The sequence below is a fragment of the Rhinopithecus bieti genome, unplaced genomic scaffold, assembly GCF_001698545.2.
Source record: "Rhinopithecus bieti isolate Rb0 unplaced genomic scaffold, ASM169854v2 scaffold_2077, whole genome shotgun sequence".
Classification (NCBI taxonomy): domain Eukaryota; kingdom Metazoa; phylum Chordata; class Mammalia; order Primates; family Cercopithecidae; genus Rhinopithecus; species Rhinopithecus bieti.
Window position 1 is genome coordinate 591,439 of NW_016803882.1, and position 72,089 is coordinate 663,527.

General features: G+C 43.6%; 2 long non-coding RNA genes across 6 annotated transcripts; both read left to right on the plus strand.

Annotated features, from left to right (window-relative positions):
* Positions 1-12,910: 12,910 nt before the first annotated feature.
* Positions 12,911-21,000, plus strand: LOC108518572 (uncharacterized). The gene is made up of 3 exons (XR_001882403.1): positions 12,911-13,025; positions 13,681-14,463; positions 19,340-21,000. It is a non-coding gene; the product is annotated as an uncharacterized LOC108518572 (long non-coding RNA).
* Positions 21,001-23,998: 2,998 nt separating this feature from the next.
* LOC108518558 (uncharacterized) lies at positions 23,999-46,563 on the plus strand. 5 transcript variants are annotated; one of them, XR_001882393.1, is made up of 5 exons: positions 23,999-24,051; positions 24,241-24,423; positions 30,301-30,370; positions 33,580-33,763; positions 37,555-37,719. It is a non-coding gene; the product is annotated as an uncharacterized LOC108518558 (long non-coding RNA). The 5 variants fall into 5 exon arrangements; XR_001882394.1 differs by lacking the exons at positions 33,580-33,763; positions 37,555-37,719 and adding an exon at positions 46,159-46,563; XR_001882397.1 differs by lacking the exons at positions 33,580-33,763; positions 37,555-37,719 and adding an exon at positions 40,150-40,544.
* Positions 46,564-72,089: the final 25,526 nt, after the last annotated feature.

Here is a 72,089-nt window from a genome sequence, read left to right on the forward strand (position 1 = left end):
GTCTCGGCCTCCCAAAGTGCTGGGATTACAGGCTTGAGCCACCGCGCCCGGCCCATATTTTCTTGATTTATTTTTGCAGAAGTAGATAAGCCTTTCTATGTTTTACATAAACCCCACACACAGACACACCACGGGTATATGTTCATACTCACAGGCCTGCACCTCACCTGCTAACACATTATTCAGTCTTTCAGTTCCTTACAAATGCTGCATTCCTCTCTCCATTACCTTTCACATTTAAGTTAAACAATGATTAGTCATTTTGACTGTGGATAATTCGCCTCTTAACTTAGTATAAATATATTTTCCTCTGCCAGGTATGCTTACAAAGCACGGGGCCCAGAACCCATGCGGCTTTATCACAATACCAGGATGGTGGTCTATTTCCTACCACTAGTGCAGTCTTCCTCACAGTGCAAGCCATGTGCTTAACTTTGGGTAGAGACAAAAAAAAAACAAAAACAAAAAACCTAAAACTGGAAAGAAATTCCCAAGATAAACAATATAATGGACTGAGAATGAAAGCCCTTCTATTTGAGACAGAATTGGATTATTTCTTAGAATGGCTTTTGAGAAAGGAATCTGTGGGCAGAAGAAGAAAGAGGCTCCTTTTGTGTAGCTTGCTGCAAGTCAACAAAAGAAATAAAAGGAGAGGAAGGGCTTGGGAAGCAGCTGCTAACGAAGTCCTTAATTTGGGCTAAATCTTCTAGGGCTTAGGAGTTTCAGATAGCATTCTTGTTATATGAAGAGCGTTACAGCAAGGCACCACTCTTTCCCTGTTTCCCGGGTGGGTAACTGTTTCTCCTTTCCTAGACACAGGACAATGCTGAGTCAGAATGCTCAGTTTGATCAATCAGAAAAGAAAGGTGAGTGGAGGTATGAGTTCCAGGTTTTTTGTTCATGCTTAGACATAAGGAAGTCAGAACGTTGCCATTGTGTTGTTTGACAAGAGATATCCCTTAATTACACAGAAGGACAGAGCTTTGGGTAAAAAACTCTACATTGCCCAGACGCTGGGCAATGCTCCTCATTGTGTACATTTCTGTTATCTTTCTCCAGTTGAAATTTTTCTGAAAGCCCACTTTCTGGCATCAGAGGCATTTTATTTCTGTGGTTCACTCACTAATAGGGACCTGTTGCTGTCTGTGGAATCTGACAATCCTCAGCTGGGCACATTCTTTGGTCAAAGTTTTGCAAAAGGTGTGGTCAGCACAGCTTGGGCTGGAGATTATGCTGGAAAAGGAGGCTGAGATAGGAAGTCAGCTGAATTTAAGTGCTTTGCAAAGCACATGCAAGGATTTGTTAATACACTATAGGTGGTCAAATTGAAAACATTTTCAAGTACCCCAGGGTTCTGGGTAAGAGCTAAGAATAGGAATAAATTCCACATGTGAAAGAACTCAAAATAGCACTGAACAACAGACTCAGAAATATTTGGAGTAGGCCCTGTCTGCAAATCTCACCAAAAGACAAGCAAAAAATATCTCCAGGAGACCTTGGATTAGTTTTAAGACTCAGACACCTTGGTCAATTGCTGCAATGAATGTGTTCATTGCAAGATATTTTAGATTTGCTTCTTTTATTCATGAATACTCAATGGCTAGTTCATCCTTCAAATTGCTGCCAAAACACTTTTCCATGAAGAGACATGAGATAGCTATGGAAAAGGTGGGTGATGAAGCTTAGGAGGAGGAATTCAGATTTCCTGTGTTAGATAACCAAGGACAAGGTGAGTTGGAAAGGGCCCTAAAATCTAGAGATGCCCTTCAGGGCCAGAAGTGTGCAATGGTAGTTGATTCTTGGCCTCTTGGCTAAGACCAAGTGCAGAAGTGTGCAATTCAGTCAGAGGGAGAACCAGAGCCACACAGGTGAGCCAGCCCCTGATTAAGACAGGATCACTGTAGTGGTAGGAACAATAATAATGAATTAGCAAAGATTTATTGAACACTTACTATATTTAACTTGTTCATGGCCTCACTGCTGGGAAGGGGCAGAGCTGCAATTCGAATTCAAAGTCTCTAACCCATAGCCCTGGTTCTTGACGATTACTCCACCAGTCAGGCCAGTCAGGATCCTGGGTGTCCTTGGCCACAGTGCAAACTCTTGGGAAAACCTTGCATTTAAAGTTCTGGTACCAACTGGGCCATTTTGCATGGGTGTGCAGGTGTGTGTTACACAATTCCAGGGGCCATTGACTTCATAGTTAATGTGGCTGCCACCCTCACCCTCAGACTGCACAGTAGACCCACTGATGACTATCACTATGGCCCCACCATTTCTATTATTCAGCTTTTACAAGCGAGATACCTGCCCTGCTGAGAGATAAATGACTCTGCCCCAAGGCCACTAGCTTCAGGGAAAATTCAGGAATGGCCTGCAAAGGGCGTCTCTTCCTTCTGGTGATCCATTACTGCCCAGGGTCCTGCAGTGTGGGATCTACTCATGGCTGATAAATGAATCAAACATAATGCAGGAATTTGTGAAGAGATAGGTATAGGTAAGGAAGCTTGATTTTTTTGTTTTTTGTTTTTTTTTTTAAATCTGATCTACCCCAGAGAAGCCAAAGAATGGGATTGCCATCCATGTGGATAGGGCTCCTGAACTGTGTGCTTTCCCAGAAGCAAAGAAAAAGGAAAATGTTTGGAAGCAAGAGATGCTCTAGTGGCAACTGATTAGTGCTGTGGGAAGACTAGAAATGCTGTTGTTAGAAAAATGAAATCACTGCATGTTTGGATTTGTGCCTCACAAAGGAGCCATAAATGCTACTCTATGCTGGTGGGGCCTGGCTGTGAGCAGGGAGAATGGCTGTGTGTTTCTGTCCCAAGGATGTACATGAGGGCTAGAGAAAGATGTCTCTGCTGCTACAGGGGCACTGTGAGAATAGCCTTCAGCTCCTCTCTGGAGTGGAGGAGCCACGCCAGAGACTAAAGCCTCTGACACCTGGCTTCTCCTGGCAGCTCTGTGGGCTAGGCAGACTATGTTGTCTGTCCTTGAGGAAGGCAGTGACTCTCTGGGCTCTTCAGAAACATGCAAAGAAGGCCTGGACACTGATCAGCTTTTCAAGTGGATTATCATTCCCCAAATGTCCTCACATCTGGTTTCCAGGCCCGAGGACGGAGCTGTTGTAAGCAGCTGTTTCAGGCAGCAGCAGATCAGGAACAGAGACTTCATTAGCCCCATGTCTGCCACTAGATTTTAGGATCACTTGCATTAGTCCTTTTGATCTCACAGAGTCTCAGTTTCCCGACATCTGTAAAATGAAGGTGAAGGTGGGGGACGGTCTGACCAAATGTGTCTTTTCAATTCCAGCTCTAAATTCTACAGTCGATTTGAGAGGATTGCTGAAGTGCCAAAAGACTCTTTTCATTATTATTTATTTTAATGAAGCCAAGTTGCTAAAATAATGCCAAGCTAGTCATTGGAAGCTCAGGTGAACTCAATAAACAGGCCACCCTCATCCCTCTAAAGAGTCTGAGAACAAAACAAAAGAGAGGCAGATGGAAGGCCCAGACCAAAGCATGAGGTTTTAGATCTAAGAAACAGATAATTCTCTCTTGTCCTAAACCCAGTTCCAAATCCCCATTTCAACTTGTACTTGACTTCTGAGAGTTCATGTGGACAGAGTCAATGTAATGGAAAAGCACAGGAAAAGGAGTCCAAGACCTCATTCGAGTTCTATCACTTAGTAGACATGGTAGCCAATTTCCCTGTCCTTCTCAGGGAATTGAGAAAAAGGAGATGGAAAGAGATGAGCAGAGAAACAAATACGAGATATCATGGGGAAAAGAGAGAGAAGGAGAATAAGAAACCTTAGTTTCCAAAGGTTTTAAGATCCTGGTTCCATTCCCTTCGGCACTTCTTGCCCCAAGGCCTTGGGCTTACCTTGACCCTCATCTCATTCGACTGGGCTTCTCTTACATACAACCAAACAATCTTTGAGAACCCTTATCTCACCATGATTTTGTATAAGTGGCTTTATCTCTGAGTGCCTCCATTTCCTCTTCTGTAAAATATAGCAGTCAGCATATGTATTTCTGTTTCTTTTCTAGCCCTCCGATTATATGAAAGACTTCTACAAAGCAAAGTAAGATAAAGTCATAGTGACTTCCTTCCTTTCCCCCAGTTAACCAGATCCAGACCAACACCAACTCTCATTATTCCATGTAAACAGCCCCACTAGCTATTGTCTTGGCAGAGGTCACTGTCCCTTCAAGAAACCAGGCATGCAGAAAAGAAGTGTGGACCCAGATTCTCACGGAACAAGTACAACATGCCAGCACTCCATACTGCCAAAGATGAGTCCGGGAGCTGGCCAACACCCACGTAGCTCCTGTCTACCTGCACCATCCCTGTGGCCCGTGCATGTATTTATAACTCCAGTGTACCTGCTGGAAAATGAGGCTAAGGTTGCAACAGCGCTCTGGCTTTGGAGCTTTTTCTTACACTCCATCTTCAGCCCCCTTGAATAGGTAGAATGTTAATGGCTATGTATAATTTCAATTGGAGTTTCCATTGCACAGGGTCCTTAGACCATCTACATTGCATTTCACCAATCCCTTGTCTGCCACAAAGGAATGCTGTATGGGTGGCCAGGCACTGTCTCTACAGCAGCTGAACTGCAAGGACAAACAGAATATATTGCAGCTGTAAGGAATTAGATTAGACACCCACAAAAAAAAAAAAAAAAAAAGGGAAAGCAAAGAAAAGAAAACGTTCCCTAGGGTGGTAAGACAGTGGTATACATTAAAAGGGACAATGTGTTAACGAAATCTCAAGATATTTTCAGAAAAAGCAGACAGCTTCCTCTCGGGTATGGCTGGAAATGCAGCCCTGTATTTCCAGGAATAGATCTGATGACATCTCAGTGTCCCTTCCAGGCCTAGACTGACGATGACAGGGTCTCTGTCAGAGGGTTCCTCTTCCCTCCTTGCACCAAGTTTCCATCAATTTCATCTTTACTGTCACTCTCCTATAATTGCCTGAAAAGGTTCATACTTTAGGCAACGATACCTTTACTCTTTCCCATTGAGTGCTCACCACCAACCTACTTCATCACCAATCCATGCCTCATGTAGGAGGGGAGACCTAAAAACAAGAATCTGGATATGATAAACACGTGGGCAATTTCCTCCTTCAGCTGAGCTGGCTGCCCTCTGCCTAGCTGAGAATATATGGCCTTCTGTTCCTCATTCACGGTGTCCATATCATCCACCCTCCCTAAAGGGGCCCTTTACCGGACAGCACAAAAGGCTTCCAGAGATGCAATACCTCTTACCTGACCCCTACTCCCTGCCGCCACCAACCCACAGGTACTGATTACCTGATCCAGCTGACCAGTAGATAACTCAACCTCAGGGCTCTGAATCCAGGGGAAGCTCAGCCCACGAGGCTCCACACTCAGGCTGGTCCTGGCCCCATTCATAAAACATCAGCGTGTCCTATTGGTCTCTTGTTGGATGTCTGGATTTTTAAGAGCTTCTAGTGAGAGGAGAGGACATGGGACACAGTTATTTAGTAACCCTCCTCCCCACCATGGGGTGTTTAACAGACCACTCAGCATCCCCAGAAGATACTGCATCATTTATTCAATACTTGTTCATCAAGGATTTATAGCTTCAAAAAAACTCTTTTATCCACTCACTTTCTCTTCATTCCCACAGTCATTTCTCTCATTCAGGGAAAACAAACAAAATGGCCCTAATATTTCTTAGTGTTTGGCACTATGTTTTGTGTGCTACACATACATTGTCTTGTAAATTCCTGCTAGATTTCTAAAGCAACTTTCTTTTTTCTCTCTCTCTCTCTCACTCTGTCGCCCAAGCTAGAGTGCAGTGGTGTGATCTCAGCTCACTGCAGCCTCCACTTCCCGGATTCAAGCGACTGTCCTGCCTCAGCCTCCCAAGTAGCTGGGATTACAGGCACCCACCACCATGGCCAATTAACTTTTGTATTTTTAGTAGAGGCAGGGTTTCACCATATTGGCCAGGCTAGCCTCAAACTCCTCACCTCAAGTGATCTGCCCACCTCGGCCTCCCAAAGTGCTGAGATTACAGGTGTGAGCTCTGAAGCAACTTTCTAAATGTACTTCCAGCCCCCACAGGCAACCTTCTTCATCCATACCCCACACAGATGCCAGAGGATCCTTCTAACATGTGGTTTTCTCTTGGGAATATTGACAGTTCCTGTCTTCTGGGTAAAACTGAAGAGGTATAGCCCTCAGTGCTTGCTCTGGCCTCAGCATCTTCTCCAATTGCTCCCTACAAAGGTCCCATAAAGGAGCTTTGTCACTCACTCGTACTCAGAATATGTTTCCATGCACCATGGACTTTGCCCACACTGGACCACTTGTTTAAATTGTCTCCCCACCTGTCTCATTTAGTAAACTTTTCTCTGTTTATCCAGCTTAAATATCATCTCATCTTTCTATCCTTCTCTAACTTTCCCAGGTAGAATTAATCAGGCCTTTGTCTTTTCTTATAACACTTTATATAAGCTTTGCTTATAGCAGAGCTCACATTGTATTATAGCTCTGTGATGTGTTCCCAGGGTAAACCACCTGCTATGTCAACAACTCAAAAATTTTCATTGCTTGACACCACAAAAGTCTATTTCTTGCTCAGGCAGCAGTCTAATGGGAGAGTTCCCCTTGGAGGCTCACCACCAAGTGGTGACTCAGGGATCCAGGCTGATTCCATCTTATCACTCTGTTATATCTTAAGACCCTGGAGTCCTTCACTCCCAGACACATAAACAGCAAAAAAAGAACACAGAGGATAGAGCAGAGATTTTAAGGGTCTAGGCCTGGCCCAATCTCTAGCCATTGCCCTAAGACAATAAAACTTCACTCATATCCCCTGACTGTACTTCTCACAGGACTCTTAGTCTACCATACCAATGATTTGGGCCTATAAATATCTTCCAGAGAACAAAAAACAAATATCAATTATCCAGTCAATGATAACTTTATTTTCCAACAGATCTGCTCCTCCAAGAAAGGCCATAGTAAGGTTTTGGGTATCAGCAGGACTTTTCACATTAGGGAGCCATTGGTATGAGACAACTGGCATGTGTCCATAGCCTCCATTTTCATCTGTTAATATTCAATTACTCACCACTGTGGCAGTCTGGGAAATTAAGTTAATAGAGAAATCTAAAGGGCAGGCTGGGCACAGTGGCTCACGCCTGTAATCCCAGCACTTTGGGAGGCTGAGGCTGTGGGATCACGAGGTCAGGAGATCGAGACCATCCTGGCTAACACGGTGAAACCCCATCTCTATAAAAATACAAAAAATTAGCCAGGTGTGGTGGCGGGCGCCTGTAGTCCCAGCTACTCGGGAGGCTGAGGCAGGAGAATGGTGTAAACCCGGGAGGCGGAGCTTGCAGTGAGCCGAGATCATGCCACTGCACTCCAGCCTGGACGACAGAGTGAGACTCCATCTCAAAAAAAAAAAAAAGAAAAAAAAGAAATCTAAAGGGCTTATCATATTTACCATTAAACGTATGGAATCAGTCACATTGTGAGAGCTTCTAAGACTCTAAGGGATTCCTGATCACCTCCTTCAACTCTGTGGCACACTCGTTGAAGGATAACCCTCTCTAGTGTATCTAGTGATGATTTAGAAAACAAACAAAAAACAGGTTTTTCTCCTCTTTCACATCAGCCTTAGGATTATACAAACAATATAGGTCTTAGGGGTAAATAAATACATTACTAGCCAATACATACATAGGAGATTTGATATTGTCTCCTAAACCAAGATCACAAGAGACCATCGATAAGTACTTTCTATTGTTGACCAGATTTGGAAAAGGGGAATATCCCTTCTAATACAAACAAAAATAAACCAAAAATCTTCTTGAAGTGTGAGGGAGGACACATCTCTAACAGGAAAATAGTTTTAAAATAATTGGCATTTGGAGCTTAGCGAATGTAAGGAATAATTTAAGCTTGGATTTCCAAAGCTCGTCTATCCCTCATGAGCCCTGGTTATAGTCCATAGAATTGATTAAGGAAACTGAAGCAGGGAAGGGTTAGGTGATTTAGCAGTGGTCATACTGCAAATCACAGGTTTTTCTGGGACCTGTTCTTGCACCCAGCCTGGGGCACATTTCATGAGCTGATGCACAAAGGAAGACCATAGGTACCACTTTAATGCCATTTGCTCTCCTCCTGTTCATTCCTCATCTCATTCCCAATAGACTTCCCCTCACAGCTGTCCACTGATGTAGCTAAGCCTCTTCAATGATCTTCACATCAGTAAGTCCAAGGTTCCTTTTCTCATCCTCACCTTACAGAAAGTCTCTAAGCAGGATTTGACTTAGAAGACCACTGCTTTCTTCTTCAACACAAACTTCCCTTGGTCACCATCACATCCCACCTCACAGTTTCTATTCTCTGGCTGCCCCTTCTCTGTGTCCTTCACCTGCTCATCCTCTCAGTTAAGGCCATCAAGACTCATAATACCAAAGACTCCATACTGGGCCCTTTTCTCTTCTCTCTTTGTACTTTCTGTCCGTCTTGTCCTTGTTCATGGCTTCAATAGCCACTCATTCACAAATTCCAAATTTATATCTCCTGCCAACACCATCTTCTGAGTTCCAGTCCTGTACTGTATGTCCACTTCTACTTACAGATGCCTCAAATTTACTTTGCAGTCTAAGCCCAAGCATTCTCTCCCTGCATTAGAGCCACTATCCTTCCAATGTCTATCCCAATGAATGGCACTGTCGTCAATTCAGTAGTGCAATTTAAGAGATCTGGAGTCATTCTTGGTGCCTTCCTCTCCCTCTCTCTCCAGATTTTATGCATTACCAAATACAGTCCACTTAACCTCTAAATACCTCTCAAATATATCCATTTCTCTTCTTCCATATTCCCATATCACAAAGTCAAACCACCATTGTGTCCTGCCTAGGCTACTTCAACAAGCACTTAACAGATCTCCCTGCACCTGTCCTTGTTATCTTCCAGCCTATTATGCTGCAGTCAAAAAAAAAAAAACAAAAAAAAACAAAAAAAAACTTTCAAAGGATTAATATGATAATGGCTCCCACCACATCTTCTCTGTGTCCCATCCAAGTCATTTAATGGTTTCTCAGTGCTCTTTGGAGAAAGATCAAATCCTTATCCTCCATAAAATATCCTGCGCCCTGCAGCTTTTACCCATCCTACAGCCTCTATTCACATCATGCTCCCACTGTTCTCTGAATTCCAACTGCACTGGTCTTCTTTCAGCTCCTTGGCTATTCCAGGTTCCATCCGACTACAAGAAAGACTGAATCACAAATCCAGGTACCTCTCTTCTGTTAAATTCCCTCACAGCACCACATACTTTTTCATCATAAAACATTAAAGCATTAATGTTACATGTATTTATGTGTTTATCTATTTGATGCCTATCTTTTCCACCAGACTATTTGCTTCATGAAGATGGGACCACGTTCATTTTTGCTCATCATTATATTCACAGCACTAATCACTGTGCCTAGCACATACTAACATGCAATAAAAATGTGTCCAATGAATGATAACAATGATTGTATCAACTACGCAATCAATAAGTTATGTTTTCTTAGATTTCTTCCTGTTTTAATATTCATATATATATATATATAGCATATTAGATGACTGACACAGTTTAGATATTTGTCCCTGCCCAAATCTCATGTTGAATTGTAATCCCCGGTGCTGGAGGTGGGGCTTGGTGGGAGGTGTTCGGGTCATGGGCACAGATCCCTCACGGCTTGGTGCTGTCTTTCTGTTAGTGGGTTATTGCGAGATCTGGTTGTTTAAAGGTGTGTGACACCTCCCTCCCAACTCTTTCTCGCTTGTTCTTGCTTTTGTTATGTGATGTACCTGCTCCTGCTTTGCCTTCCACCATGATTAAAAACTCCCTGAGGCTTCACTAGAAGCTGAACAGATGCCGGCATCATACTTCCAATAAAGCCTGCAGAACCGTGAGCCAATTAAACCTCTCCTTTTTAATAAATGACCCAGTCTCAGGTGTTTCTTTACAGCAGTGCAAGAATGGCCTAATACAATGACCTGCTGTCTGAAGCAGTTTTTCCTTCTATTTGCACTCAGTTTACACCATCCAAGATTCAAATTGTTTCCTTTTATGAAAAGAATTTCAGGAGAATTTGGTGAACAAGTCTATATTCGTATTTTTTATTCAAGATGATTGAGGCTTCATCCTGATATCTGAAAAAATGACAGCACATGTGCAAAAATGAGGATGCTGCGAAAAAGGAATGCTCCCTAGCAAGGTTTGTTAGCTGAAACTAGGAGGGCAGGGTGCCAGTGCCTGCTCTGTCTTTATTCAGCATCCCGACCATGAGGAAATCACTTCCTTCCCTGGTCCTTGGTTTGTTCATCTGGGAAATTAAAGCATTGTTCTAAACCAGGAGACTTCTGCCTTCACCACGTGACATGATTTATGAGAGTGGCCATCCTACTGCCTGTCATTTCCGTGTGAAACTAGAATTCTCTCTGTGGGGAGAAGGTCTTTCAGAGCAAAGCTTTTCCTTCTCCATGGCTATAATTTTTTTCTGGTAGTTCTTAACCTGTCACTTACAATGGGAATGTAACAAGAAAAATTTCACTTAATCTCTATAGAGTTCACCTTTATCATTCTCCCTAATACTCACTCTTCCATGATGAAGAGGGAGAAGATGGTGTCTCATCTGCCAATAACTCATTTCTAGAAATGATGTAGTCAGAATAGTAGGTGCCGTATTCTAGTGTGTGCTATAAAAGGAAAGCCTCAGGGTCAGGAGCCAGGACGCGTGACCCAGGTCCTCCACTTCCTGGCTATGAGCTTTGGACATGGCCACTCAACTTCCGTGAGTCTCGGGTCTTTAATTAATAAAATATATGTCTAACTGGCTTGCTTCACAGAGAGGTCATGAGAACCATATAGAACAGCATTTAAGAAAACAATCTGAAAACATTAGGATGCAGTAAACATGGGTTTTGAAATGCCCAAAAGATGTCTCAAGGGAAAAAAAGGCATATAGAGTCACGATAATGCCAACATCATAAAAATTACACTTCTAGTAGTCATTTGGTGCCAACTGTGAGGTGCCTCCTTCTCCACAGACCAAGGTCACAGCATTCCAAAAGCCCTGTCCCCCTCTAAGTGATCCTCTGAGAATTTCGGGACTATTTAGTGAAGAAATCACTGTTCACCTTGCAGGATAAGAAAGGATTGAAACTCACATATTTAGAAAAATGATAGCATCATCAAGAAGTAAATATCAATAACAAATGGATAAAAGCATGTTCACGATATTCTAATTCAAAGTATTATGTAGACTGAAAAAAAAATAGTATTTACCCAAGAAAATGTACTCGTTGTTCTGGTTCAGTAATATCTTTTTTTTAGCACTATCTGAGACCAGTTTTTCCAAACCAACTTGTGGTCAGTAGAATGAAAACCCTTACATATAACGTCAATTGATTTTCAGTAACGGTGCCAAGACCATCAATGGGGGAACGGACAGTATCTTCAACAAATGGTTCTGAGAAAACTGGATATCTACATGCTAAAGAACCAGCTGGGCCCTTACCTTATCTTACCCTACCTTGTACTATATGTACAAATCAACTCAAAATGGAATAAAGAGATAAAACTATAAAGCTCCTAGAAGAAAACATAGGGCAAGAGCTTTATAATATTGCATTTGTCAATGATTTCTTGGATATGACACCAAAAGCACAAGCAACAAAAGAAAAAATAGATAAACTGAACTTGATCGAAATTGAAAACTTTGTGCCCTAAAGGACTCTACCAAGAGAGCGAAAAGGCAACCCAAATGGGAGAAAGTATTTGCAAATCATGTATCTGGTAAGGAATTAATATCTAGAATGTATAAAGAGGTCGTGTAATTAAAAAAAAAATGAGCAGCCCAATTCCAACCTAGTCAAAGGCTCTGAATAGATATTTCTCCAAAGAAGATATACAAATGGCTACTAAGTACCAAAAGATGTGCGATGTCACTAGCCACCAGGGACATGCAAATCAAAACCACAACAAGATACAATTTCACACTTACTATGATTACCATTATCAAAAAACAAAATATTAAAAAAAAACATATTGGTAAGGATATAAAGACATTGGAAGCTTTGTACATTTCTGATGGGAAGGTAAAATGGTGCAGTCACTGTGAAAACACTTTGCTAGTTCCTCAAAAAAATTAAACATAGAATTACTATACGATCCAGCAATTTCACTCGTAGGTATATATCCAAAATAACTGAAGAGAGAGAATCAAACAGACACCAATATTCGTAGCAGTATTATTCACCATAGCCAAAATGTGGAAACAACTCAGATGTCCACCAACAGATGACTGGATAAACAGAATATGGTATATACATAGAATGGAATATTATTGAAGCCCAAAAAGGAATAAAGTTCTGACACATGCTATAACATGAATGAACCATAAACATTATTCTAAGTGAAATAAGCCAGATATAAAAGGACAAATATTATATGAATCTACTTACATGAGGTATCTAGAACGAGGAAATCCATATAGACAAAAAGTAGAACAGAGGTTACCAGGGGCTGGAGGGAGGAAGGAATGGGGGTTAATGTTCAATAGGGGCAGAGTTTCTGTTTGGGGTGATTAAAAGTTCTGGAGATGGATGACCATGATGTTTGCACAAAAATGTAAATATACCCAATGTCACTGAATTGTACACTTAAAAGTTTTTAAAATGGTAAGTATTATATATATATATAACAAGCTCAGGGAGGAAAGGCAGAATTCATAGAAAAGAGCCAGCACCTGAATTTTCCAGTGCCCCCCGCAGCCCTTACTCATGCTCATCAATCTAAGGTTTTCTGCAATCAATTTTCTTCTTTCCCCCTTTCAAATGCTTTTCATGATGGCAAATAAGGATGTCAAGCTTCATCACTTTTCATCTCTGGATAAATGAGATGTAACCCCAGCTGCCGTCCTTGTTCAGATCTGTACAATAAAGAGCAAAGCATAAAACCAAGTCAAGGCTTTGAGTAAGTCTGGGGAAATAAAAGACACCAGTCCTTAGGGGCTGGAGGAGGGGAAACAACCGAGAGAGAGGAACGAGGAGGGAAGCAAGAAGCCGTGCAGATGATGAAAGTGTTTTATAACTTGATGTGAAATTTCCAGATGGTGGTAGTTACATGTATGTTTACTTTAGGATTATTTATGATAACATACACTTGTATGTAATATTTTGAATGTGTCCTAGAGCTTGCCAAAAAATCGCCTTTAAAATGTATAATTAACAAGATTGTTGACAAACTGAGGTAATAAACGAGGAAGACAAAGTCATTGAGGAAGTTCCCAATCTTCCTGTCTGGATGACTTTTCTCTTTCTCAAGCCTGCTGCCTATTAACTTGCTCTTACCAGTTAGTTCTTCACAAAGCAAACGACATCAGTTCAAAGTGTTAGTCTTTACCTTCCACTCAGTCTAACTCATCTCAATGCAGTCAGTCCCTAGGGAAGGATGAACCCTAAACTAAGAGTCAAAATATTACTCAAGTGATAGACTTAAATTTCCTACTCTCATGACTGATGGAGCAGAAGATCTCACAATACTTTGTAATAAAAGCAAAAAGTGTAAATCTTCAAAAAACAACAAAAAATAAGTACTCCAGTAATGGCCTTTTCCCTTTGCCTTACAGGGGAGTGACCTACAAAATGTATAATGTGAAACAATGCAAATGTGAAAGGTGCAAAATCCCCATGAAAGAGCTGGATGCTGACAGATGCACCAGTGATAATTCCCATCTTCCAACACAGGAGCACAGCTTCCATTTTCCATGACAGAACAACAGTCAGAGCAGCTGTAAGGCAGGGTGACATCCCAGACTTCCACCAACAATGGGATGAGATTCGACATCTGGAATCACAACCACAACAGACCTAAGAGACCCACCAGCTTGATGACAAGCTTCTTCTTTCAAAGAAGGGTATCAGTCTGGGGGACCTAGTACTGCAACCTATGACAAATTAAGTGTGGCATCCCTCACTTGCCTGATGGAACTCAGTGATATTTTTTAATTAACAAGAGTTATTTTTATGTAAGCTTCTCTCTTTCCTCCACTGTGTGTGCTCGGGGGCTGGTGGTGAGGAAAAGAAAACAGCTGTGTGGGAAGCATCAAGAAAAGGCAGGGCATGCAATCTTAGAGATCAGTGACATGTAAGAAAACAGTGAGGAGAAAACATTTCTACTAAATTTTCCATTTGTTTACCTTCCTTGTCACATAGACTTCCAAGAGTTAGAAGTCTAGGATTTGATCTCCAAATCTTTCTGGCAGATTACTCATCTTCATTTCATTCATATAGTCCAGGGGTTTGTAGGAAGGAAGATGCCAGTTCTTTCCCAATCATAACTGAGGTATCAAGAGATATTCTTTTGAAATGTAACAAAGCAGATCTAAAGTTCATCTAAAAAAAATAAACGGGTAAGTATATTGACAAATATTTTGGCAAAATAAAAGTAATGAGGAGATACTAGCATTAGCCTCATCAGGCATTAAAATATATTGTAAAGTTATAATATGTAAAACAGCTTGGGGCTGGCACTGAAACTGACAGTTCAATTGAAGAGAATAGACAAGCTAGAAGTAAATCTTGATGTATGCAAGAATTTAATAAATTTGAAAGATGGTAAGGAAAGATAGGATTGCTCAAAAATGGTTTTGGTGCAATTGATTAACTTTTCATAAACTGGGTCAGCGCTTACTAGACACTGCTCTAAGACACTCACCCATGCCAAGTGTCCCCCAGCTCTCTGAGTTTCCCAGCTATATGATACCAGAGCTCAGGAGGCTCTGGTCCTCTCCATCCTGGTCTCCCACCATTGTCTCTGCAGCCCCCAATCTTCCTGAGATCACAGCTCCCATGGGCACCATTACCCTCTACTGCCAGCATCACTCTTGGGCAAGGAAAACTCCACCCTCCCACGAGCTTCTTAGGTCAAAGTGTGGTCACAGGCCTCCATAACTCCCATAGAACACCTGAGATCAGGACATCTACAAGTATTTGGGATGTCTTTATTATAGTCCGTGGTCGCCAGAGGTTAGTGGGGAGGGAGGGATGAATAAGCAGAGCATAGAGGAATTTTAGGGCAGTGAAACTACCCTGTATGATACTATAATTGTGGTTATATGACATTTTATATAGTCCAAACCCATAGACTATATTGTTAAAGAAGAAATTATTCTGACACTTGTTAAAACAATAATGAAGATTTTATTCAGGACTATTGTGATAGGTGTTGAGACTTACTACAACAGGCGAGAGAATTCAGGCTCAATTCCAATACAACAAAGACAGCTGAGGACTCATAGCCCATGAATAGAATGAGGGAATCAGTGGGTGGAAAATTCCTAAGAGGAGAAATCAAGAGCAGAGGAATTCTTGTTAAACCAACTTAGGGTTCTTGCTAAAGGCAAGCCAGGGTGACCAGATATCAAGAGTAGGGGAAGCAGAATTTGATCATACATCCAGAGTGATCAGATTTCAAAGGCACAGGGATTCTCACTAAACTGACCTAGCAAGATTCTTTTTGTTTTTTAGACAGAGTCTCCCTCTGTCGCTCAGGCAGGAGTGCAGTGGTGCGATCTCAGCTCACCGAAACCTCTGCCTCCCAGGTTCAAGCGATTGTCCTGCCTCAGCCTCCCAATAGCTGGGATTACAGGCATGCACCACCATGCCCGGCTAATTTTTTTGTATTTTAGTAGAGACAGGGTTTCACCATGTGGCAAAGTATGGTTTCAAACTCCTGAGCTCAGGCAATCCTCCCGCCTCAGCCTCCCAAAATGCTGGGATTATAGGCGTGAGCCACCGCACCCAGCCACAAGATTCTTACTGAGTGATGCAAGCCCAGCAAGGACAGGACGCAGGCCCAGGTCGAGGCCTAGTCAAGAAGAGGACTCGGAGGAGCATAACTACAGCTTGGTCAAGGATCAGGAGTCTTCGTTAGTGTAACACCGAGAGTGAGTTGTAATGTAAACTATGGATTTTGGGTGAGAATGACATGTCAATGTAGGGTCATCAATTGTAACACATGTTCCACTCTGGTGCAGAATGTCAATAGTGGAGGAGACTCTGCATGGGTGCGGTCAGAATGACAGAACAGAACTCTGTATTTTCTCCTCAATTCTGCTATGGATCTAAAACTTCTCTAAAAATTAAAGTCCATTAAAATTTTTAAAAATTAAATTGGTTTTAAAAAAGGAAATGAAATTGGATCATTCCTGACTATGGCACAGGTAGCAAGACCAGCCCTATGCCCTTCGCTAGGCAAGAAGTTTCAAGCCAGATCACTAGCTCTGGTGCCAATCGATTCCCAGAGATTTGATAATCTTTGCCATGCCCAGTAGTAGGAGCACTGGTTGTTTCATGCATGGGTCCTCTGTTCTATCATCTCCCTCCACTTATCCTCTGTTCTGTTGAAAACACTTTGGATTGGCTACCCAAGAGTTACTCATAACCCCTTCCTGCTTGCTTTAATAAGGGCTATAGGGAAGGGATGTGGGGAATGTTTTTAAAGGCCACAGACTGAACTGGCAGACCCCCTTTAGCCTGTTGCCCTTTCTCCATTCATCTTGCCTAGACTGTGGATGTAATGTCCATCTTGTGACTCTGAGGATGAAAGCCACAAGCCAAGGATGGCAGAGTGCAAAGAGAGAAAGAGGCTGGGGTATCGATGACATCGTGAAATCTGGACTGCCTATTTAGGTATGTTTTGCCTGAGACAAATGGATACTTTATTTGTTTAAGCCCTTTATAGTTGGGATTTTGTTACTTTCAGCCAAACATAATGCCAATTGTTATACTTTTCTACTCCCCAAATGGGCAGAAGGGGCAAATCAGCAAACCTACTGCATAAATATCCAAGTGGAATGCTGGGACTCCTAATTTTTTAATGTGGTTTTTAGCGGGGAAGCATTATTTCTCTCCTTGCCAGGTGAAAACTTGTGTTTGCAATGATTCTCTCTTCCTGCTTCCAGGGTTCCGCTTTTATAGATAGGGAGTAGTTTGAGAGGATATTAATTGTGTTAGGACTTATGCTATTTCTACATCATTAACAATTTTAAAATATTTAAGAAGAATGTGGTATATTGCATCTGAAAAAGATTATTGACTAAACATGGTTTAGACTGGTGATGGTCTGTGGGTCTAGAAGTAATTTTTTAACATAAAAATCAGTTCACTTCTCTACTCCTCTACCTCTACCCCACTGATATTGGGCTTGGTCAAATCACTTGCTTTGACCAATGGATGTGAGCAGAGGTTTTCAGCATGCTTGCTGGTTTGGCGGCTTTCCCTCTTGTCTTTCTGCTGTCTGCCATTAGCAGAGCATGCTCTGGCAGCTTCCATCTCAGAATGCAGAGGCAGTTGAAGCCATCAGGAACCCGATCTTCAGCTTGAAGCAGAGCCTCCACAATTGACCCACAGAATCATAAGTGAAAAATAAAAGTTGGTTCTTGTAAACCATTGAAAATTTGGAATTGCTTGTTATGCAGCGTTAGGCAATAATAGTTGACTAATACACTTCCAATGTCTTTCAGCTCATTCTGAGTAGAAAGTCAAAGTTTTCAGAGTGATTCAAAAGAATCCTCATTCTGGCTCCATTTATCTCTCTGACTTCATCTTCAACTACTTCTTTCCCTTCTTACTCTGCTGCAAATACACCATCCTCCTTGTTCCTCCTCTAACATGCCAGATGTGTTTCTGCCTTGGGACTTTGCACTTGCTGTTTCTCCTGCATAGAACACTTCCTCCAAATTCCTGCATGGCTTATTTGTTAATTTCCCTGTGATTTCCCTTTCTTTAAGAAAGTCATCTCAGTGAGGAGTTATCTAACCATCTGACTGTAAACTGCATTCCCCATTACTCAGTAGCCCCTTCTTTGATTTAGCACTAATCATCATTTATCCATTCTCTTCCCACCACCCCCCTACAGGGCAGGGACTTTATTTGATTCACAGCAGTATTCCCAGGGTCTAGTCAGAGCAGTGTCTGGCACATGGTAGGTACCTGCTGATTATTCATGAATGAACAAAGGGATAAAGGAAGAAATTAAAAATCTCAACATAAAAATTTATAAACAATTCCTAAATTATTTAATAAAATATTACATTTTATTTAATAAAACAATATACAAATGACATTTCATTAAAATCCATGGTTAGAAAAGAAATACAGGTGCTCTCATTTGTAATCAAAGGATTAGGAATTAATATTACAGAGAGGTATTCCATCTCCTTTCAAATTGCAAATGTTTTAAGAATTATAATACTCATGATGGCAATAATTCTCTTTGTCTGGCATGGGTATTCTCACAGACTGTGGGTGGAGATATGTAGAGATTCATCCTCTTGGGAAAGCAATCAAACGCCTTTACATCTTTATACCTTTACATCATTGGTCCACTAATTTCCCTTCTAGTAATCCTTCCCAAAGAAGAAATCAGTGTTGGAGGCAAGAAATTACACACCAAAAAGTTTCTTATAATGTTATTCGTAATAACACAAATTTAGAAAAAAATCTCATCAGTCAATAATAGGAGGATCATGACATGAATCATGGTGTATTTTTAGAAATTTTTTATGTTTTTTACTTTTTTGATTGATACATAATACTTTTACATATTTGTGGGGTACAAAGTATCACATGTACCCCATAAATATGTAAAAGTATTATGTATCAGTTATGCATAGAATGTGTCATGATCAAGTCAGGGTATCTGCGTGTCCATCATCTTCAGTATTTACCACTTCTATGTGTTGGGAACATTTCAAGTCCTCTCTTCTATTTTGAAATATACAACACATCGCACATATACCCCTGAATTTAAAATATGCAGAGATGTCAGAGGCCTACATGAGGCACTTTGCAGCACCAAAGCCCATTGTGATCCACTCCTGTTAACAGAGGTAGGGGGAGTAGATGAATGGGTGGGTGGGGAGTGCAAATTACAAAGCTGGGGCATAAAAGTGGGGAAACATAGGACACCCCCAAATGGCCATCTCATATTTTCGATTTCCCTCCGTGCCAAAAAAGCACATTTTTACCTAGTAAGGGAAGGTGGTATGGAGCAAGCGAATGTGACCATCAGTCAAGCGAGCTTGATGCATCATTACCTGCTTCCACACCTCCGTGCCCCAACACAATCCCTGACCTTCCTCTGCCCACTGGGGGACCCTGCCTGGCCTGTGTGTGGCACAGTTCCCTTCATTAGCACCGCCCACCACTAGCTTTCACATAGACACTCCGTAAGCAAGTAGCCCGGAGCTGAGCCCAGCCCTCTTCCTCCCCATTTCCAGTAAGTTTTAGGGGGTCATGATCATGGGATGCTGGACCAGGATGGTAAGCATCAGGAAACAGAATCTGGAGAATGCCCAGCTGCTCCCACAGGAAGCATCAGGGAAGAAGAAGAAGAAGAAGAGGTGTGAAGTCTGCCTTCTGCTCTGCTGGAATCCCTTTCATATCTCCTTTGCCTCCAGGCCGTTTTGGTTCCTGGCTATTTCCAGGTGTGACTCACTCAGGATGGTAAGCATCTTCTCTCCTACCCAGAGTAGAGGATGAAGACCTCATCTCAGAGGTTGAAGGGAACTCCAGAGAGAGGTCTCAAACTTCCAGCATTAACTGCTAAAGAAGCTTCATGCACTGCTGGAGAACCTGGGAAATGACCAATGATAGGGACTGAGCTCAAATACTCCGGGACAATCTAGTAGCTGAGAAAGTTCCAACTCCAGGGTGATAGAGGACTGCCTGGCAAACCATCATCAAAGCAGAAGACCTGATAGAAACATCACAGGCCATGGTTGATTACTGAAGATCAGTCCTTACACCCTGCCAGAGATTCAGAAGCCAATTTATCATAGTTCTCCCTGGAAATGTTGGCCAACATTCTGAAAAGCGTGGTCAGTAGTAGCAACAGAAATCTGTTCTTGCCAAGCACAATGTCACTGTCCTCAGCCCTTCCCCAACACAACCCAATAGGTGCTTCCTGGCTGCGAACTTGGGAAAGTCACTTGACCTGTCTGAGATTCCACTTCCTAATCTGGCCTGGTGAAGACAAGAAAAACAGATTATTTCAAGTGTCTAGCAAAGTGCTTGGACCAAAGTAGGCCCTCTGAAATGGTTATGGCTGTGTTGTTAAGGTGATGTTTTAAGTGCTGACGAGTACAAAGATGGGTAACATATTTCCTTCTGTTAAAATCTACAATCTAAAGAGAGAGAACAAGATGAATGCACAATAACTATCATTCAGAACAGGATTATGAGAAGGTGTGAATTTCTGTGAAAAATCAGAATGGGGGGGAATATGATCCCAGGTGATTGGCAGGGGGTGGGTGTCTGGATTCAACTGGAGAGGGAGCTAGCAGGGAAGGCTTCCTGGAGGATGAGAGTTCAACAAGGGGCAGGTGTAGGATGTGGGTGGCCGAGTGACTGGGCAGAAGGAGCTACAGAAGTAAGACCCCAAGTCAGGAAGACAAGGGCCTGCTGAGAAATACGAGCTATGAAGTGCAAGTGCAGGAAGAGTTGGGATGAGATTAGAAGGGGGTCTGGGGCCAGACTGTGGAAGGCCCAAGTGCTGGGCTAAGGAGTTTCTACTTAATTCAGTGGTCAACGGGGAGTCATTGGAGGCTGTTGAGCAGGAGAGTTGCTTTCTTTACAGCTGTGCCAGACTAAATTAAACCTAAATAGTACTTTATAGCTGGAAAGGGAAGGCCCAGGAATAGCTCTTGACTCAGAAACAGGCATTGGGGAAGGTAATGAGAAACAGCCCTGACTGATCAAAGCAGAGAGGTTAATTAAATTTGTAATTACTGTAAAAGGCCATTAAAAACCCTAGTTCACTAGAGATAACTGCTGTAGTGGGCCTTCAAAGACGAACGCGTCTCTTAACCTTGAATGGGGGGATGTTTGCTTCTCTGTGGAGGAGACATGATTAAGGTACTTAATAAATGGTAGATAAAGATGCACACGTGTGTGTTCTCTGTAAACCCACTCTCCGTCCCTGCATATATCTGTGTATCTATGTAGGGTGCTCCACAAGAGGGGTCCCCAACCCCTAGGCCACTGACCGTTATGGGTCCATGACCTGTTAGGAACCAGGCTGCACGGCAGGAATTGAGCAGAGGGCAAGCAAGCAAAGCTTCATCTGTATTTACGGCCGCTTCCCAATGCTCACATTACAGACTGAGCTACCCCTCCTGTCAGATCAGCAGCAGCATTAGATTCTCATAGCAGCACGAACCCTATTGTGAACTGCACATGAGAAGGATCTAGGTTGCGTGCTCCTTATGATAATCTAATGCCTGATGATCTGTCACTGTCTCCCATCACCCCCAGATGGGACTGTCTAGTTGCAAAAAAAAGAAAACAAGCTCAGGGCTCCCATGGATTCTACATTATGGTGAGTTGTATAATTATTTCATCATATATTACAATGTAATAATAGAAATAATGCACACAATAAATATAATTTGCTTATGTCATTCCAAAACCATCCTCTCACTCTGTTCGTGGAAAAATTGTCTTCCATGAAAACTGTCCATGGTGCCAAAAAGGTTGGGGACTGCTGCTTTATATCAGGTCAGTAACTCTCCAAAAGGAATTTACACAGTATGTGATGGGTCTCTAATTTTGACCCCTTATCTATCAAGCAGGTGCCGAGGTAGCCCAACTTACTCCATACTGCTAAAGTTTCCCATAAATTGTTCAAATGTATTTCTATTCTGAATTGTTCCACGGTGGCTTGGAACAATTAGTAGATTACATTGGTAATCTACTAACAGACCAACCGGGACTAGTGGACAGCTCACCGTGGACATTGTTGATGGAACTGGCCCTGAATCCCATCATCACCTTGAGCAACAACTGTATACATAGCATGGTCATAGATGTTGAAGCAGGACAATACTACTGTCTTGGCATGTACATTACTTCACGGTTTACACAATATATTCACTTCTCCTGTCTCATTAGAGATACAATTTATATTCCCATTAATCCACTGAGAAAACTGAGGCTCAGAAAGAGGAAGGCATCTACCCAAATATATAGTGCATGTTAGTGTCCAGAAAGACTAGAAACCAGATCTTCTAAATTTTAGCTCAGTGTTCTTTCAGCCACACCAAAGTGTATTTACTGGCACTTACAAATTACATGGTATAATTTTTGGTCCCTCTCCTAAAGCCTAGCTGGTAAGAGAATATGAATAAGGAAGCAATAAAGTGAAAAGATTTTGAGATAAATAAGGAAGCAATAAACTGAAAACGAATACACACCAGATTTTATGGTCATGGTGAGAGTCTCAAGAAGGGAAGAGCCAGGAAGGCTTCCTGGAGGAGAGGTGAAATTCTGCCGCTGTAGCAGAAACCCAAATTCTAAAAGCTTAAACACATCAGAAGCGATTAGTCCCATGTGTCTAAGTGTAAGCACCGAGGGACGATACAGCGTGGACCTTCTAGGGCAGCTCCATGCTGTTGGAGACTCCCTCCCTTCCTGTGGTTTTCTGCCTTCCTATTGTACAGATGTGCATCCACATAGTTCAGTGAATCCACACTCTGTCCACATTCCTGTCCCAGAAAGGGGCAAGGAAAGAGGATGCCCCTCCCTTTAAGAATACGATCCAGGCCGGGCGCGGTGGCTCACGCCTGTAATCCCAGCACTTTGGGAGGACGAGGTGGGCGGATCACGAAGTCAGGAGATCGAGACCACCCTGGCTAACCCCGTCTCTACTAAAAATACAAAAAAATTAGCCGGGCGTGGTGGTGGGCGCCTGTAGTCCCAGCTACTCCGGAGGCTGAGGCAGGAGAATGGCCTGAACCCAGGAGGCGAAGCTTGTAGTGAGCCGAGATCGCGCCATTGCACTCCAGCCTGGGCGGCAGAGCGAGACTCCATCTCAAAAAAAAAAAAAGAATACGATCCAGAAGTTGCACAAACTTGTTCATGAATGACCTTGTTTTGTTACTAGAGAAACTGGGACTTGTGGTCTTTGTTCTGCCAATCGTATTCCCAGCTAAAATTCTGTCACCGTGGAAGACGACAGAATGAATATTGGAGAATAACCAGCAATCTTGGCCATATACATGAGGCTCAGCTGAGCCTTGAGCAATGGGTGGGAGTGTGGGTAGTGGCACAGGGCCAGTGATTTGGGGGTCAGAAGGGGAAACAGAGGGCATCCGAAGCAGGCTGGACTACATGATAAAAAAGTGGGAGGTCCATCCTAGGCACAGTAAAGAAATGAACGTATCAGAAATGGCAGCTGAAGTAAGGAATAAAACCAGAGGTGTTCATTGGAGCCAGACAGATAATGAGACTTGATGGTCCATCAAGATGGTTCTCAGGGAAATAGTGTCTAAGGAAAATGGGTTGGTCAGGACAGCAGAGGATGAATTAGATGGGTTAGTGACGAGAGTCGGGAAGAACCATTCGGAGCCTCTTTCAATAATCTGTCCATATATTGATAACGACTCTGCCCAGGACAGAAGCCCTGGATTGAGAGAATGGGTGGCGTGAGAGTGTTTCATGGAAGAATAACAGGGCTTCATTTCTGTTGGGCTATCGAAATGAAGGCTCCTGGGAAGCTGCCTCTCTGACATGCATTCTCTAGGGCTCCCCTAGTACCCAGGCATCCTTCCTGCCTGTGTTCACAGCACATGATACCAACACCATATTCAACAACAAATATTTGTTCAACATAAGCTTCATGTGGGCACAAAGTTTGGCACATAGTAGATACTCAGCCAGTATTTGTTGAATAAATGGCTGAATGAATAAGTAACTAAAATGCAGGCACAGAACACACTGGGTACTTCACCCAGCAGAGGCCATTAAAACATTCTGGGGAAAGTCATCTATCATATCTTTAGGATTTTACCCAGAAAACAGACTTACACAAAGTGTTTTCTGCAAACTGTCATAGCAACAGCACCCATTTGTGACATCATGGAGTGAAGAGGCACATTATTCTCTGAGCCAAACTCTTTCTTCAAATCAAACCCACAGAAGAAAAATGCAGACACCAGGTAAGCCTGGTTGTGTATATTCTCATCTTATTTTCTTCTTTTAAGTGCGTAGATTTCCTGAACTGGCTAGATGTGGGTAGTTCCACTGCCACCATTATTCCTGGGGCTTTCTTACATACTCCAACTTCCATTCCGTGAATGAATCCAAAGAAGGTTGCCTTGACAACCACTCACCTCTCTCTCATCAAGCACCCTGAACAGCCTCAAGTGCTTCATTGAGATAAAAGCCTGCAGAGCACCCAGATTCAGGACCTCTGATGACGCACAGCAGCTGAAAGGCTACCCTGGGATGTGCTGCTGTAGATAAAAGTTCTGAAATGCTTCCTTTCCATCACCTTTCCTGTCAGCTACCGCAGCCATTCCCACTGACAGGTGAGCACTAGATGCCATTCTGCCAAAGAGAAGCCACATTAAGAGGCTCTTTGCCAATGGGCCCGTGAACTGTTTGTTCCAGATAACTATGATATTGTGCAGTTAGGTAACAGACTCATCAAATCCTTTCTATGCCACTTAACCTGGGCAGTATCTTGTTCCAGCAGTGAGAGGTCTGTTATTTCACAAGTCCCTGGATGTTCTTTCCTGGGCTTCAGCAGAAGGGTAGGAGTCCTATGACAGCCTTCGAATCCAAGATTTTAATATCTAAAACACCAGAATAAAAAGCCCCAAACCCAGCCCCAATTTTACGTTTTCATAATATGAACCCAAGCAAAATCTATAGATTTATTAAAATAATTAAGCCAGAATAAAACTGGACCAAAATATATTCTCTGAACCAAACCAACATTTTGTTCTATTCAAATATTCCAAAGAGCTGAAAGATGGAGTCATACGGTAAACACTGCCAAAATTTCCTAGAATGGGGATATCTTTTTTAAGCAGCATTGAATTTGGAGGTGAGTTTTAAGATATCATTGTGAAGCCATTTATTCTGCAATTAGCATATAGCAAGCCCTGTACCAGGTACTTCTCATGCATAACTTTGTTGGATTCTCATAATTGACAGGTGTCTTAGTAGCCCCATATTACAGATAAAAAAATGCTTAGCAAGCCTATGTAGACTTCTTCAGGTCATACAGCCAGTCAACTACAGATTTTAGCTCAAGAGTATGATTTTACTCTCACGTCCATGCCCTCATAGGGCATGAAAGAGAGAAAGAAGGAGGAGGAGGTGGAGGACAGGAAGAAGAAGAAAACAAAAAAGGAGGGAGGGAGGGAGGGAAGGAAGGGAGGGAGGAAAGGAGGGAGGCAGGGGAGGCACAGGAGGCACAGGAGGCACAAGAGGCTGAAATGGGGAAAGAGGAAGAAGAAAAGGAAAGAGGGAGGGAAAAATTGGGGTAGGGTGAAAGTAAAGCCAGAATCCAGTCTTGAAATCTGAATTGCTTGTCTTAGTGAGACAATGATGTGGCTAATTTGAAAATAAGAGGTACATATCTGGCCCCCTATCGGCATGGGTGATTTGAGAATAAAGAGAAGGACTTGAATGTCAAAGACAGACAGCCTTTGACTGGAGGTTGTCAAAACCTGTATTTGAAGGAATACAGTTTTCTTGTATTCTCTCCGGCCAGGGTTCTAACCTTGAGGATGCCATTGGGTTAAGTCTCACCCAGAATACTGCTCTGCCTCCTGATATCCTAATCCAAAGTGCATTTAATCCTTACCTTTGAGAGGATTGTGGGAAAGGTTCTAAATCCTATTGTTCCAAGGGTGATCTTATACATTTTAGATAGCAAATAGCATTTAAGATAGAGCACAAGACATTTTACATTCTAGAATCAAATCCCATGCCAGAATGTCAGTCCTTGACAGTGGTAGCAAGTACCTCAAATGTGATACGTATATTAAAGATTTTATTTTCTTTTAAAAAATTATTTTATTTTTATGGAGACAGGGGCCTCACTATGTTCCCCAGTCTGGTCTCAACCTCCTGGGCTCAAGCTATCCTCCCACCTTGGCTTCCCAAAATGCTAGGATTACAGGCGTGAGCCACCATGCCCAGCCAGATTTGAATTTTCAATTTAGCTCTGACTTACTTGAATTGAAAAGACACAGTACATGTGAGCTGATAGGAAGATGAAGTGGGCAGGATACATATGCTTTTATACTTACAGCTTGTAAGACACAGTGTTTTTGCGGCTAGGTCTTACAGTAGAAAGTTCTAGGAGGTGTTAGAGGCAGGTGGACAAAAAAAAATTTCAACATTAAATAGAATAATATGTGAACATAGACCAACTTTCATTCAGAATTACAGGTCTGGGGACCTTGCAGATTGATTTGTCCTCGTAGGCCCCTTAGATAAAAGCTAAAATTGTTCTTATTCCCCACCTTACAAAATGAAACCAAGAAAGGAGATTGAATATGTTTTAATGGTGAAATTTACCAGAATACCTAATTGCTTGAGAAATACTGAGAGATTTGCAACTGGAGGAGAGTCTGAAGTCAACTTAGTGATAAATCAGGGAGTAGGAAGCACAAACACACAAGCACAGGTGAAAAACCCAAGGTAATAATTAACTCAAGAGAAACAGAAAAATTATGCAGCAAAGGAAAGTAATCATAGTTTACTACATAAGTCAGTTGTATAGAACATCTACATATCCGTAAAACGCAAACAATGACTATTGTACCCAAAGTTACGATATAACCATATTGCAAAATGGGAGGTCCAGAAAGTGTGTGGGTGTGTATATATGTTTGGTGTGTGTGTGTGGTGTGTGTGGGGGCTGTGTGTGTTTTCATGGTGTGTGTTGAGGGGTGTGTTCATGGGGTATGCTTGTGGAGTTTGTGAGGAGTGTGTTGTGTATGTGTGTGTATGTGCGTGTCTCAGTGGCAAAGAAGTAAAAGGGAACTAGACCCTCACTTTACAGAGCAAGAAATCCTGATAAATAGCAAGACAAGCACATTATATAAAGATATGAAGTTTAATGCCAAAAAATGCACTAAAAGAGTTAAAAATGGCTGCCTCTGCGGAATAGAAAATTTGAGGAGAGTGGGGACTGGTGTTTTCACAATCTGATTTTTTAAATTATGTGCATGTGTAACTTTGATAGAAGAAAAATCTTTTTTAAAATTATGCACCTGGCCGGGCGCGGTGGCTCAAGCCTGTAATCCCAGCACTTTGGGAGGCCGAAATGGGCGGATCACGAGGTCAGGAGATCGAGACCATCCTGGCTAACATGGTGAAACCCCATCTCTACTACAAGATACAAAAAACTAGCCGGGCGAGGTGGTGGGCGCCTTTAGTCCCAGCTACTCAGGAGGCTGAGGCAGGAGAATGGCGTAAACCCGGGAGGCGGAGCTTGCAGTGAGCTGAGATCCGGCCACTGCACTCCAGCCCAGGCAACAGAGTGAGACTCCGTCCCAAAAAAAATAAAAAATAAAAAATTATGCACCTATGATGATGCTATACACAATTTAGAGGTCAATAAACATCAGCTATTCTTATTAACCGTGGAATGTTACCATCTTTAAAATGGGCCAATGACAACAGACTCCATGCCTCTCCATGTGACAGCCTCATGACGGAGTTTTCTAGAGCCCAGATCCTCGGAGAGCACCTCCTCTCTGCCACATTCCATGCTAGGCCCTGAAATGCAGCTGTGAACATTCAGACCCAGCTCTGCCTATCCTCAGGTTCACTCTAGTGGGGATGACACCAGCGTGACCTGCATTTAGGACAAGCACCGGGGGTGTTGCATTTTTTTAATGTAATTTGGGAGGTGAGCATTTGCTTCAGTGTATTTGGATTTTTGGCACCAAATTCGGTTTTTGAGCCCTGACTCTCGACTCCTGTTGGCTGGCGCTGACAGGCAGCTAACTTGGCTTGGTTTAGTAAGTTCTTGGCGACAGTAATCGGGACAAGTGCTGTGCCCTTAAACCAGCTGTGGTTAACCAAAGAGAAGTCCAGTCAGGGTGCACAAAATGCTGGAGTGTATAGGCCCACTCTGGCCAGGTCGTCCAGTGCCCATGTTTAGAGAGGAGACCGGACTAGGGACAGGAATGTGACCTGCAGCTCACCCAACGTGGCACCGATAAACAGTTCAGAGAGGAAACTCAGACCTTCTGACTGCTTTATACCTCACTGGGCTGTTTAGAAGGCCCTTCACATTTTGGGTGAATGAAGCGGATTTGAGCAATCACACTTCAAAGTTGCTTTTTCCATCTAGGCCCTTGAACTGACATTCCAGAGACCAAAGCAAAATGTTGAAAAGCTGCTCCCCTAGTCCCTCCGAACCTCCTCGCATCCCCTGAGCTGTGTCAAGGCTCAAACTGTGACAGAGCATCTCCCGGAGTCCCATGCGCTGATTCACAGAAGCGGTGGGTGGCTAGAGAAGCCAGCAGGAATTTAAAAAGACCTAAGGTACTCACGTAGGAATGAGCCTATAAATTCCTCCCCCACCACTGTTGCCACGGCAATGCAGGTGGGCCCAGAGCCGGCTCTCAGGCAGGAAAATCCCCACCTCCTCCCTCCACACACATTGCCCTGGCTACATGTGGCTTTTTATGACAGCTTTGCTTCAGCTACTCCTCTTGCAGAAGGCGGCTTATTTTATCCAGATGCCAGCTAGGTTGCAATATTCTGAGGAGCATGGAAGAGCCCACAGTATGATTTTCTCTGAGCTTTGACCTCTCCCTTAGAGATAAGCCCACCTCAAGCCCCTGCTCTGGGAAACTCAGAGATACCCAGCACTTCAACACTTGCATTGCAGCCTCCCCTCTGCTCCCCTGCCTTCCTTCATAGCCGCGTGTTCAGACCTTCCAGATTCATCAACCATATTACAGCCTGAGGACCTCCTCATGGCAACCTGACCTCCAGTCTATGTCGCCCACCAAAGCTGACTTGCAAAACAGAGGCGTTGGAGGCTACATCTGTTTTTGGAAGAGGAGTGTGGCCACAATCATAAGGGAAAAGACAAAGCCAGCTGTGTTTTGACCTCAAGGACTCTGTTGGCTCCATTTCTATTTCTTTTCCCCAGAGGATTTCGTGATGTCTTTCGAATTCCCCTCCCCTATGCTGCTGCACAGAGTCACCTTTTTCTTCCTAGCCCAGCTGCTGCTATTCGTGATGACAGCCTTGCCATATGGCACCACTCACTCAGCTCCATCAAGCAGCATCAAGCTCATCTTAATAGTATTTACCCCACACTTCTCTGGCAGTCAAACTCAGCTGCACCCAGAGCTGTCCTATGGGTGTGCCCATCCACTGTACTCCATTGAGAATACTTACACATGTGTATGAATGAAGCTAGACGTGGTACAGCTACGTCTTGGCTTGGTGCTTTTATTTTATTTTTTTTAATTGGTGTTTGTTTGTTTGTTTTGAGACAGTCTAGCTCTGTTGCCCAGGCTGGAGTGCAGTGGCATGATATCAGCTCACTGCAGCCTCCGCCTACCAGGTTCAAGTGATTCTCCTGCCTCAGCCTCCCAAGTAGCTGGGATTACAGGCACGTGTCACCATGCCTGGCTAATTTTTGTATTTTAGTAGAGAGGAGGTTTCACCACGCTGGCCAGACTGGTCTTGAACCCCTGACCTCAGGTGATCTACCTGCCTCAGCCTCCCAAAGTGCTGAGATTACAGGCCTGAGCCACCATGCCCAGCCTCGGCTTGGTGCTTGCTAAGATGAAACAAAACAGGCAATGAAGGACCAAAACAGGATAGGAGAAAGGTCCGTTCTAAATGTTAACCCACTGTTGTCATTCACCAGACTGTTCATGCCTCATTAATCGCCGCTTGCATCAACTGACGACAGCTGAGGGTCAAAGATGTCATTTGATCTAGAGATAATCTACTTATGCGCTGGAGTGTGGGTAGGGGTAAGCCCGAGTGAATGGGCACATGCACCAGATAGAGAGGCAGACGGAGCCCAAGCATCTGAGACAGTCGTAAGTTTGGGGAGGGAACCTGAAGACGAGGAGCACGTGTGCGACCTTATCCATCCACTCTAGCATGGCAGGTTTGTCCCAAAAGAGCCTGGGCATTCTACTGCCATCCCCTCTCCCCTTACGCTGAATGCCACCATCTAGGTAAACCCAGGGAAGTGTTTTGTTCTTAAGCCTATCCTCTGAGTAGGGACATGTTTGTTTGGCCTGAAATCAATAGGGCCCGTGGTGACCCTGTTTCCACCCAACTGTGGAAGCTCCCTGCCACATTAAGGAATGGAATGAGCTAGAAGTCACAGAAAGATCTAGGAAACTAAAGACCATGAATACACTTTCAAAGTTTGTTTGAGCATTTCTTTTCTTCTTTTTCAGTACTTGAAGGATGAGGCCTATAAACTACCGAAATAAAACGTCATTGTCTAAGATGCAACAATTGATATATGTAAGTCAGCATATACAAATGAAATAGATCGCTATGAATACTACATTAAATGCTTTGCTTTTTAGGCCACATGGGGTTTTCAAGGATGTGTTGAGGCAAACTCTAACCTCTGTCTCTAACCTCTGCAAGATCTGGGGACCCTTTCTGGAGCTGTCTCAACTGTGGTGTCTTCAGTCAGAAAGTGGGGATGACATCACCACATCTCAAATGTGGGCAGGTTAAATAAGATGATGGCTATGAAGCCTAGCACATCACAGGTGTTCAATCCATGCTGGTTTTCTCCTCCTAACTCCTTTCTGCCCCAAATCATAGACTTGACGTGTCGGTATCAGCACAGCCCTAGAACAATGAAAAAATACAAAGAACAAGAACCTATTCAGTGTTTTTCACCTTGGATAATGTGAGTGGAAGACAAGGGAGACTGACATGTTAGTGAGAGAAATAAGATGAATGGACACTAAATGACACCTGTTTGGACTGACGGTAGCCCATTCACACATTTCACCAAAAAGGACCTGATTGTATTAGATGCACAGCTCTTCCTTCTATCCCCTTTTCAAAAGAAAAAAAAGAAAGGCTTAACAATTCTAGATGGAGGCTATCAAATCTGCTTTTACTGCTTATTTTGATGATTTCATGGATATACCTCATCATCCAGTGAATATTATTTTATCCAGATGTGATCGTCTGGCTCCAACTATCAAAACAAGCCTGCTACCACTTGGGGGTTAAAACATGTGAGCTCTGGGCTCTCTGCAGAAAAGGACTTTTTAAAAATTGTAAGATGCTTCCATGAGGCAGGGCTGTGCGTGCCTGTGTGGTCTGAGCAGGCTGGCAATGGGAGGGCTCCCCTTCACAGAAACCCCCAGAGCACAGTCTCGGGGAACACATAGGGAGGCAGCCAGGCATGGGGATTTTCCAGTCTGCCCTTCCCCGCCCTGCCTGTGACAACTCAGCTCATGCACCAGGCAACGAATCCCATTCACAAAGCCATCAGCGACTCCTGAATTCATTGAGAGACTCGGAACCCATCTTGCCGAGGTTCAACTGTGGGTTAATCCCAGCTAACCTAAATCATTGTTCCCTGAACACAAAGGAACGTGGAATTCTGTGTTAGGGCTGTGTGTCAGCACGGCTTCCTTGCTAGGTAGAAATATATCCGCCCTCAAGTGAGAGAGAATATGTGAATATGTGAGTAGCTGGGGAGCTGTGCTTCTCCCTCCAGCCTGAGGCTTCCATTTACTGCCGCCCCCAGGGCATCCAGAGGCGTGGTTTAGACCATAAAACCTGTTCTGTAAACAACTTAATCTCACAAAGGTCAGTTTTATTCTTTTCATGCTCCACTTCCAAAATGTATAACTGTAGGATGTTTCCTGTCTTCCCCTTCTACCATGAAGACAGCCACCAGTAGGGGAGGGTATGTGTGGGCGGGACATTGCTGTATTTGGGCCATCAATTTAGAAAGCATATGAGGTTACCATGTCCCTTCATGAGGCACAACTCTGCAAGGACCAGTTCCATAGCATAGTGAGATGAATATGCATATTAGAATCTGTACATAATCTTCACATGCAGTGATTGCAGTCCATAGGCTCTAGACATAAAGAAACATGCATTTTACAATAGTACTAGATCAATTTTAAAAACCCCAGGAGTTAACTTTTAGCTCACAAATTGGATAAAATATTAAATTCATTGAGAAACAGGCAAACCATAAGGCTGTCAAATGGTCCATTATAGTCAGAAAACTCATCTGCCATGTGAGAGTGCTGAGTATAAGACCTCACCATAAATCTACAAAAGAAAGGCTACTCTTCCAGACTCAGGAGAGAAGGGAATAAAAGTCGCATCAGCAATGTATATTGCTCCCAGATTACAAAATTAGGGTTTATAGGGAAAAATTTAGCCTGCAGTAATGGTCAGTAAAAATGACTGGTTTTATAGAACAGGAACTTGTAAAGATAAAGGAGAAAAGCAGCAGGAAAAAAATGAAAAAGACTCCCACAGAAACCTGTCCAGAAATAGAAATTCAGAGGACTTCCTGCCCTTTAACAGAATAAGCTCAATTGAGATGAAGAAGAATTATGGATGAAGCAAGGCAAATTATTTGATCAAACTGAGAACTTTTTTTTAATAGTCATTCAGGAAAGAGCAAAAACCACTACCGTTATCTACCATGGACAGAGGCTGTTCAGAGCTGGTAAAGGAATTAAATTTGTCACCAGTCACCAGGCACGGTGGCTCATGTCTGTAACGCCAGCATTTGGGGAGGCTGAGGTGGGCAGATCACCTGAGGTCAGGAGTTTGAGACCAGCCTCGCCAGCATGGTGAAACTCCATCTCTACAAAAATACAAAAATTAGCTGAGCATGCTGGTGCATGCCTGTAGTCCCAGCTACTCTGGAGGCTGAGGCATGAGAATCATTTGAACCCAGGAGGCAAAAGTTGCAGTGAGTCTGGATTGTATCAGCCTGGGCGATAGAGCGACACTCCATCTAAAAGAAAAAAAAAAACTGTTGCTAGAAGCTCACCATCTTGCATGCTGTAGTTGTACCAATGGGTAGGTGCAGCTATGTAGCTAAGCTACACTTCAAGACTTCAACTTCAAATGTATGATAATAAATGGATTAAGCCAATAAAATTTTATAAGTGCAAACCTAAGAATATATTCTTTAATGGCTGCTATGAAATATGCTGGAATAGGGCCAGAATATTAACACACATTCTGGCCAACACATCAGGGGTTTGGTTATTTGAGAGAAGTAACAGAGGCAGGGAGTTCCCTGTCCGAGCTGTTCCCGCTGTATTCACACCCACAGTCATGAATGAAGGATCACTGTGAACCCAGCACGACGTCTAATGCTCCAGACACAAAGGTGGGAAGTTTCTTAAGATGCTCACAGTTAGCTAGCACACAAAAAAAAGTCTTTTTAAAATCAATGCACGATGTGTAATAGGAGGCTGTGAGGGAAAGCAGGATTGGGGATGACTCCTATGAGAGGCTGGGAAGCCTCTTCACAGCACAGATAGCCATGTAGCCAAGCTATGGCCCTTAAGACAAAATCAGAAATTTAGTTTTGTTTTAGGGGGTCTGGGATTGGGGCTACTTGGAAAGATTTTGTGATATAAAGAGAATAACTTAACTGCTGCAAACCCTCCCTGCAGTCACTCTTTTTTTTTTTCTATCTTTTCTCTTTTTGGCTTATATAGAGATGTGAGCAGGCACCATAGCAGCTGTCTTGCAACCATGAGTAAAAGGCTAAGGAAATTGCAGAAATAACCCTGGCATCAGAGTGTCTGCATTCTAATGTCACAGTAACCCTGACTGCTAAGCCAACACCAGTACCTGCCACTTCCTGATGTCCTGTTATAGACAAGAAAAAAATCAGCCCAGGTGTGTTTAGACCACAGTGATTGGTGCAGCCAAATGCATTCCTAACTGACGCATTTTCCAAGGAGTCTGCCTCATGCCGTAACTGCATTAGTCAAATGTTGACACTGGTCCCTTATTGCTGATGAAGTTCAAACTCTTTTGCCTTCATTGTTAGTCTGACTTCTCGCTTCCCTTCAGCATTACCGCCCTTGTTCCCAACATGAGACTCTCCAGTGGAGCCAGGATGGCCTCTTCCCTCTTGTTCCAGCTAGCAAATTAAATTTTCCTGCTGGAAACTCCTGTAGCCCTTGAAGAGTTGCACAGTGATGCACTTCTCCATTTCTACCTGGTCCCCAACCCTGAGCACTTTCTGAGGGCCAGGGCTAGAGCGCATGTTTACTTTTCCATGTCTCCCGTGATAACTGGCATGCTACTGGGCACATCTGGGGAGAGAGTAACAGAATGTCTGGCAGAAGAAAAACTTAGCTAGATCTGCTCCAACCCTCTCCTTTTGATTGGACGGTCAAGACCCAAAAAGGTGAAGGGAACTCACTCAGGGTTACACAATGGAGTATTAATAGGCCCAGAACCACAACACCAGGCTGCTGTCTCTTCGATGAGTGTATTTTCCACTATACGTCACTTTCTAAAAGAAAAGTGCCAATTAGAGGCACACAAAGTAACAAAGCTGGTGATGACTATAATGGATGATTACGTCTTTTCAGAGGCATGAAAAAGAGAGCTGAGTAGAGGCCGATGTGAAGGAGCTTCTTCAGTATATAATTAACTGCTGACTTCTTTGTATTGTTACAATAATGAACTCAGCAATGAGCTGAGAACACCCTTCCCTGAAGGGGCAAGAATAACCATGCCAGTCTCACTGGAAGACGGCTCATGGGCTGGGGTCTTTGGCGAGCTCTGAGTCACTGGGTCCATATCCCATTCACGTGCATTTACGATGGAGCCTGACATGTACCTCAATGCCTCTCCTCTTTCTAACAGGATGGGAACTGTGCTCTAAGCTGTTTTGTTCTGTTGCTTGTTTTGAGACGGAGTTTTGCTCTTGTTGCCCAGGCTGGAGAGCAACAGCGCCATCTCGGTTCACTGCAACCTCGGCCTCCCCGGGTTCAAGCAATTCTCCTGCCTCAGCCTCCCAAGTAGCCAGAATTACAGGCAGCCGCCACCATAACCAGATGATTTTTTGTATTTTTAGTAGAGATGGGGTTTCACCGTGTTGGCCAAGCTGGTCTCAAACTCCTGACCTCAGGTGATCCACCCACCTCAGCCTCCCAAAGTGCTGGGATTATAGGCGTGAGCCACCATGCCAGACCCACTCTGAGCTGTTTTGAGAAATGAAACTTCAGAGATTATGAAAGACTGTGATCTCCAGAATGACTTGACTGGAGGCCCCTGAGAAGATGGAATTTGTTGACTCACAGTCATAAAATCTTAGATTTTGGAGCTAGATGAAACCCTGGAGATGACCTAGTCCAATCTCTTTATTTTAAGATGAAAAAACTGAAGCCCAGAGACAGAAAGTGACTAGCCTGTGGTCACACAGCCAGGAGTGGTAGAACTGTCAGATGCTGTGTTCCTCTGTTGCTTCCCGGGTACACACACTGCTGGCCACACCTCCCAGGCTTTGGCTCTCTGATGCCAGAGTGTCAAATGCCTTCCAGAGCCCCCTGAAGTGTCATGCTGCTTACTGGAAACATACATAGATTGCTACCTAATAAGAAATGAGGCAAAGCCATTTTTTCCCTCCCCAGTTAATCAATAACTGGACACAGGGGCCTCCCTTTCCTGAAACATGATCTCAAATACTACATAGGGTGAGTGAGGGATTTGGCAAGACTGCCAGCTGCTTTTGTTTAAACACAGAAGCCAGACAGATCAATGGACAGGGTGAACTACCCTGTATGATGTCGTTTGTCTTAATATCCACTATGAGGCTTTAAAACTAAGTTTGCAGAATCACAAAGAATGAGAACTAAAAGAGAAGAGGAAGTCAAGGAGCAGAGTCTGTCCAGAGTCAGATACCTCAACAGTGACAGAACTAGTATTAATAGTGAACGAAAACCCTGGGCAAGATGACACACCAAGTTATTAAAAGGCCATGGAGCACTTATAAAAGGCACATATAAATAGAAATGTTGAATTACAGATGCAAGCCCCTGTGACCTGCCTGGTGTTCCAGCCCAGTGGTTTTCCAACATCTATGATGGAGCCACTGAGGCTGCACCTCAAATCAATGCTGGCTGAGGGCACACATCAGTGCAGGTGTCCAGAGCTCCCAGCTTGGCGAGGGATGCTCTTAAGATACCATCTTGAAATTCTTAATTTTATCTTTGAATTCCTATTTTCGATGGGAAATTGAAGAATGCACCAGGATCTGGGAGCCTTGTTTCACACTCAGGCCCCACCACCACAATCTCCCTATTCCCTGGGAAGGCTTCCTCACTGCCTCCTTGTCCTGGTGCCCTGCCCTTGCCCCACCTCCCCCACCCCACCCTGCAATGAATCCTGCCCACTGCCTGGGGCATCAGTGAGATCACCTAGGCTGGGGATGGGGTGGGGTGCAAGTTGTGATTCTCATCACTCTCTGCCTCCAGTGAGAGCCTGTGAACAGACAAGCATGCTGGAAAGTTCAGGGGTGTCTCAGGGTAGGGCAAGGTGGTGGCTGTCCCCATACCTGGCTGACAGCTGGCCTCATCCCAGGCTGGCAATACCATGGCTGTTCAGTACACATCCAGGCAGGTGTGAGCCTCTGCCTACCCAACCCAGGTCCCAACCACTTCTCAGTGTGGAAGTTGTGATCCCTTGAGAGTATCCAGTCCTCTATGAGTTAGGGCAGACTCCCATGACCTGGCAGGGCAGAGAACATCAATCTGGGGGCTGACAGAGAATGTCCTGCCCTGGAAGCCAGTGGGCAACACTGCAAAGTCACAAATAGGGGTCCCCAGGCACTTGTGAGAGTCCATACTGGCCCTTGCAAATATCCCCATGCCTGAGGGAGTACAGTATCAAATAGCAAATTTTTAGAAAGCACAATAGAGAAATAAACCAGAAAGAAAACAAAAAGTGTAATATTTTGGAAACTTTAACAGCACTTTTGTCTAGCTTTTGAATAAGGAGCCTGCAATTTCATTTTGCACGACACCACACAAATTATACAACTGGTCCTGCCTCAAGCTTAACCCAGGTCCTGGGACCTATCATATCCACATAGGACGTTAAGGATCCAAATGACTCAGTAACACATGGAATAAGAAAGTAATCCTTGCTTGAATGTGTACTTTAATTTATGCCCTACATTATACTCCAGAGTTATTGCTACGTTCCTATCTTGGTCTCTTTGCCTTACTTTCCAATTGGAGTTTTGCTCCACAACAGGGGTCCCCATCCTCTGGGCCATGGAACTATGCTGGTCCCTGGCCTGTTAGGAACTGGGTTGCAGAGTAGGAGGTGAGTGGCAGGCAAGTGAGCATTACAACCTGAGCTCCACCTCCTGTTAGATCAGCATCGGCTTTAGATTCTCATAGGAGCATGAACCCTATCGTGAACTGTGCATGTGAGGGATCTAGGTTGCAAGCTCCTTATGAGAATCTAATGCCTGATGATCTGAGGTGGAACAGTTTCATCCTGAAACTATCCCCTGCTCCCATCCATGGAAAAATTGTCTTCCACGAAATGGGTCCCTAGCGCCAAAAAGGCTGGGGACCACTGTTCTAGAACACCGATCCCTAAGATCTGCTACCTGCATCTTCCTAAAGTTATCTTCTTGTCAAAGCATCCATCCTCTCCTCCTATAGGAATCTCTCAGGCCTCATATCCTGGACCAGTGGGCCCATCAAGGAGAGAGGAAAGAGTCAACATCTGATAGGTGCCTACTTCATGGCAGTGCTTCACCTAAGTTGAGTCCTCAATTCCACACTCTGTTCATTTGAAACAATACTAGTCCCAGCTGTGACATAAAAAGATGGCATGTTCTATTTTAAGAGGCAGTTTCTTTGGTCTGGCTTCTTTCTATTGATTCTGTGTGGTCAGAAGTAACTAGGAATACTGTCTTCAGCAAGAGAAAACGTAGTAATTTGGGATTGTTTAACCCATTGAAGGGTAATTTAAAAAGTTCACACTATGTGGACGGATTACCTGAAGGATGGTGGTGAGTATTTTTTCTATTGATCACAAAAGGCAAAGCAGGCTGAGCGTGGTGGCTCATGCCTATAATCCCAGCACTTTGGAAGACCAAGGTGGGTGGATCACCTGGGGTCAGGAGCTCAAGACCAGCATGGCCAATATGGCGAAACCCCGTCTCTACTAAAAATACAAAAATTAGCTGGGCATTATGGCACATGCCTGTAATCCCAGCTACTTGGGAGGCTGAGGTAGGGGAATCACTTGAACCCGGGAAGGGAGGGTTGCAGTGAGCCGAGATCGTGCCACTGCACTCCAGCCTGGGCAACAGAGATTTTTGTCTCAATAAATAAATAAATAAATAAATAAATGGCAAAGCAAAAGAAAATGAATTTAATGTTGAGCCAGGAGATATTTAATACAAGGAGAAAGTTCCTAGGGCTGGAAATTTTCTGATGGAAGAAGATACTGAGACCATAGACACAGGGTCCTAGATTCCCATAAACAGATTTGGGTCGGAATTCACTCTCTAACTATGTGACCCTGACAACTTACCCTCTTTTGAGTGTCCAGTGCTAAAATGGAGACAATATTATCTACTTCATCATTTTGCTTTGTGAAATCGGCCTGCACTCAGCATTTAGTAATTTTGTTTTGCATTTTAATTGGAAATGCCCTGGTACAGAATAAAGAGTATGGATTTTGGGATCTGGCAGTCTTGAGTCAGGATTCCACATCTGTCACTAACAGAGTTACCTTCAGAGAGAGATTATTGCACCTCAGGTTTCTGTAAACAGGAGATAGGCCACCTATAACACACATGTTTTGAATATTAAATGAGATAGTCATTAATAGATTAATGTATAAAGTGTCTGAAATGTATTAGCACTCAACAAATATTAATGTTTTCTCTTCCATCTAATCACATGCACACACGCATGCAAGTACACACACACAAGTGGCTTTAATCAGTAACAGAAAGTGAAAATGTTGATGAATCCTAGTTTTTTTTTTGTTTTTTTTGTTTTTTTTTTTTTTGAGACGTAGTCTCGCTCTGTCGCCCAGGCTGGAGTGCAGTGGCCGGATCTCAGCTCACTGCAAGCTCTGCCTCCCAGGTTCATGCCATTCTCCTGCCTCAGCCTCCCGAGTAGCTGGAACTACAGGCGCCCGCCACCTCACCCGGCTAGTTTTTTTTTTTTTTTTTTTGTATTTTTTTTAGTAGAGACGGGGTTTCACCGTGTTAGCCAGGATGGTCTCGATCTCCTGACCTCGTGATTCACCCGTCTCAGCCTCCCAAAGTGCTGGGATTACAGGCTTGAGCCACAGCATCCGGCCCCTAGTTTTTTTTTTTAATTGCAAGGTGTGTGAAAACCAAGCATACTTGCAGAAACTCAAGATTATTTTTATTTACTCAGAGACAATACTGACTTTAAAGAAAAGAAATTATCTAACCTAACAATGGAGTGTAAACATCACCCTAAATGACGGTCTTGGCCATTGTGGTGTCCCTGTCTTCAGACAGTGGCTGCCTCTGGGCTTTAACCTGGACCAAAGCCTCTGAATTCTGCCACCCTTAATGGTGACAGGCACCTGCAGCACAGTGTAAATCCCCAACACCAGCATGGCCTTCAGGTTTCAGTGACCGGATTTCTCTCGTCAGCCACGTCTGCAACTCTCCTTTCTCTCAGGAAATATGTTGACTCATTATACCTATTTTTAATAAAAAGGCAAATTTAAGCCTTAATTTGTATTTCAAAATAAATTCTGTTAGGGCATGGACCCACTAGGGAATTAGTTACAAATGGTTTTTAGTGGTACACATTTAATGAACATTTAACCAAAGAAAGAAAATTGCTAGTATGCATAATTTCTTTTTTTTTAACCAACTGAGTATTATAAATCCAATCTGTCCTTTCTCTTTAACTACTTTTGCCATAAAACCACTTATTTTATGGCTGTGGTGACATAGCACTGCTGTTTCACTTTATGATTAATAAAGTAATTAGCACCGGTTCTAATATTCTTAGCAAAAAGGCTGGGCTTTAGATATTTCTGTTGCACTAATAAGTTTTCTAAAGCTACGTGGTGCACATGGAAGATGGCCTGCTGGGGCCTGCAGAACGCATTTTCTAATGTACATCGTCAAGATCAATTGATAAATTACGTCAGTCTGGGTTAGTCATCATACAGAAAATATCATTAGAGATGAAAAAGGAATGAAAGGATGCGGGCAGGGGTAATTTGGTTTTCATTGTTGATTTATGTTATAGAACTATTCTTGTAGGCAATTACCAAAACACAAAATGCCAGGGAAAATGAAAAAATTCTGAAAAAGAAGAGCCTATTACAGCAAGATATGTGGTAAACAGACAAGAATGACAGCTCTTTTGAAACAGCAGCCCATGGAGTCAACTGGGAAGCATATTTCTGACTCTGCACACAGTGTCTTTGGGGCCACGCCAAACGCAGAACTGGATCCTGGGCTCCGTTATGTCCTTCCTTCTGAAATATGTTTTCTTAGTGAGTCTTTGAGGACAACGCAGGGGTGCAGGTCACAGCAAGCGTGTGCTGGGAAGAGAGCCACCGTGGTCCGAGGAGCTGCGGTGTTGATTCTGCTTGGAAACGTGAGGATGCTGAGCTCATTCACGAGGGAAACTCAGGGCCCTTTGTGGTTGCAAAACTAAAAATAAAAAATTGCATTTATGCATGGACATTGCTGAAAAACAAACCCTCTCTGTTTTCAGGGCTTGCCTTGGAAATCTATTAAAGCAATTTGATTCTTGGGACAGGATATAAATTTTCTTACCAGCCTTACAATTGTTGACCTCATTGCCCTTCCATAATTCATTCATTCATTCAATGAGCATTTATGCTATGTCGGGCCAGGGCTTGGCCTTGGGGAGACAACGATCCTTGCTTAGGGAGCCCACAGTGTGTCATAAATAATAGTTTGGGCTCTGGAGTTAGACAAACGTGTATCCAGGTGTCACTACTTATTGGTTAAGTGACTTTGGATATATTACTCACACAAGCCAGATCTAAAATGGGGACAATAAGTATACCTACCTCATAGGGTTGTTGTGAGGATTAAATGAGGTAATGCTATCTAAGGGGCTGCAGAGAATATCACGCATTATGTGTGTTCAATTAAATAGAATCTATCACTAGTATTATATTAAGATCATGCCACTGATTCAGGACTGTGCAGAGACACACTTTGAGCTGTTTCTCTGGTGCTAGAAATGAATTCATATAGAGTCATCTGAGCTTTCTCCTTGGTGTCTCCTTGGGATCTATAATGCATATCTGCAAATAGTTTTCTCTGATCAGAGAAAAATCAGTAATTGGTAGAGATTGAATAAGATGCCAATACTGATCAGCCCAGGACTCCATCAATCAAACTACCCAATCCAGACAAACCCTGTTAGGGATGATGGATGCTTCCTCTCTCTTTCCTCCTCCCCCTCCTCTTCCCCTCTTCTTTCTTTCTTCTCCTCTTCCCTCTCATTCTCACCTATCACCTACATTCTCCTCTCCCCCTCTTCTCTCCTCCCCGCTGCCTGGTCATGTGGCATATCCTTAGATTCTGCTATAGTCTGAATATTTGCATCCCACCGAAATGCATAGGCTAAAAACCTAATCCCCAATGTGATGACATTGGGAAGTGGAGACTTTTAGGGGGGTGACCAGGTCATGGGTGGAGCCCTCATGAATAGGATTAGTGACTTTATAAAAGAAGCCTCAAAGAGAGCTCTTGCCCTTCCACCATGTTGAGGATGCAGCAAAAAGGTGCTGTCCATGAACCAAAAAGTGGGCTTTCCCCAGACACTGAATCTGCCTCGATCTTGGACTTCCCAGCCTCCAGAGCTGTAAGAAATCCATTTCTGCTGTTTATAAGGTACCCAGTCTGTGGCATTCTGTTATAGCAGTCCAAAGAGACTAAAACAAATGTGCTTCCATTTTCAATAAGGAAAGCATGCCACCTCTCATGGTTCTGAATAATCCCCATCCCTCAGGAGCCAAACTGGAGTGAAACAAGAGTCAGTTGCTCAGAAGGAAAGTGAGTATAATTCACTGACATAAATTCCTCAGAGTTGGGAGGGACATCAGAGACGCTACCCAGCCCTTTGTCTTCAGGAGGGAAAGGTCTCATTTCCTTTCTCCGATGAATCCGGAGAGGTAGAGAAACCTGCCCAAAGCTGCACAGGTGTGGGGGTGGAGGTGGGTTACGAGGCCGGCCTCCCTCCTGAGGCCCAACTCTCCCACTATCCTGCAGCTCATGGTGACAATCACCCCTGGGTCACTGCGGCACCTGTCACTCCTTAACTGCTGCTTTTCTTAGGCCTTGAGATGCTTCGCTTGAGATGCTTTTTTTTCCCCCTGTAAATGGTCAGTCACAGTGGCTCATGCCTGTAATCCCAGCACTTTGGGAGGCCTAAGCGGGTGGATCACCTGAGGTCAGAGTTTAAGATCAGCCTGGCCAACATGATGAAACCCCATGTCTACTAAAAATACAAAAATTAGCCAGGCACGGTTGCACATGCCTGTAATCCCAGCTACTCGAGAGGCTGAGGCACGAGAATTGCTTGAATCTGGGAGGTGAAGGTTGCAGTGAGCCGAGATCATGTCACTGCACTCCAGCCTGAGTGACAGCTTGTGTCTTCAGTCATCTCCCTTTCACTAGTTTCTAAAATGGCATTGGTTCACAAGAGTCACCTAGTCATGGAGTGAATTGGTGCCCATCCCTGTGGTGAGATGTAGGGATGTGGGAACTTCCATGAGGCCCTGTTCAGGAGCAAGGAGACTGACGGGAGGTCTGGACACCTGGCTTCCAGATCTCTGTGCCCATTCGCTGCCTTGGTCTGACCCGCAAGCAAAGGGGTTAGCCTGGTTAGCGGGACCAGCCCCAGCTCAGGACACACAGCTGTGTGCTGGGGCTCAAATTCCCCAACAGCCTCTTGAAATGCTCAGAGAAGCTCTCAATCACCATGCTTGTGTGTCTGACTATCCCAGCTTTGCCCATAAACTCCCAACCAGACGCCTCTGTTCATCACTCGGTCTTGGCAAGAGAGGCCAAGTGGAATTCCAACAGTCACTGAGGAGCAGAGGGAGGCTTCCAGAAGGAGAGACATGACTAAATATTTTGGAAATTTCTCCTGCCAGTTTCTCTGTCTCCTCTACCGCCCCTGTTTCAAGACATAGAGGACATAATCCTGTCACCCAAAACAAGACGGCATTTTAAAATTAAACTTGAAACAAGTATATATTTCTGATCTTCAACTCACTCTCACCCAGCCAGAGCATTTACAGTCCAGCCAAACCCTCTACACTACCTGCCTGCAGTATCTGTTTGGAGTGGGATCCTTCTAGAAATTAAGAGGTTTAACCCCACGCAGACACTCACTGCCCCTCAACTTGCGTGCACATGCACCCCCAAAATCCTTTGTCAGCCCAGCCAAAGGCTGGTCATCATGTCTTTGTGCCCAGAGTAAGAAACGCAGCAGTTATTTCTACTAAAATCAAGAGACCAAGCAGACCCTTCCCCAGACACCTGAAGAGAAGGTTGAATCTTACCTGGCCTCATCATCCCATAAAAGAGCAAGGGAAGCCATTCTGGCAGATTTTCTCTCCAAGCCTCATTGAATTCTGGCCTACCCCAGGGGCAGGAAGTCAGCGCTACTGCTGTGTGAGCAGCTGGTGTGGCCATCCATCAGCCTGCTGCCCCCTCTGACAACTCTCACACATGCCTGCGGTGCTGGAGGGTTCCATCAGGCAGGGACACCTATGCACCATCCCAAAAGGAGCATGAGGTCCCTAAAAGGTCATCAGAGCCAAGGCTAGTCTGCCTGACCAGCAGTGATGGCCTAAACCATCACCTTTTGACTAATCCTGGGTGCGGGGCCCTGAGCAGCTCCCCCAGCCCCTATGGGCCCTGCAGTGGTCCCTCTTTCACTCTGCGCCCTCTCTGCCCTCCCCCTCTTCCAGTGGCCTGTGTTCTTCTCCTCGTACTGTGCCAGGATGGTGGGCAAGGGGCTATGCATGTCCAAAGGCGGTTGGTAGCTCCTGAGAGACTTGGCACTTTAAATGCCAGGGCTGAAAGCGCTTGTCAGAGCACGGCATGCCGAGCTGATGCGGGTTGGGCCGCCCTCCACCCACACCCGGGCTGTGCTCCGCCCTCTCCCTGCCAGTTGCCAGGGGCTGCAGTCTCAGGCGTCCTGCCAGTTTGGCCTGGGGAGTGCAACACACAGACAATTAAGGTCCTGAATTCTCCCACCTCACCACCACTTACACACTCCACACACCCCACACCCACACAACACACACTGCACACACACCATTGAACACACAACGCATACCATCACAACCAACCCACAACAACAACACCACACAACCCACATTCACACATATACACCAAACCCAATACACCATAACCCCACAACAACACCGGCCAGGGCCACACACACACCACATATAAACCAACACACACGCAACAACAAAACACAACACAGCCACACCACCACACAACACACCACACACCCACATCACACAACATACAGCAATATACACACTGCACCACAACAAACACACACATACAATCACATACACTCATTGCCCACACACCACACACAGCATACAACCACACACACACACCTACATCACACACAACCACAACACCAACACCTACATCACACCTACAACACACATTGCCACCACAACCACACACAGCACACACAAATACCACACACAACAACACCCACATCACACACATTATACCACATACACACACAACACAACACACACAACCACACTACACACCACACACAACCAACAAACACATCACCCACACCACCCACACAAACACACCAACACCCACATCAACACATTAACAACACCCATACACATACAGCAACCACAACCTCCACCACCACTGACACATTCCACACCACATACTTATACCACTATACTACACATTACATGACGTACCACACACCATACGGCCACCACACACCACATATGCACACTACACATACACATACACCATCCACAAACACCAACATCACACATGTACCACACACCATATCATAACATTACCATATACCACCACACATATCAACTGCAAAACACCACCCATACACACTACACACAAACCATACACGCAACACACACCAACATTTAAACACACCACATATACACCAAAACACCATACCACACAAACACCACACACACCCACATAGCGGCACACACAAAACACACCATTACACAACACTAACACATATACAACCAACACAACACCACATTACCACACACAAAAACACACCATACACAACACCACACCAACATATACACAACAACACCACATGTGCCCAACACACCACACATCCTTACACACACACAACACACAGCCCAACACATAACTAACATTTACCATATCCCACACACATCATACACAGATGATATACACACACCACACACCACTCGCATCACACTCCACACACATGCACATACACACTCACACAAGAAAGGCCTTCTTTTCATTCTCCTTCAAGACCCGAGTCAGATGCTTGCCACTCCTCTGCAGCCTTCCCTGTCCCTCTCAGTGCCGTGAGTCTCTTCCTCGCCTTCGCTCCTGTAGCATTTCCTTTATACCTAAGCTTGCTACTCTCCCGAGAATATCTGCGTGGCTATAAGCTCCCTGAGGGCTGGGACCTGGGCTTTCTCCTCTTTGTATTCCTTGTGAGCCTTGCAGAGGCCTGCATAGTTGTACACTCAGTAAACATTTGTCAAATTAGAAACCAAAGACAATGTCCCACCAAGAGAAATCTGGGCTCAACCCCATCTCAATAAATGATGCCAATTTTAGATGTGGGGGTACATTAGTTTGCTAGGGCTGCCATGACATAGTACTATAGGCTGGGTGGCTTAAACAACAGACATTTATTTCCTCACAGTTCTGAAGGCCAGGAAGTCCAAGATCGAGGTGTCAGCAGGGCTGGGCTCTTCGGGAACCTCTCTCCTTGGTTGGAAGATGGCCACCTTCCCCCTCAATCTTCCCATGGTCTTTCCTCTACATGTCTGTATCCTAATCAGCTCTTCTTATAAAGACAACAGTCATATTGGATTGGGGCCCATAATAACAACCTCATTTTAACTGAATTACCTCTTTAAAGACTCTAGCTCCAAAACCAAGTACATCCTGAGGTACTGGGGGCCAGGACTTCTGCATATGAATTGGGGGACATCAATGAGCAGCACTTACAATTTTCCTGATGTCTTTCTAGGCACAGCAAACGGCTACGACCCCAAAGCTACCCATGGCTGCAGCCTCTACTTGTCTCCTCAGGACATGACTTCCTGTTCCTTGACAGAGGTTCTTGTCTGACCTTAATATTTTAAGATAAATTTTCCGATCTCCACAGCAGTTTTTCTCTTCTGGAGAGTGAATTCTGTGGCAAATCCTGTGGTCAGCAGCTCACAATGAGGTTCACCCATGGTAAGCAGGTAGACAAGTGTGGCAGACATGCTTAGCCCTATTTCTGGGTCCATTTTCACTCTTTCCTTCTGCCTTTTTGCCTTCATTTGCTCGACTTTGAATTTATGTTGGCCAAATGTTACGCATCGTAATAAGCTGCCTGGAATGCTTTCCGGAATAAAGAAGAGTATAATGTGTGCTGTCGAATTTCTGTTGGTCAAATTTGATGCATTGTTAGAAGATCCCTGGAGTGCCTTCTAGAATAAAGAAGAGTATAATGTGTGCTGTTGTCAGCAGGCACCACTACCTTTCCCTTCTGAGAATGGGAACTACACTTCCCAAGACCTTCTGTATATGGCTTTTTTTTTTTTTTTTTTTTTTTTTTTTTTTTAATGAGAGGAACTCGTGTGATATTTGGAAGGCTGAAAGGAAGTGGAAGCCATCAGTCTTCAGAGATGGTTGCAGCTGGATGTGTGGACAGATGAGAGATTCCCCACGGCTTCCTGGCAAGCCCTTTATCACCACAGACTGAGACGGTTGGTGTTGGGGGCTCCTCGGGAATCTCAAGAATTCCAGGCAAGCTTTTGAAAACCAGCTGCTTTGGGGCTGCAGGCTGAGATTTCAGGGTAACTCCTTTGACTTTCAGGGACAATTCCCCAAATGCTGGCAACAGCTTCTCTCACCTGCACTCTCCTAAATCTTCTAACTTGTATGTAAGCTCCTACTTGACTTTTAAACCCTTTATGTGCAGAACATATAGTGGCTTCTGTGTTCCTCACCAAATCCTGTCTGATACCTACATAAGTCATAAAAATAAGCTACTATAGCCTTGTACACTGATAGTGGGAATGTAAGATGGCACAGCCACCGTGAAAAACACTTTGATGATTCCTGAAAAAGTTAAACGTAGATTTACCATATGATCCAACATTCCACTTATAGGTATACACCCCAAAGAATTAAAAGCAGGAACTCAAATGAATACTTGTGTGCCAATGTTCATAGCAGCACCATTCACAATAGGTGGAAACACCCCAAATGTCCCTCCACAGATGAACAGACAAATAAAATGTTGCATGTACATACAGAGGACTTTATTCCACCATAAAAAGGAATGGAATTCTGATACACGCTGCAACATGGGTGAACCTTGAAGACGTTACGTTGAGTGAGAGAAGCCAGACACAAAGGGGAAAATATTATATGATTCCACTTACCTGTGATATCCAGAATAGGCAAATTCATAGAGTCAAGAAGTAGATTAAAGGGTACTAGGGTCTGGGGGAGGGGAGAATAGAGTGTTTTTACTGGGGACAGAGTTTCTATTTGGGATGATGAAAAAGTTTTGGAGAAAGATAGTGGTAAGGGTTGTACAACATTGTGAATGTACTTAATGCCACTGAATTGTGCACTTAAAACAGGTTAAAGTGGTAAATTTTATGTTATGTTTATTTTACCACAATAAGAAATGCGTGTTTAAAAAATCCATTGTGGCGGCAGCACATTCTAGATGTCACCTGGGTATAATCAGCCCATTGTATTATAAGTAGCCAATGTGTATAGACTGAGGACGCAGAGTACACACAGGTTACCAAGTATGTGTCTCCAAAAAGGGAGACAGTCCCATCTCAACCAGCTGTGGGGGAAAATCCTAATGAGATGACAGTATTTATTCTTCCATCCTAGTCCCCAGATCTAACCAACGCCCAAAGTAAGCTTTCCTTGCCTGATTCAAAATTTCTTTTCCAGATAGCTGAGCCTCCTGTTCTCTTTAGTACACCCTATCTTAGCCCCCACACCATTTACCTGTTTCTAACCTGCCTCAATCCCTAGTCCAGCATGAGTGGCTTCTTGAGAACCTTTCGATCTCTAGGTTTCTAAGACTGAAACCTTTTTTTTTTTTTAACTAATATTCAGCCTCCCATATAGACATTTACCTTTCTCTTTAGGCTACTATATTCTCATTTCCAAAGACATTGGCCTAGACGTAGAGGAACTGCCATAGTTTGTTAATGAGTCAAGCCACTGTGTGTGTGTGTGTGTGTGAGAGAGAGAGAGAGAGAGCATGATTACCCCAGGCCACATAGTTCATCACCCCAATAAAGCAAAGCTACTATCCTTTGACATATACTCTTGTATAGCTGCTCTTCACTACATCACATTGCTCAGAACCATGGCCCAAGACAACCTGGCTTCAATTCTACAAGGTTTACATTCAACCAGTGTATTATCATAACCCTTTAAGGGAGTGTTCTCCAGGTGTATAAGTGAAATCTATCCCCTTTGTTTCAGTCCCAATCTAGATTACCATATATGTTTGCTTCTTTTAAAGAGAATTAAACCCTAAACTGTGTTGGTGATGGCCAAGTCCTTATTTGTATTTAGGGTTATGTGAAAACCACCTTTGGCATCAGGAGTCCTTGACTTTCTTGATTTTCTACTGACCTGCTTTGGGAATTGAATATATTACTTCTCTAAGCCTGAGATTTTTCCATGTTAAAAAAATAAAAGAGGGAAGTGGGATTTGAATGAATGAGTTACTAGGTTCTTTGTAGTTCCAGGAGCTTTTTATACGGTCAAAGCAAATCCTAGATTTCCCCTGTTGTGGAAGCCCCTCTGTTTCAGGTGCACAGCAGGCACAACAAACAATGTCAGGGCAAGGCAAGAGCCACAGAGAAGGTTACAGGCACAGAGAGGTCATGTGACCTCAGCTGAGTCCTCAAACTGATTCACATGTCACAACTGCTCCCACAGACCACACTGCCTTTTTGTCTGCCCACCTGGTTGGCTCACCTCAAGTATTTTCAATCGTATTAGCATATAGCCTGCTATCATTACATAATTTTGTGATGGGACATCTCTCTAGTTTGTATACAGAATCTATAACTTACAAAAGAGCCTAATTACAAGATCCTCCATAGAAACATACTCTGGTGAAAACACTCACCTCTGGTATAATCATATAACAAGGAAATAGCCAGAGAAGAGTCTTTACAGGATGGAGCCTGGCCTCACCCGGGTGCTCAGACCTCATCCTAAGTAGATTCCTTCTCCCTTACCCTCTCCAGCACCCTCTCTCTAATAGTAAAAACTCTGGCCCATGTGACCTCTGTGCTACATTGTCTCCCAAACTTAAGTGCTGTTCAAAATCCTATTTTCCTCCTAGAAGAAGACGTATGATCTATTTTCCTTATCTCTAAGAATGTCTTGCCTGTATACAGATTGTCTTCCTGGGTAATGCATTCCTGCACTCCCAGCTGGCTGGCTCTTAATCTGGATGCTATCAAAATATATGGCATTTGGGGCTGTGTTTTCTATGGCTATACAAGTTCCTGGATTTCCATCCAACCTCCCTACCCCAGCTCATTTACGCAATGCAAAGGCAACAGGATATCGTGCAATGAAATCATTCTCACATCTGTCTTTGGGGTTGTAAAGTAATTTGCAAAATCTTAGAGCCTCTTCTTCCCCTGTCCTCACTGGTGGAGCAACTGTGTGGTTCACACCTGAGTGTGAGCTGCTCACAGCCATGACTGGACCCTGGACCTGGACTTTCAGCTTCAGGTGTCCCGCCACTACACTGTGAAAACAGGCTGGCCACTTAGGATCTCAGTTCTTCATCTTTAAAGCAACAGATAAGCCTAAACCATCTCCATGGCCCCTGCATTAGGTTAAAAATAAGTCTGGTTGCTGAAATAGACTCGAGACGACAATGCTTGACCATTGTCTCACACACAAAAGCTAAAGCTGGGTTTAATGGCTCTACTCCATGATATCTCAGTGGGGCTCCAGTATCTGGCACCTGTTATATTGCTCTGTCATCCTAGGGGTTTGGTCTTGTCCTCTGGAATGGGGAAAAAGGAAGCAGAAGCCACACTCTGTCTTTTTAGGGAAATTATACTAGTGCCTTGGAACTTGGACATATGGCCATAATTGCCTCCCAGGGTGGCTGGGAGACTATGTGACCAGATAAAAACTCTATTAACAAATAAGAAGAGGAGATTGAATACTGGGGCCACCTAGGATTGTTGGCCATAGACCTTCTCAGTTGCACCATTCTGAGTCTATGAGATCATGGGTGAGGGTGGGGCAGGGGACATGAGAATCACAGCAGAAGCAGACACTGTAGGAGTCTCCAGGGACAGTGACTACAACTGCCACACTTGCATGTGCAAGATAATTCAAAGTTCAAAAGAGAATGTGTATAATGTTTTATCAGACACAGGGTCTCTGTTGCTCAGGCTGAAGTGCAGTGGTGTGATCATAGCTCCCTGTAGCCTCAAACTCCTGGGCTCAAGTGGTCCGCCTACATCAGCTTCCCAAAGTGGTTGGATAACAGGCATGGGCCATGTTATCAGTCGTGTGCATAATTTTATTTAAAGCAACATACACATTTAGCTTCTACCACCTGTATACAGATTGTCTTCCTGGGTAATGCATTCCTGCACTCCCAGCTGGCTGGCTCTTAATCTGGACGCTACCAAAATATATGGCATTTGGGGCTGTGTTTTCTATGGCTATGCTAGTTCCTGGATTTTCATCCAAACTGCCCACCCTAGCTCATTTACACAATGCAAAGGCAACAGGATATTTTGCGATGAAATCATTCTCACTTACATCTGTCTTCAGGGTGGTAAAGTAATTGCAAGATCAAAACGAAGTTTACAAGTTCATTTCAACAAATATTTGTTGGCACCTACTGTGTACCAGGCACTAGAAACATAAAAATGAATATGACCCATCCATGCCTTCCCTCACGGCACCTGTATGCTAGTGAGGAAACAGAGCCCAAATACGAAAGTTCCCCATCACAGCATAAGTGCTTTTGTAAAGGTGAACTCTGATGCTGCACTCTCTGATACAGGAGAGAAAACTAAAAATCTGAGACAACTATTGAGTAATACAAGCAGAAACGACCAGGTCCTAAAATATGTGTTAAGGACGATGACATTCTGGTAGTGTTGATCAGGAAGGAGAAAGATTTCTGCAGGTTAAACATGAAAGGCAGGCCTTATTTGAGGAAGTCGACCATAAAAGGTGAGCAGAAATGGAGTGGCAGAAGGAGAAGGTGGTAAATCATCAGAAAGATTTTGTCTGAAATGTTTAAATGAAGGCATCTAGAGATTCTTAGGTCAGACAGAGTTGAAGAAAAGAGACACCTTCTTGAGTTTTAACCTTTACTGCAGAAGACCAAGTAAAGCTCTTTAAATGTCTTTCACGGTCCATTTGTAAAAGAAAGTTCTCAGCATTTCTTAAAACATGGGTTTTATAGGTTCATAGTAATTCCATCAGGAAGGGAAAAAGGAGAGAGAACCTGGAGCTCAGAGATGTTAGGGAAGCTGGCCTGGGCACACCTTGCATAAAAGCAGAGCCCTGACTCAGGCATTCTGGCCTCAGATCTCGTGTTTCTTGCAATGGGCCGGACTCCTCTTAAAAAGGAAAAATCAAAATTCAGGCTGGGCTTGGTGGCTCACACTTGTAATCACACACTTTGAAAGGCCAAGGCAGGAAGATCGCTTGAGGACAAAAGCTTGAGACCAGCCTAGGAAATAAAGCAAGACCCCTGTCCCTACAAAAAAATAAAAATAAGAATTAGCTGGGTGAGGTGGTGCACACCTGTAGCCCCAGCTGTTCAGGAGGCTGAGGTAGGAGGATCACTTGAGCTGCAGTGAGTTATGATTGTGCCGCTGCACTCTAACCTGGGTGACAGGTAAGAATCTGTCTCTAACATAAATAAATTAATTAATTAATTCACACAATCTGAGCAGAAGGAAGTGGATTTGGAGTGAACCCTAGGAGACTGGGAGCAGACAGAAGCCAGGGGCTTTAGGACAGGGACACCCAGCATGGTGACCTGCCTCAAATGGCTAATACTCCTTGACTAGAAGGTTCAGGTCTTGAAGCTTAATCCTCAGGATGTCCAGTTATATATGCCTTGGAGCCGTCTTCAAGACTGAAAACAACCAAAGGAATCATACAAAGAAATTCTATACTTGAAGACTACTCTGTCCTTGGAAAGGACTTCTTTGGGAGATTGTCCAGTTCCAGTAGAAAGTCTACAGCTTTGAGGGACGGTGAAATCTGCTGGGTGGGATACGGGACAGGATGCCCTCTTGAAGTCTCCTAACCCTGTGATAATATGAGCCCATGGTCATACTGTTGCTAGGAGGAGTGACCCTGCCCTTTACCACCCAGGCCATAGCACTCTGTGCCCACAGAGAGAACTAGTTCACAGGCCACTTTCTCTTTAATCCATGAGAAAAAGCAGCAGCATGATGGGGCTGTGGGCAGAAATCCAATTTTAAAAGGATTTCAAAGGATGCAAATTGTTTCCTGGAGAAGGGCTAATGACAGCTAATAGGCCAGTCCTGGGTAACAGGCAGATGACCTAGCTGCAGTTTCCTATTTCTGTTGGCCATAATCACAATTTACATCTGCTATTTTCATCTTCCTCCCATATTATTGGCAGTGCAGCCACATTTTCACTCCTACTTCTCCCAAAGGACGTCAGCATGCGTATTTTACATAGGTACACAAAAGCATAAGCTTTCCTTTATCAGCCTAATGGGAAACAAACCTGCCCAGGCCTAAGCTTGCTATCCTTCCTACCTGCTTGTTCCAATGTATATCCACCATCCAGTTTGGATTGTTCAAAAGCAAAGGAAATAGAGTTGCTTTAAATTTATGAACGGACAAGGTTCTGAGTAATGGTGAATCACAGCTCGATATTTCACTTCAACCTCAGACACGGAGTTGGCTCCTGCTGCAGCTCTTTCTGGGTCATAGAATTCATCAGAGAATTGCTCATGGCCCTCAGCCCCGAGCTAGGATGGAGAGATGGATGAGGCCAAGGTCAGCCATGCCCATGGAGAGAGGCTGCCGTGCGTTGGAACGATGCTTCAGAGGACAAAGACATCAGCCCAAGTGTTGGCCAAGCAATGGAAGGCAGTGGGGGTGGATTTCTGAGAATATAGAAAAAGAGAATAAAAATTATTGCTTGATCATGCAGGAAATGGATGCAATAAAGGAGTCCAACAGCCTGGCCCCAGATAGACATTATCTTGGATTCACCTTGAAGTCCTATTTTTATCATCCTCATGTTGTCTTACTCCCTGGACACTTTCCCCACCTCCAGCCCTGTGTGTGCTTAGAAGACTCTAACTTGTCTTTCAAGAACCTGCAGAATGTGACCTTTCTTGAAATCCCTGCCTCAATTTCCCCAGAACTATTTAGTTTGAACCCATTTTTACCATGATGCATTATAAAGATTTGTTTTTATTTCTATCTCCCCTACTAGACAGTGATCATCTCAAAAGCAAGGATGGTTCTCATTAATCTTTATGCCTCCAATTAATAGCATAGTGCTTAACAAATGCCTTTTGGATAGGGAGCTCAGAGTGAATAAATAGAAAAGGGAAGGAAAAATGAAAAAAGGGACGAAGGGAGGAGGAAAAAACTGGGAGAGTTTCATTTTCAACTCAATAAGATTCTTCCTTAAATCAGATGAGATGATTCAGGCTGGGTTGTACTAGCAAGGAGCAAAGAGTAATTACATTTTAAATCTGCTTTGAATACTATTGATAAGATTCTACATTTTATGGGCCTTACTGACAAGAAAAATAAAAAGACCTGGTAAGAGAGTCAAAGAATAAATTTAAAATGAGATGATATTGTTGTAGATAATATGCTAGCCTGCAACCTTAGCTGCCTGCCTGCTTGAAGATGCTCAGTCTTTACCTTGTCAGTTCCAGTGAATCAGGATAGAAAAGAACTGTGAAATTTTGTTCACCACTTTGATCCCTCAGGGGTGCTGGGAGACTCCCCTATTGAAGGCATCTCAGGGATCCTGACAGGTTTCCAAACACCTACCTCACTACTGTCAAGATGGGCTCAGACCTTCCTGGAGAGATGAAATGAGGCCATAGGGTAGTTTGGAAAACCATACTAAAACTCTTTACAGGGGTGGCATGTGGAATGCCACAGCCCCTTCAAGTTGGGAGCTTTGTCCTTCTGTATGTCTGCATGAGTTTTCCTCTTCTCACATCCAGTTGGAATGAGGGTGCTCCAGAAGGCATTTCCACTCACAAATCCTGCCACAAACACAGAGATGGCTCTGCATGAGCTTCCAGAGATGCTAAGGAGAGTAGAGTCTTTCCACCACTTTGATGAGTAACCATGGAGCAAGGGTCCAGCATGAGAGGAAGTAAAAGTCACTGGCTCACCTTGAGACTCATGAGTGAGGGTTTGGGGATGTGATAGTTAATTTTATGTATCAACTTCGCTGGGTCATGTGGTGCCCATATGTCAGGTCAAACATTATTCTGGGTGTTTCTGTGAGGGTATCTTGGATGAGATTCCCATCTAAATTGGTGGACTTTGAGTAAAGCAGTTGTGGCTGGGCCTTATCCAATCAGGTAGATGCCTGAATAGAACAAAAACACTAGTCTTCCCAAGCAAGAGGGAATTTTCTAGCAGACTACCTTCAGACTCCATCTGCAATATTGGTTCTTCCTGGTTCTATAGCAGACTGCCTTCAGACTGGAACTGGAATGTTGGCTCTCCTGCATCTGCACCCAGCAGAATTTGGACTCACCAGCCTCCATAATCATGTGATCCAATTCCTTATAATAAATCTCTTTCTACACATATAACAACCAGTTTCCTCTTGGTTCTGTTTCTTGGAGAGCCCTGACTAATATGGAGGCAGAGGGAGAGTGAATGATAGACTCACTGGCTGTCAATTTGCTGAGAAACTGAATATACAAATAGACAACAGCCAGACTACATATCAGAATAGAACCCTAACCCACAGTCTACAGCAACTATTCCAGAAACCTAATCCATTATCTATAATAACCAGCCCAGGAAGACAGCTTGCTCTCTATAAGTCAGATTGTAAGAGATTAGACCACAATCTCTAGAAACCATCCCAGGAAGCCAGACAATAATCCATGTAACAATTGGTCCCAAACAGCCAAGACTTGGTTTATATCTGACAGCTTCCCTAATAATTGTCCCCACTTCCAACTCAGGACCAAACAGAGCGCCCAGTATGCTCCCCTAATTACATAGATTGTCCCACTATTAGATGGCCTGTCCACAGCTTTTCCATGCCAACAGCCTCCAATCAGGGTACACTTGAAGCCTTGTGTTTTATCCACTATAAATGATTTCCCACTCCTTGGCCTGCCTTTGAGTCTCTGTCAAAAGCAAATGATGGTGGCTGATTCTCTTGATATAGTAAGCTCTAAATTAATCATCTGTGCTTGTTTTCATTTGATTGATCTTCATTTACTTCCACTTTACCTAAAAAGGAGCTCTTGGAAACAACTCATCCAAGGGAAGAAAGAGTTTGACCCCAGAGTTTGATTCAAGGACAGTGGAGCAGCCTCAGAAGGAAAAGATGATCCAGCATTCCCAGTATGTGTCCCATAGATTATCTTCCAGGTCAGCCTTCAAGAGAAGGGAACTATAGTAAAAGAGGATGAGCAAAGTGAAGTCTTTCTCATGCTACCATCTCTCTCAGACATCAAGAGTATAAGGGAACAGCATCACTGTTGCCAACAACTCTTGCAGCAACTTTAACATTGACATGAGATTAAATACTCAGGTGTCAGTAGCCCCAGAGGCACGATCTTTCCAGTTCACAGCAGATGCAGGAGAAATCTCCAAGCAGAGCAAAGACAGAGAAGAAGGCAGATGCCGTGGGTAACTAGGTCCTCCAAGTCTCATAAAATGCCAGAACAATGGAGTCGGACCTTGAGGGAATCTTTCAGGTAGAATAGGAGTGAGCAAAGTCAAAGAAAGCCTGTTTGCTGGTGATTATTGTAATCTTGGGCTTATCCCAGGCTGGCTTAGACAAGGAATCACAGGCTATACATAGAATTTTAGTAGTTGCTTAGCTAAATTTATTGTAAAATCTCTCTTCTATATGTCTACTTTTCTACATTCCGCTTTTATCTGAATTTGCAATCTTAGTACAAGTTTCACAGAGTGATAAATGTAGGTCGGTCATGCTACCATGTCAAACGAGAGACACATTTATGTGTTTCATTGCTTATTAATGAAACAACACTATGACAGATGATACCTGTTTCAGAGAAAGTGTCATAGGAGTCAGCCCACCACAGTAGCATGTGAGCTCAACAGTCCCATCAACAAGTGAGTCAGGCAAGATATAAATGTTCATTTATTTGCATGCATGCTTGTCAAAGTTGATGAATATTCTCATTTAAAACAAAACAAAACTAAAAACAAAATTGTTGTATAGCAACCAGTTAGGACAGTTTTCTGAAATTGCTGAAATACCCAATTTAAATGACTATCTGCTTATAAATGTATTTCTTTTTCACATCATTTCCTTCATGGGTTTGACGGAGGGCATGTTGTTTTAAAATGTAGGTTTTGTTATTATTCAGGTACAGTGAGGCCAACAGATGAAAACACAATGCCATTGATGAGAGTTTGTTACTCACAGTTCCCAAGACTGGGGTGGCATAAAGTACTGGGAGTGGGGGTTTCCACTGGACACACACCAGCGTCAGTCAGGAGGCAGAGGGAATGATGAAAATGCAGGCAAGACCCTTTATTGTGGCTTCCATTGGAAGGAATGGGAAAGGCAAGGCAAGCAGGCTTACAATCGGCTAGTTTGACTAACTTTAGCAGGTTCTAGGGAATAGGAACTGTCCCTGGTTGCCTGTTACCTGGTCCTGGGTGATTAGAGCAAGGGAATCCTTGCCCTAAGTGTGAAAGCCCTGTAGAGGAGGTGGTGGGTTGGCTGGTTTGCATATGAAATGCACGCCACAGGCCAGTCCTTCACTACCTCTAGGAATTGACGAGCCAGCAGGGGCAGTTTCTCCAGGGTCAGCAGATGCCAGAGCATTAAAATCACATGGCTAATACATGTGTGTTTTCACTCTCCAGTCCATAAGACTCTGAAGAACAAAATTTCATCAAAGGAGCCTCTTCGCCCTTCTATAACATTACATATTAGGGGACTGTGATATTTATTTATGCACTAAGATGCTAGCAAGACTTCAAGGAACTTCAGCCTAATTCAAGCACACACTGATGCAGCCCTTACAGTAAACAATGAGGTCAGAGTCCCTGGGCATGAAGTGGAGAACTGGATGGTTTGGGTGTTTCCTCCCTGTTCCCTTTGTCTGACTCCTTTTTCAGTATGCCCTGGGATCACTTTGTACTGAAATCTCCCATGAAATAACTCCCCTCTAGGCACTCTGCCTCGGCTGTTTCCCATGATTGGATGGTTGGTTAATTTTGTACCAGTGGTGGCCTTGACTTGGCTTGTGAGAGCCTGTTGTGAAATTTTCAGGAATGTCATGAGCTGGATGTTAAACATAGCCATTTTGAAAAATTGAATCATATAAACTAGCAATTAAATCAGTTATATTCAACAATGTTAGTAAGTGCTCAAAACTTGGTAATCCCAACTTATTTTATTATAATCAAATTATTTTATTGCATCTTACCTCTGCCTACACTCTTGAAGCTATTTACATCTATAGTGTCTGGATGATGGAAACACTATATAGTGTATTTAGGCATCTAACTAGCAGGCATCCCTTTCTAATGACGTGTTTGCAAGTCATACTGGTGACTTGAAGTCAGCCAAAGTGAGTATATTTAGACCATGAAAATCAGCAAACACCATAAATCAAGGTAAGATGGAAAAAATATTAATACTCTAGATAAAACTTAAAAGCTTGTACAAAAGAAATCTATAACCATTACATCATGAACAGCACCAAAAAATGACAAAGCAGTCTTCTAGTATTTAAAAACTATTATCTGATATGGCCAATAAATTACTCGCATCATTAATGAACAAGGTCCCATACAGGTCTTGCTTGTTTCATTTTTGTTTACTCCTAATGTAAACAAAAATATCTTCATGTTGGAACTCTACTAGTTCATCATTTGCAACCAGAAGTTAGGTATGAACACAGGAATTTGGTAAAAATTAACAAAAGCATTCTATGAAAATCAATAGCTGTAAGGAATTTTAAATAAAGTGTATTATATATTTTATTTTGATTTGCTGTGTGCTATATAGCCTTTAAATCAATAGAAGTTACATTTTTCCTGAAGAGCTAATTGCTATACATTTACCAGCACGCAATTGCTTTCTGCTCTTCCAAGACTTCAATTTCTTAATTGATAAACTAAGAGGTTGTTTTAGATGAACTTTGTTTCCTTCCAATTCTAATTCTTTTTTTAAAATTTTATTTTATTTTAGGTTCTGGAATACGTGTACAGAACGTGCAGGTTTGTAACATAGGTAAACATGTGCCATGGTGGTTTCCTGCACCTATCAACCCGTCACCTAGGTATTAAGCCCTGCACGCATTAGCAATTTGTCCTGATGCTCTCCCTCTCTCCACCTTCCCAGCAGGCCCTGTTCCCCTGTGTGTTGTTCCCCTCCCTGTGTCCATGTGTTCTCATTGTTCAGCTCCCACTTAGGAGTGAGAACATGCGGTGTTGTGGTTTTCTGTTCCTGTGTTAGTTTGCTAAGGATGGTGGCTTCTAGCTCTATCCATGTACCTGCAAAGGACATGATAATCCTTTGTATGGCTGCATAGTATTCCATGGTATATATGTACCACATTTTCCTTATTCAATCTATCATTGATGGGCATTTGGGTTGGTTTCAAGTCTTTGCTATTGTGAATAGTGCTGCAATAATTCTATGATCAGGAATTATTCTTATCTTATAGTTTTTAAAAAATTCTTCTACTCTTAAGAATGTCTATGTGGAGGGCAAGCTGACATGGGGTGTGTTCTTCCAGGTTTGAGAAATAAGGGTCATTGCCTGGCCCTGGGGTGTGGGGGAGCTGGTTGTGCTCCACATGTTAGCTTACCCCCCACATCTGCTGACTGAGCAGCAGATGATTGATGATTCATTTCTGAAAAGGGGATTTAAGTAAAACCAAGGGAAGAGCTAGCTTCCCAAGGCCTCAACATGAGGAGATGACATAACCTGTAACCCCTGTGCTTAGTGGTCTCCCTGAAATGCCTTCCAGAGGTCACTATCATGAGTTGCTCGCCAAAATCCCCCAGTGTGCATAAGGCAGAGGTCCCATTCATTAAACAAATATTTGTTGAGTACCTACCATATGTCAGGTGCATTTCCAGGCACCAGGGCTGCAACACTGGCGTCCACTGCCTCATGGAGCCTATACTAATGAGGGCAGGTGCATTGTTACCATAGGTGACAGGCTACAATAAGAACAGCACAGACTAAGAAGGAATAACCCTTAATCTATGGCAGGGTGCATAAACTTTTTCCATAAAGGGCCAACAAATAAATATTTCAGGCTTTGTAGACCACCTCGTCTCTGTTGCAACCGCTTAATTCTGCTATTGCAATGCAGAAACAGCCATAGACAATTAACAAATAGGCATGGCTATGTTCCAATAAAACTTTATTTACAAAATGAGGGGATGACACTGCAATCTAGGCTATAGTTGGATGACCCCTAATCTAGGCATCCAATAAGTTGTTCAAGAACACAAGGTGTAAACTGGGCAGGAGTTGGCTTAAAAGAGGGGAGGGAGCCATGTTACAGTAGAGGGAGATGGGGGCCAGATTTGGAGGGTCTTTTGACTTTCAATGGAATGCAGTTTGGCCACCCTCTCCCACTCCACCCAAGAAGGCACAATCAGGCTCCCCAACACCCCAGGGTCAGGCAATGACCCTTATTTCTCAAACCTGGAAGAGCACACCCCATGTCAGCTTGCCCTCCACGTAGACATTATCCTCACTCTTCTCAGGCCCTGATAACCCAGGCCTACATGCCCTCCTCCCCACACCATCCCCTGTGCCAGGCTGGGCTGCCCTGCTACACGTGTGTCCTCTTCACTTAGCCCAGGGCCTGCCACCTCATCTGAGTCACATGGCTCCCCTCTCTGAGGATGGTAACCTCCCAGGCCACACCCAGTGGCTTTTAGACTGAGCTGTTCAAAGGAAATGAGAAAACTTAACACAACACAATTTTCACACCAAGAAAGCAATTATAGCTTACAATACCATAATATTACCTAAATATTCCATGAATACTCAAAATTCTCCAATTATCCTCAAAATGTCTTGCATAGCTGTTTTGTTTATTCCAATCCAAGATCCAATCAAGAACCCCACATTGAGTCGGTAGTCACAGCTCTTCAGCCTCCTTTAGACTCCTTTGTCTTTCATGACCTTAACATTTTTTAAAAGTAGAAACCAGTAGTCAGGTATAAAGTCCATAATCTGGGTTTTTCTGATTGTTTCCTCATGATTCCGTCTGGGTTAGCACATTTTTGGCAGGAGTATCACCAGGTGATGCTGGGCACTTCCCATGGCATCAGATCAGAAGATGCAAAGTGTCACTGTGCCCCATGACTGCTGTCCTGTTCAGTTTTCACTGCAAATTCTGGGCTGCACCATTAGTGTGTTGGACAATATCCAGTCACTGATTTTTTTTTTAATCGCATTGACTTTGGCCCATTAATATGCTGTGCTATCGTATGTCTCCCCTCTACTCCCTCTGAAGCTGCCTTTGCAAAGATTATGACAGTGAGAAAAGTCTTGCATGGCTGATTCCATCCTGCCTCTAGCCTCACAGGCTGGCTGGCTGCTCATTCCTGACCATAGGTCAAGCTAAACATGGGAAGAATTTAGTTTATAGTTTAACTTTGAAGCAAGGATAGTAACAGTCCCCCATTAAAACTGCTCCCTCCTTGTTTGGGGGCTGACACTGCCTTTGTAAGATGAATGAAAGGCCACAAGATTAGGATTATGAGGAGTGGCTTGAGTTCTGCTAAAACATAAGCATGGCTTCTATTATCCCTTAGCACTCAGCAGTTATGTGGCCAGAGGTCACAAGATCTGTGACTTTCCCAATTGCTCCTATAGATAATAGCACTACTGTAGCACCTAAGATTGGTTTTTTGAAGTTTTTCCAACTCACCCGACCCAGTCTCCTGACTCCAGATTCAACTGGTCCTGTGGCTCCACCCAGAGGTGGACTCAGCCCACAAGGACCAGTTTCCACACCCTACAATTTCATCCTCGATCAGTCGGCAGCACTCATTCACTAGGCCCCTGCCCACCAAATTTCCATAAAAACCCTCATCTCCAAGCCTTTGGGAGACTGATCTGAGTGATAATTCTGTGTCCTACATGGCCATCCTCATGTCAATTAAACTTTTTACTACAATGCTGTGGTCTCGGTGGATTGACTTTGTCTGTGCAGGAAGAAACTATCAAGAGATTATACCTCCAGCTGCCCAGCATGGGCAGACCCCAAGTAGAGTGAAGGGAGTATCCCAGGCTGGGGAATGGGAGACCAAGGGTAAGAAGAGATTACCAGTGAAAGGGCGGCACAGAGCAGGGTGCTGGAGCCTAATCAGAGTGAACAGGGAGTCAGGCAGGAGGTGCTGGTATCTGAGTATGAGGAGGAAGGCATTTTTGCAGAGGGAAGCCTGGTGCAGGGTTCAGAAACCAAGCAGAATGAGGAAGTCATCTAAGAGGTGTGATAAGACTCGGTGCAGGAGCCCAGGGAAGGTGGGGAGGATATTCTCGCACAAGGTATCTGCACCCAAGCAAGGTGAGAAGGGCGTCTGAGGCTAGGGACAGCCCAGGGCAGGGAGATGGTCTGGCCAGGGTGAGGTCACCCACACGAGAAGGGGCACATCATGGCTTCTGCATGGTCCCCAAGCAAAGGGAAGAGGCATCCCAGTGGTAGAGCAGCTCAGCATGAGGTGCCAGAGCCTAATCTGGGTGAAGAGGGCATCCCAAAAGGGGCAAATGGCAATAGCAGTGTAGCAGATTCGTTAAATTGGGGCTGCATAAAATAGGAGATGTTTGTTTTTTAATTAGAGCAAGTTTCTCACGGTCAGTAAAGAGACTTACGATTATGGTAAAGGAGAAAACTAGAATGAATCCTGCGGTCTTGAGATGAGTGATATAACTGTGTGAATTTGTGTTTTTAAATATGTGTGTGTGTGTGTATGGATATGTGTGCATATACATATGCATACATATACATACATATATATTTATATAAATATATGTATATATGTATTAAATGTATATGTATGTATTTAAATATATATGTATGTGTATATACATGTGTGTATACATACACACACATATATATACACATATGTATATATACATGTAGATATAGCAATACAATAATATGAATGTGTGTATTTTTATATATTATACATATGTAGTTGTAGTCCCAGCTCTGGCCACTGAGAGGCCTAGAAGTAGGGACTTACTAAGAGCATTTAGTACACAGAGCACCCAGATTGTGATTGCTAAATGCCATTATTTGCCAAAAAGCAGCACGGGCTCTGGGAGAAAATGGCTGATTCCAGGGCTGGGGCAGGTAACATAGTGCATGGACACCTCGCTCTGCCAGAGTGAGAGGAAGGGCTAAAAGAATGATTGGGACCCTTCAAAAAGGTCCAGAAACCAGCTTCAAGGGGCTTCCACTGGCCACATATTGGGTACTTTGTGCATCAAATAAGTGAGAAAAGCAATGGATTATATAAAATAAGAATCTATAAGTTCATACTGATGAAAATGAACCAATAAAGAAGTGAAGAAATGGAAATTTTGATAAAGAATAGGATATTTAAATGGCCTCAAAGTATCTCGTATCTCCCCACAAATATATAGAGAGAGAGAGGGAGAAATATTACAAAGAAGAAAAGAGTATACCTAATTTGAGAAGCCTGGCAAACACTCATCTAATCAAATGATCAAGGTAAATGTCATCAGTAACGAAATAAATTGAAATGATGCCCCATCTCACAGCATGCAATGAGACAAGTCCTACATCACCTCTGTGATGTTACTGCCAAAGACGTAACCCAAATCTCATTGTGAGGGAACAGCAGACAATCCCATTGAGGGACATTCTATGAAATTACCTGCCTGTAATCTTCAATATGTCAAAGTTATGAAAGTGAAGGAAAGCATAAGGAACGTTCCACATTGAAAGAAACTGAAAATATATGAAAACTGAATGTAAAGGTAGTTCCAGACTAGATCACTTTACTGTAAGCACATACTTGGGACAACCAGCAAAATTTGAAGGAAATCTGAGTATCAGATGGTAGCAATACATTGCTGTTAATTCCCTGATCTTGATGATGGAATTGTGGTTCTGTAGTGGACACTTATCTGTAGGAAATTCACACTAAAATGTCCAGGAGTATAGAACATCAAGTTTTTTGTTTGTTTGGGTTTAAGACAAGATCTTGCTCTGTCACCCAGGCTGGAGTGCAGTGGCGTGCTCTCGGTTCATTGTAACCTCCACCTCCCAAGCTCAGGTGATTCTCCTGCCTCAGCCTCCTTGGTAGCCAGGACTACAGGCGTGCACCACCATGCCTTGCTAGTTTTCTTCTATTTTAGTAGAGGTGGGGTTTCACCATGTTGCCCAGGCTGGTCTCCAACTCCTGACTTCAGGCAATCCACCCGCCTCAGCCTCCCAAAGTGCTAGGATTACAGGCGTGAGCTACCACATCCAGCCTAGGGCATCATGTTGACAACTTATTTTCAATGGCTCAAAAGAAAGGTCTTTGTACTGTATACACACACACACACACCCCTACATACATAGTATTGTGATTATATAGGAAAATATAATTGTGCTCTTGGGAGATTTACATGCTGAAGTATTTAGGGGCAAAATATGATGTCTAAAATTTACTTCAAATGATTTGACAGAGAGAGAGAGAAGGTAGCAAAACGTGAGCATTTGATGAAATCTGGGTGAAGGGTATGCTGGGTTCATTCTTTCAGCCATTCTGGAGGCTTAAAAAGTTTCCAAATAAACAGCAAAGGAGAGGGGAAAAAATGAGAAAAAGTGTAAACAAAGTTTCTAGGAGTTCTTATGTGGGGGAGAAATGAATGGAAACTGAGAGCTGGAGATCAGACTTGTAATGCTATTCTTGCCTTGCTTTGTGTTGCACTTTGCTCTCTTTAAAAATAAAAGAGAGTTACACAGGAAAAAGTTTGTCCTGGTGTTTTAAAGAGCTTAGCTGTATCCTAGCTTTCATTAAACTACCTCCTACTGCCACCGGATGTACCAGGCCCACATCTTTCCCTTTGCATGCAAAATACCACCAACTCTTACTTCTCCCTGCCCGCTTCTGGGTGAGCCAAAGCAGGGCATCCCTGGGCCTCCCACTTCTCCCCACTGGATTCATATCCTCCTCACCCATGCAAAGGGTGATGGGAGGCATGAGTGACGGATGGCTTCACACAGGAAGGGCCTTCTTAGAACCTGTGCTGCGGACAAAGTTGTTTTATTCCATAGGCATGAAGAGCTCAATTCCTATAGCCTAGGAACTTTCCAGAGACCCACAAAAATGCTTGAGATCTGCAAAAGTTTTCACTTGAAAAGAAAACGCACCCTTGACATCCAGGAGCTGGCCTGGTGCTATCAGCTAAGCCTTGGTGTTCTCTTGCTGAACACAATTTCACAGAAAACCAAAATCAGATATATTCCATTGCATAACAACATTGGATCAAGACAAGACCCCTCGGTAGTCATGGCAAAACACAAACAAAACATGAACTTGTCCAAGCTGAAACATACCAAACACGCCCACCACCCCCTATTCTCACGAAAGTGAGTGAACAGGGCTGCTTTATCAATCACAGGTTTAGCCTCCATTAGTATACTCTCTTTCCAGATAAGGTTTGTGGAGATACCCAATCACTTCCCGACAGCATCCAATCCAGAGCAAAGCCTCACTTCTCCGAACTCTCTCTCAAATCACCTGACACCCAACACAAGCCCAAATGCCATGACAGGTCTTCTATCACACCCTCTTATTGAGATGCCCCATGGTTTCCATGGTACATGTTTTCCCTTGCTGAAACAAGTAATAAATCCAACTACTTTAAACACAGGTGTGTTCCTGGAGGGCTTCGGGTAAAGAACGTTGATAAGCTCTGCAGGCTGAAAAAAAAAATTGACCCCAGAATACTAAAGAAATACTATTTCTTTAGAAAACAAATTGGTAAATACTAAGTAAAATAACACTATCTCAATTTCCTTTATTATTACATTTATAAACTATAACATGTTATGACCTCTGAAAATAATTTGTGTGTTAGATTTAATTATCTCACTGCACAAGAATTCCCAAGTCTGCCAGCTGATTACTAAGAAATCACGGCCAATTGTAAACTAAACAAGTAGCCAATTTCCTGCACAACCTCCTGGTTGGCCGTCGGTTGTGTCATGTAGACTCGGGGCAGCCAGGCCGACCAGCATGCTGCCTCCCTTATCAGCGTTATTTCCAGGCAGTTCAGTGCCTGGGCCCGGCCTGCCCTGTCAGCCTCCTTGCCCATAGCATCTAGTTTCTGCCAGCTAGGCTGACCCTTCCACTTCCTTATTCTTTAGGGATGTTTTCCCATTGTTTGACTTCACTGATGCCCATAGTCTGACCTCAGCTGTCAGTCACGTAAACCTGTTAGCTCTTCCCTGACTCCTGACCTTCTTGCCTTCTGCCTGCTGCCAGGGGAGTCTTTTGCTAAGCCCAAGCCTTCCTTCAATGGCACCTTTCCTTCAATCTCACCTCCATCTCTCCTGCCGGCCACACAGAGGAAGTCAGCCAGCCAGGCACAACGGAAGCCATCCTCAATGGAGGAATTCTCATCTAAAGAAAAGCCTCTGGAGGAACTTTATTTTCCTTCAGCAGTCACATTTCTAGGGAAAAAGAAAACCTACAGCCAGAGATTCTGAGACTTTCCGGATGTGGAAATGGAACTTGGAAATGATTGAGTTCAGTCCTGCCATTTTCCAGATGAGAAAACTATGATATCCATAGATTTTTTTTCTGCAAGACTAGGGAGTCTGATTTTGCCTTTTCCCCTTAAGTCTATTGGTTTTATGATTTAGTAAGAAAAAAAAAGTTTCTTTTTTTTTTTTTGTCAAACTTTAAAAAAATACAACCACAACTGTGAAATGGTACATGACTTTTTTAAGGCCCCTATAAAAGGCAGCACAGTATGAATTATATCTTTGTCAGTGCAGGTTATGAAATTACTCCAGAGAGTTATCCCTATAGAGACTGGCAGTGCATAGACTGTAACTCAATGGAATTCAATTCCACCCCGAGTTCACAGAAGGTAACTGATGGAAGGAAGCAACAGAAATTGCCTGAGCATTCTTCATGGATAATGTCTCTGTTTCCCCCACAATCTCATTTTGCACACAAAACAAACAAAACACAATTCAATCTCCCAAATTGTGTGTCTCCAATTGTTTGCTTGCTTTTAAAAATCATCCAACCCACATCACCCATAGCCACGGCTCTCCTGCGGGGCTAATTAAGTCTAGTATTGGCAGCACGTTTGACCTCCATCCCCCCACTCCCCTGTTGCGTCCTGCACTTCCAGCCATTCTTTGTTTCAGATGGATCCTTTGTTTGGGGCCATGACAAAAGCACAAGAATTAAACTTTACCGAGAAAAGACCAGCAAACTAGACTTTGATTTCATGTTCCAGGCAATCTGAGATTAGAACAGCAGATTCCTTTGCCCTTCTTTGCAACATCTTGAGCAAAACAATTAAGAACAACAACAAAAGTTCTCCATACTGAGAAGAAAAATGAGATGTAAAGGGTATAGCTCACTGAGATAAGTACGTAATCAAAATATCTCATTTAATCGTTGGTTTATCCCAACTCAGAGAGCAATTATCATGACACACGCTGACATGACTTCAGGCCCCACTGGGATAACAGACCCAGAAGAAACACAATTGTCTGGGCTTGCATAAGGGTCTGATCCAATGTTGTGGCTGACCCCTGAGAAGGGTGACCCTCCCCCTCAAACCTAGTTACAACATTCAAGGTAATGGGACAACTTGGATATCATCCAGGCAGATAGAAATTCTCCCTGTGGTTGGAGATTCTGGGCAATGCGACTACCCAAAAGCTCTTCTTGGGTACCCAGAGCTTGGTGTTTAAGCTTGGTGCACAGAACTCGCTGCCAAATTGGTTGGGTGTGGTGGCTCACACCTGTAATCCCAGCACTTTGGGAGGCCAAGGTGGGCAGATCACTTGAGGTAAGGGGTTCGAGACCAGCCTGGCCAACATGGTGAAACCCTGTCTCTATGAAAACTACCAAAATTAGCGAAGCATTGTGGCTCACACCTGTAATCCCAGCTATTTGGGAGGCTGAGGCATGAGAATCGCTTGACCCCAGGAGGTGGAGGTTGCAGTAAGCCAAGATAGCACCACTACACTGTAGCCTAGGTGACAGAGCAAGACTCTGTGTCCCCTCAAAAAAAAAAAAAAAGAAAAAAGATCTTGTTGTCAAATAGACAGCAAGTTCTAGGTACCAAGGTGGGGGTCCATCTCTTTTGAGGCAGGACTCCAAGCAGTGGAAAGAGGTACAGAGTCAGATCTAGACCTCTAGGATGAGCAGAATGGCAAGGTCTTGGCAAGTGCATTACACTTGACTCCACAATTAAGGCAAGACTGAGATGCCAGGAACCAGGGCAGGAATCCAATAGAAGGATATGGGCAGCCACCCATAGCTTCCTCCAGACATCAAGCTGAGGGGTTGCATACTGCTTCTAGCTCTGCCCACGTGAAGGAATGAGATCTGCAAATATGCAGCTCAAGGAGTGCAGAGTCTCCATGCAGGGTGTGAGCAGGCAGAGGTTGAAAACAAACATAAACCATCTGGGTACATCTATGTTTCCTTTCCCTCCTCTGTGAATATAAAAAAGTGAAGCACGAAGCAGGGATTATTTCTAAACTCGTTAGCTAGATCCTGACAGTTTAGATGTGGGGTATTTCTAACCTCTGTCATTGTAAATTCTGACTCGATGTTTTTCTCTCACTGAGAATCCCTAAGTATTTATTCTTTTTTTGTCTTGGGTTTTGTTTCCTACTAAGTAAAATTTAAGGAAGGAGTCTAAAGATTTGGTTTCAGACCAGTTATCTCGGGTAGTTTGTTAAACTGAGGTCTATAGAGTGAATCTATAATTGCAGGATGTTCCAGAGGATGCTGCTGACAAGAATAAAGTGACAACTCAAGCTTACAAAGGTCCATTTCAGTGCTTTTTTAGTTAATCACCAAAAGCAACTTGAATCAGCATTGAAACTTTCTTCTAAAGGACTGTAAGAGTAGGTGTAAATCCATCCTTTATTTTAATTCATTGGTTTACACTGCATAGATTCATTCTCCTCTTCCTACTCCCACACCAGTTGAAATAAATTCAGTTGTTTCTGTCTCAGAGGAAGGTCACATCCACTCTAACTGAACAGGGCCTAAGGCTGATTCTGGAAATGACTCTGTAGCAGAACATACTGCTAAATATTTGTGGTGTCTTTAGATGGATAGAATGTAGCAGGTACAGAATAAAAGAAATATAGCACTTTCTTTTTAAAAATATTTTTACATTTTTTTACATTTTTTATTTTGTAGAGTCAGGGTCTCACTATGTTGCCCAGGCTGGTCTTGAACTCCTGGGCTGAAGCGATCCTCCCCACTTGGCCTCTGAAAGTGCTGGGATTATGGGTGCGAGCCATCACACCTGGCCCAAAATAGAACCCTTTCAAAAGCCTGTTAGGGTTGTATAATTGTAACAGAGGCAGAGATATTCATTATTCATTATTACCCATTATTTTTTCCAGAAATGTTTCCTAAAAGGCTCTTATGTTCCAGATCAAGTGCTGTGTGCTGGGAATTCAAAGGTGAAACTTAGCCTTGCCCTTGAGGAGCCCACAGTCCAGGAGAGACTGAGGGAGACCCAGAGCTAAATAATCAAAACTCCCCGTAAGGGAGACTTCTGAGAGGACAGCACCGATTGCCCAAAAGGCCAGAAAGGTTTCCCAGTGAACGTGGGGGTGAAGCCAATGACAGAAGGCAATTTTCTTTCTGAAACGAGGATAGACCTAAAAACAAAACAAAACAAAACCTGTCAGCTATGAGGTCCAGCACAAGCTAAGAGTGACACAAAGCTGGTTAGGGCCAAGGACAACCATGAAAGCAGGAGAGGATCAAAGCACGATGTAGGCTGAAAATACATTTTAAAAACTTAAAATATTTTCAAAAGCAGGTGAAGAAACAAGAATCACTCGTTGATCCTTTTGATCAGGCCACTTTGGGATGCGTGAATCTCCTGCTACTTTGAATTGATCAAAGTACTGATCAGTTAACTTTTCTACTGACACCGTAGCTCTTGATTGGTTTCTGTTCTTTGTGTGGACAGCTTGTGTTTAACAGCAAGTGTGGGGAGATTTTAACTGGGCTTTCTGCATCTGAGCAGCCTCTCCTCTCAGCCTCATACAGCAAGTGCTACTACCACCCTGTAAGGTAAATATGAACCTCACTAGACATCTCTGAAACCATAGACTTTTAAAACTGACTTCCCATCAGACCCTGTAGGGCCCTGGTCTCTGAAGGTAAGAAATTTTCAACCCTCCAGTTCCTGTGGCTTTTGAGAGACCATCCCAGGGAGACTCTACAGGACCAGTGATGACGGATAAAATTAAATCAGCCCACGAGTCCCAAACATTGCAGTTACAGTTACAGTTATCATTCATTATCAATATACTTCCCAAGAATTAAATTGAGACGTACACATGTGCATATGTGTGTGCACACAAGTGTGTATGTGTAATCAATATGAATAATTTCCATTCTGGGTCTGGTTTTTATACTTCATTATTCCAGTCCCTGAGAACCCTAAAAAATCTAGCATCCCATAACCCAACAGGATGCTAAGAAGCTAATGCTTTTGTTGCTTACACTTACGTCACACTTCTTTGTCACTTTCTTCTCTGGGACTCTTGCAGTAAGTATTTGGGTGCTAAACATTGATATTTTTTAACAAACAACATGTTGCAGAGTCATTTTTACCTTCCCATATGGTAGATACATAATATTCATCTTCTAACCCTTTCTGGGAAAATACAAAGCAATGACATGAGATGCTTTCAGTCTCAGGTCCCTGAACTTGCCAGTACATGATGGGGGGTCTTGACCTTGGATGCAGAATGATGTGCTCATCCTGGAATGTTCCTCTCCCCCTCACTCTAAGGACCTGGATAGTGGTCCTGAACTTCTGAATCCTTCCTCCTCACCAAGTCCCTTGGGGGTGCACCTTGTTCCTGCAATGGGCTGCAGGTAGGTACCTTCTACTGGAAAATGGGGCAGAGGCCAAGGTAGAATGGAAAAGAGATTCCTAGGATCCACAATGGGGATGTGGGGACCCTGGAATGTTGAATTAGAAAAAGGTGAGGGGCTCATTGATAGGAAGCAACCAGCCAAAATCAGTGAAATTTGTGAACTTGTGCCGTGTTCCAACTTTGTCACATCCTGTGCCTGCGAGGTGTGGATCAGACTGTAATTTTATCCGAACATGGCAGAAATGCGGTGGCTGACTCAGATCTGTATTTTAGCAAGTTCTGTGTCTCTTCCTTCATAGTCTTTCTAATGGTGCAGCTGCCATTGGCTGCCTCTCCCGCTTCCAGTGCGGCTGTGTGATTTCTAACATCCTCTGCTGACTTCCCAGATGCTGAGCCAGTGCCATGCCTTCCCCACTTGCCACTGGTAAGACACAAGGACCTCCCATCATTCTCAAGTCCAGCATTCAGCAGCCCCAGGCTTGAGTCCCAGCTCTGCCACCCATGACCTGTGTGATCTTGAGCAAAGTACTCAAATCTCCTTAGCCTCGTTGTTTTTCCATGATAACACAGTCTCAATCCAATAGGAGTTTCGTAAGGACTAAGCAAGAGCATTCTTTTTAAGTTACTTGGCCCAGTGCTCACCCTGAAGTAGTTCAATACACGTGTGCTGTTTTTCACAGGACGATTTTACATTAGGTGGTTATATAGCATCTGTAACAATGCACCTTCCCACTCTGATGCAGTGATTTTGGCAGAGGCAATGGCTGGGAATGAATCTCCATGGTTAGGAACTTTGCTCTCCAGGATGACTCAGGGACCAAAACAGTCACATTGTAATGCTAAGCCCATGCGGAGCTTCTAAGGAGTAGAAGGCATGGGATACATCATGTGTCACCGAGCTAAAGAATTGCCATGCCATGCAGTGGTCACACTCTATTCTGTCAGTCACTGGTTTAAACAGACCTAGGAGAGATGCTTCAATACATCAAGACAACCAGACCAAATCCTGATGCAAAGCCCATGGCTAGCAGATTCAGAGCAAGTTCAAAAGCTGAGAAAAGAATGGAGTTACCTTGCTCTGTGACTGTGATGGTCTTAGTTAACCAATCTTGGGCCCCAGAATCTTTGGGAAGGTCATGGTCAATTGAGCTGTGGATACCACACACTTCACTGGCTCCCAAAATCCACTCAGGCTTCCCTTCCCACATGTTTCTGGAACACCCTCCATCCTCAGCAAGAGTTCTCAGATCGCCTGCCAACGAGTCTTGGTGTGGCTGGTCCCCAAGGTGGGCTGCCCAGATTCAGATGCCACCTCCTCTCTGGCCCTGGGACACCAGCTTTCTGCTGCAGGTTACCTCATCCTACAGCAGCTGAGCTCCTCCCTTCACTCACTGTCTTGTAAATAGACCAAGACCCTTCCCTTATCTCCCTGCAGCAATTGCTGAGACCAGATTTTGAAATTTTGGACAAGGCTTGACTGATGGTATTGAGGCTAACAGGAGAGAAATATAACATAAACACTTGGAATACAACTGCAACAAGAGGGGATCAGACCAGCCTTCCTGCTCAG